Consider the following 72089-nt stretch of genomic DNA (forward strand, 5'->3'; position numbering starts at 1 on the left):
TAATATGACATGGGAGGAAGTGAATTCAGGGTTTTCCTACACTGCCATCTTGGACGGGAAGGCCTTTGTTAGCTTGTTTCCCACCATATACTTTTCGTCAGTTTATTTCAATTATTGTAGTTGGTTTTAGGTTTTATGCATTACCTTTTTAAACTTTTGACTGAAACTTTTATTATGTAAAATATTTGCATTCCATCAAATTAAAACTATTAAAAAAGATATATATTTAGAAAAGTCCAGTTTCCTTCATCCTATTCCTTCATTTTACCCTATAGACAACCATTAAAAAAAGTCCTTCCGTTGTTTCTTTTTACCAATGTAAGTAGATAGATAATAGATATAATGATTACAGATTGGTAGCTAACTAGCTAGTTAGATAACATGAATGGGTATAGCTATATATTCTTATTCTCCTCTATCTGACTAAACAAAATGTTGTGTAGAAATCCTCCAGTTCCTTGCTCCAAACACATTTTTGAGGTTATTCCATAGCAGAATGTTTTCATTTTTAATTCCAGTGCAGAGCATTTCATTGTTTGTATGTACATTAGTGTATTCACACATTCCCTTTTGTTTCCCAGTAGTCTCTGATTTATGCCAAGGATTTTCCTGACAGATAGTGAGTTTGTCGTATAACATAGAGGGCCTTAGAAGTGCATCTTTTTTCTTAGCGTTTGTACTAATGGCCTCTGAGACCTGTTTATGGGGAAGGGTGCGTCTCAAGCCAATATTCAGCATGGCAATGATTTTTATCTGACAGACAGAAAAAGATTGAAGTGTTGAAGCCCACCATTAGCTAATAAAAGGGGACTTTAAGAAGCACCTAGGTTTAGATACTTTATTTTAAAGATCAGTAAAAAAGAGACTAAAGATTATAAAAATTGTAGAAGCATCTTATCCTTACAAGTTATCTGTATTTCTTATATTTGTTGATCCCTTTCTGTATTCTCTTGTATGAAGGCACCTGTGTGTTTGTCTTTGGGAACACAAAGATGTAGGAGACCACCATGACATGGGTTCATAAGGGCTTACTCCTAGCTCAGGAAAACATGCCCAATTACAGAATACTGAAAAGTCATGAAAAAGTATGGAAGAAAACAAGGAAACCTTTCAGATCCACATGTGACCAATATTCAGGAATATAAATGTAAATAATTATTTTATTGTGATGAAATCCTCCTTTTCCCTTTTCCTTCCATTTCTTGTCCTTGAAGCTGTATGAAGCAGATGATTTTCACTTCATATTTAATTGAGAAAAAAAATTTATAAAGAAATACGTGCAGAATGTAAGGTCAGATGCACAGAGGCAGTAAGGGTTGAATACAAGGGAACTAGGAAGGAATAAGGATAAGGTACTGCAATCAATCTTAGGAACTTCCAGGTCAAGAGCAAGGGTGGAGGAAGCCATCAGGGACATATTCTGCAGGGTCACTAGGCCAGATGCAAACCAAATCCTGAAGCACTCTCTTTGTGAATATAGCCAAGCAGGAAACCTTTTCATGCTGTGAAGAAGCTAGGACAGAAGAGTCTTTCTTCCTTGAGTGTTGCCATTTTCACTTCAGCTCAGGAGTCCTGCAGAAGATAGAGGAGTATTGTAACCAGACCTAATACAACAAGTATCTTCTTTTCCCCTCCATCAGGGCCTTATGTTATAGCACTGAAGTAAGGAGAGAAAAAAAAAATTCTTACATCTCCCTGAGCCAAAGCTGCTTTAGAGAGCAGGCCTTTTCTTAAGTGGAGAGAAGCAGCTTTACTGCAAACTGCTTGATCAGAAGTCAGACCCAAAGTCTTTCCCATTATTTCTGTCTCCTGTCTTGTCACCTCTACATTCTTTTCTAGGGAAACTGAACATGTCTCTAAAAGAGAATTAAATGGCATTTCCTGTTGGCTGAAGTTCAGAGTGTCCTGGGAAAGAGAAGAGAAATGATAAAGATATGAAAATAAATATGTCCCAAAACATAATGTTCCTTGCCCCCAGACCACCCTCCTAAGATTTCTCTAACATGACAATTCATATCACATGCTACCACAGTGGAGAGGAGAGCAGAAACCAAAAGCAGTGACCCATGAAGCTTCTGTCACACAAATCTAGTGTCATTTCATTAGTTTTAGTGGCTCTTCTTCCATTTGCCCCAGGATCCTGACCCAAGATCTCCGTGCATGTTAACCCTTTGCTTACCTCTACAGACCATAGCTCCTTATGTTTCAAACCATGGACTGTTTATTTCTGGATTTCCAGGAAATTTGAGATTGACCAGGGTAAAGAGGCTTTAGGTAGGCCTCTGACATGCAGAGAACTTGAGCAAAGTCATATTTCTTCCCCCATTAAGTCTATGAGGAATCTCAACTGCAACAGCTTCCTTACCTTTCTGATTCCTGAAGTGGATGAACAGTCCCACCACAAGGAAGAGCAGACCCAGAACGAAGCCACTGACTCCACTCAGCATCTTGCTCGGTACAAATTCAGATTGAGCTCCTGAGAGAAGCTAGTTTTAGTGATTTTTATCCCAAATCCAAATTCTTTAATTGAGACTCTGGGATTGAGAGCTTTGACAATGGGAGAAGAAGGCTACCCTGGAAGAACCAGAACAATTAGCCATTTCTAGAAAACAGACTTAAAAATCACACTGAGTAGATACAAGGTTCAGGCATTGAACTCCTTTAAATATCACAGCCCTAAAATAAGACTACTTCTTCAACATCTGATGGAAGAGGAGGCTGGGACTCAATAAGGTTGAGTAGCTCGTCTAGGGTAACAGAGCTAACAGAAGGCAGAGCAGAGACTGGAGTCGCTCATGTCAGGAAGGTCTCTACACTGTAGAGGATGTGCCTCTTCTCAGATGACAATGAACAACTCAGAGCAACAGTGCAGAAGTACCAGCTCCACCTGAGGTGAGGGACTGGTGCCCAGGGCCAATGGAGAATCATGACCTGTGATTCATGGGAAGGCTTAAAATAGAGACAACCTCTTTTCTGTTTTCTAGTCATAATTGCTTCTCCAGAAGCTATAGGTATTTATAGAAATTATCACAAGTCTACTGTCTTGTCACCTCTACATTCACCTCTTCATCACAGTGACTTGTGCTGAAGGAGAGGAGAACATGGAGAAAGTAAAAATATCGTCTGGGGAACAGAGAACCTGACACTCGGGGGTAAGCTAAATCCCCTCATGGTGGGTGAGGCATTTATGAAGTCAGAAAGCTTCTCACTCCATTCCACTGAGATAGGACTTGTCTGGCTTGGGTGCTGCACTTGACAGGTGTAGACTTCTACACTCTGAGGAACAGTTTCCAGCATCACCAGGATCTGGAAGGTCCAGTCTCCATTATGAATCAGGCCTGTGGAGATGACCCCAGCATCCTCTTGCTGGCCATTCTGCAACCACTTTCTTTAATATGGCCTGGATAGAAACCGTTCACAGAGCAGACCAGGAGGTTGTGGTGCTGCAGGCGCTGGGCCTTTGCAGGATACTGTAGGCTCAATCAAGAGAGAAAAAGTGGACGAGATATGTGAGGAAGACAGAGTAAGTCTCTCTGGTGGGCTGCTTTTCTACCTTCAGTCTCTAGTCCCAGATCTAGTCCTGGGCAAGCCTCCCTCAGGGCTGGCCATGTGGCTGCACAGGAGTTAGTGCCATGATCCTGAAAGCTAATCTTTGCAGCACGGTCCCACTAGATTTGAGAGATGTTTAGGAAGTTTGTGGGTTTTTTTTTTTTCTCATAGTGTGAAATGGTAATTTATTGTCGAAGTGTTTATACATCTTTGCAAGGCATATAGTGTATTATTAAAAGCATGAATTCTGGAGCAGGGCTGCCTGCCTTCAGATCCTCTTACTGATTGATCCTGGGGGAGTTTTAACATTCCTCTGTGCCTTAGCTTTCTCACCTATAAAGGGAAATAAAATACTAAGCTACCTCTTAGGATTATGTGAGGACTAATGCACCTAAAATATGTAAAGCAAAAACTGAAATTTAGCCTTCAACATATGTTGGCTACTTATTAACCTTAATCGGTGAAAAAATATGATTCACAGTAGTGCAGATAAATCAGGGAACAGCTTGGAGAAGATGGGATACAGAGTATAATATCCTAGGAATGCTACACTCACAGCTTAGAGCACCACAGAAATGGTTCTACCCCGGGGCAGCAAGAAAAGCACAGGTGACTCTCTAACTCTGAGTTCCAGGAAAGCATGAGTCCTGGAGGAGAAGAAAAGGAGCAAAAAACAGTCATTCATTTAAAAAAAAATGTCTTATATTTGCACTCAACTGATCAATGCTTCTCCTTTGCAAACAAGCATATCTGTTTTTGGAATTATCATTTTACAATTGTCTCTCTTTTTAAGCTAATATTTGCGTTCAGGGAAGGGTCTGCGATTCATTAATACGAATATTTAGTGCCTGAGACAATTCCCAACATAACGAGCCTTGATAAATAATTTTTTTTTAAAGGAGAAATCCTGGGGGGGGGGGGGGACAGTTTTAAATACCATAAAATGGTAGATTTAAGATTGATGGTAAATCATTGCTAACAATATTGTGGTCTGTTTCATTAAATATGTTTAAATTCCTAACATGAAAAATAATGAACTGAATCCTAATACAAACCACGAACTGGAAATATGCTGAATCAAATATCAGCAGAGTGTTAACAATATTACTGCATAAAGAACCCATAAAATCATTGAGAGAAACACCAGGACCCCAGAGGCAATAGACAATAGATAATTCTTAGAGTAGTAACAAGTAGCCAATAAATATGTGAAAATTGTTCAAGAACCTTAGAAATAAAAGAAATATAAATTAAAAATAAAAAGCATGTAAATTTTCAAAAAGAAGATGTAGCAAAGGGGAATGTGAGATAAATTGTTCCAATTATAAAGACAAATGATATGTAAATACTATTAGCATTAAAAAAAATAGTGACAACAGTATGCGAAATAGCAAAATTCTAAATCGAAAAGCTGATTTCACAATCATTCCAACTGTGTAAAAACATATACACTAAAAGGAAAAAAGGCAAGAAATCTCGGCCTAAAAGAAGCCTCAGAAAGCTCATAGGTGTCTTAGAGGTTCCCTCCCATCCCTCAAAAATTAGTCTGATACTTTTTCTCAATGAAATGCTTATGCAATAAACACAAGCACCTTTACTCCAGGAGTTTCGGAATCAAGAAAGATGCATGCAAGACAGACTGTTGTGACTCTCCTCCGCACACCTCTCTTTGCTGCCCTAAACCTTCGCCCAACCAGACAGCACCGTAAACCTCCCTTCCCCCATCTCTGACCTCCCCCCGCCCCACCATCAAGCTTCCTCCACCTTCAGCCCCTGCGCTGCCGCCGCCACTCAGCTGCCCCACAGCGGCCACCATAGTCGCCTGACTCCCCCTCCTGCATCCCCCGCTTCCCGCGCTCAGACCCCAGCCGCACCCCCCACCACACACCCTCTGTCCCAGCTCACGGCGCGGCGCACCCCTCACGGTCACGCCGGACATCACACACAGTGTCCCCGACAGCGACGGTCCCACGTCCCCTCGTTTACAGGGCTACAGGGTCCCCCCGACTGAGTCACGCCCCCCGGCGACACGCGCGCGCTCCCCTCCCCCGCCGCGCTCACCTCGCCGCTGCCCCGCGAAGCTGTCAATAATCCCGTAGTTGAGTCTGCACACGGCGTGCACCGCGGCCCGCTTCTGCTCCATGAAGGCCTCCTGCCGGTCACCGCGCGGAACTCCCCCACGTCGCTGTCGAAGCACACGAACTCCTCCCCGTTATAAAACTATCTGGCCAGGTACCGCACCTGCTCCGTCCCGTTGGAGAAATGACACTCGGCCTTCCCCAGAAACAAGAAATGTGCTGTGGGAACAGGAACGCTGCGGTCACCCGGGCGGGCTCCCGGGGACAGACTGACGGCGACGCCGCCCATCGCGGAGGGGACAGACACCGGCACCTCCACCCAGCAGCGCCGACGGGTCATCTTCCACCCGCCTGCGAGGGGCACCTCTCTGATCCCGAGCCTCCGGGATCCGCTCGCCTTGCGCGCTGGCTGCAGACCCCCAAGCGGGAGCTGGAGGAGGGTTGGCCCCGGCTCCACCTCCTCCTGGGCGCCTTCGCCCAAAAGACACTCAGGGCTCACGCCTCTCGTCCCACAGCCAGTCTCTCTCAGTGAGGACTAAGGCTCACCCCCGCCCACATCCCAAGTAATAGGCACCGAGACTTCGGAGAACCAATCAGCATCAGAAGTGACTGGCATCCTTACTTACTGGTGAGAGATTCAGTATGAAAGACCTCTTCTGAAATTTAGAATTTCTTGCCTTAAAAAGATTTTTTTAATTTAGTGCTTTAAAGGTCCAATCCACTCGTATCGGAAACATTTTGTTTGGCCCTTACTGTGAGCCAACTCTGTGTTCATTTCTGTCTTCTGATCTCAGTAATGCCAGTTAGTACCAAATAACCAGCCTTGGCCAGGTGTAGAACTTTCACTTCTGTAGTCACGTCCTGTCAGCAGAGGTAAAACTGAAAGAAGATGACATTTTCATATAGACAATTTACAAAAAATAATCAGGTCCCAGACTTTGCATAGAGACCTTTACTTAGAAATGATGGCAGGGAGCAGTGGACTCTGGTCATATGGGGGCTATTTTACTATTCACAAATTCTCTATTATCTTATCGACACATGAGAAAGTTGAAAAATAGAAATGTGTGAAGTTGCTGTTCACTATAGTTTGTATGGTTGGCATTGTTAGTCCATGCTCATGTGCCTGACTTAAAGATGCCAGATATAGCAAATGAAGGATGCCCAGTTAAATTTGGATTTCAGATAGTTACTGTTTCTCTGAAATCCAGATTTAATTAGGCATCTTGTATTTCATTTGGCAACCCTAGGCCAACTTCCTAATAAAATCTCAGAAGAAAAAGTGTATTTAATACTTCTTTGAGTTCTTCAACACATATCTATGATAGCCTGCACATAGTGTGGGCCCATCTGGAACTTTTCAAATAAATGCATCTCCACAAATCCCCAACCCTAAGTAAGGCACACTGGCATATATGAATATCAAAAATTTTATCAATAATTAAGACTCAACCAAGCCACTGTTCACTAGTAGTGGTTAGAAGTCCAAGATTGAAAATTTGAAACTCTGTATTTGAATATTAGCTCCTCCACATGGGTCAGATTTTGATGTCCATGGGCCTATTTTTTAATCTCTAAAATAGGTTTAATGATAGTATAGTCCTCATAGGCTACTGTTAAGTATGAAATCAAATAGTAATTTTTCCTAGTGGCGATCATATAACAAGCACTCAATAAATATATTGCTGTTTTAATTCTTATAATCCCTATGAATGCGTATTCATAAGATCTTTCTATTTCCTAATTTCCTAAAGCAAATTATATCTTCATTATCATTTGGCAATCATCTTCAATTAATTTTATCGCTAATCACCAATTTAAGCACATAAGGGCAGAAACACTGGTTTATGTATAATAATGAACCTAATACAAAAGAAGAATACTGACATAGAAGAGAGGGAATTTTTGGATACTCGGATATTTATAATCTGGTTTCTAGCATTAACTATGTGACACTGGGTAAGTTACTTAAATGCTTTGAGTTTTTGATTCCATAAATATTGCTACAGATAAGATAGTTATGGGAACTACATACTAAAATTTATAGGTCTGGTATGTAGTACCTGCAAAATGTTATGGTGCTCCATGCTGATGGATTTGTTCATCACTCCATCCTCATTACCTAAGGTGATAACTGATATATTCTAGGTCATTAATAAGTATTGGTTGTATAATTAATGGCTTTTTGCATAACCAGTTACCACTGCATACAAAGTCACTGTAGTGCTTCCTGGCTGATAACTGAACATCTCTGGTTCTCAAGACCTACCAGCTTCTCTTCAAGCTCATTTAGTCTTATACTTTAGGTCCAGCTGACTCCCTGAACCCAGAACGCAGTCTTTCCCTGAAGTCAGCTACTCATAAGAGTCATCTGTAATCCCTCCTTTACTTCTTAAGCTCCCATCTCTCTTCAAATGGTCCAACTCAGTTTCCATCTTTTATACTCCACTGATGCAAATGTCAAGTCCACCAAACCCAGTGCTCGCTGCTCTGTCATGTTCTTAGTTCACCCACCACTTAGTGGTTCTCACCACGCCTGGCCACGTCCTTCTCTTGGAAAAATTTACTTTCCTTCACTTACATGCATCACATTCTCTTGGTTTTCCTGAATACCACTGGCACCCCTTCTCAGTCCCTTTTGCTAACTCATTGGCCTTTGGCCTCCTCTTGTCTGCTACTCTCTCTCTCTCTCTTTCTGTCCCTCTCTGTGTGACCTTCTCCACTTTCCTGGAATTTAACACAATACATTCATCAATAACACCAACATATATGCCTACAGCCCTGGCTGAGCCCTGAACTCCAGGCTTCTATATTCAACTGACCTCTTGACAGCTCCATATAAATGTCAAAAAGTTATTTCAAACTTAAAATATTTATTCCTAATCACCCACTTCTAATTATTTTCTTCTGCAGTCTTTTCTATTTCAATAAACAGCACCACCAAGTTTATTCAAATCATTCAAGATAAAATCTTTAAGGATAAGCTTGGTTTTTCTATGCCTCCCCCACTTAATTCATTACCAAGTTGTTCAAATATCTATCTTGAATTTGTTCACTTTATCTTTACCACTGTCTTCATCACTACCACACTAAATGAAGCCGCAGGCATGTCTTCCCTGGAGACCATGCTTCTGAATGGTCTCTCTGACTCCACTTGTGAACCCCTACCATCCAAGCTGCATGTGGCAGCTAGAATGATTTTTAAATAATAAATGTAACTTGACTCTCCTTGTAACTCTCCAGTAATTTCACATATCCCTTCAAATAAAAGTTAAATGTCTTACCATGGCCATCAGGGCCTGTCTTCGTCTCTGACTGCTTCTGTGCCGCTCCCCAACTTATTTGCTGCTCTTCAGCCACTTCGGCCTTCTTTCTGTCTCTTAAACATAGCAAACATCTTCCCACACTTTAGCCTTTCCCCCATTCCCTAGAATGCGTGCCTCTTAGATCTTCACGTGGCCGGCTTCTTCTCATCATTCATATCTCAAATATCTCTAAATGTCACTTTCTCAGGGAAAGCTCCCTAGACATTTGAAATGAAGTCAGGTGAATCTGGTTCTCTGTTCCATAACCCTAGTATATTATTTTCAGGACAATTAATATCCCTTGAAATTTTTTCTTTCTTAAATGTTTATTGAGTGCTCTCTTCAGCAGCACATCTATTAAATGTTTACTGAGTTATCGTCTTTCTCCTCTGACATTAGATAAGTTCCACAATAGCAGGGGATTTTCTATGACAGTCAAATAGGATTCTTTGAGCCTAGAACAGAGCCCAGTATAGAGCAGTTGCTCAGATAAACATTTACTCTAAATGAGTAAATCCAGAGTTCTGGGACTTGCTCATTGTGAGGGTCCTGGAAAGCAAGAGGGCTTCAAGCTCCAACACTCTCATTCTGATGACACATTATATCCATTCCACTTCCTGTGAGAAATTTAAACAATCTTCCCCTTTTCCCTCCTACTAGTTGAAAGAAGCGTCACAAGTAAGGAAAAAGTAACTTTAAGAAAGAGGGAAAATGTCATTGTTTATGGATCAATTATGGTGCTGAGGGCTGTGCAAACTTTGGGGATTTTCAGGAATGATAATGATATAGTTGGGGAAAATATAGGGAAGAACTGGAAGTGGAGGTAACGACATGGCTAATTAAGGAAAACAGAGGGCACGATGAATGACACTGTGAAATCTGGGGCCACAGCTCCAGGAGACCTCGATGTGATTACTGACTTTCAGTCGCATGGGGTATATATAAGCAACCTTCACACTCTTCCTATACTCCTGCTCAATGTGTATAGTTTTAATCTATGAAATTGTTTATACTTGATTATATTTTACTAAAAAAACCAGAAATGCATATAATTTATCCTCTACTAGTTGAATCTCTTCTTGTGGGCTCAGCCCAGAGAAAGGGGAGAAACCAATAGTATAGAAAGTTTCAAAACAAATTCATAATAAACAGTAATCTGGCCAGGTTTTCAGATGACTTAAATTCTTTAAGGCTTCAAAGAGTACCCCATAGTCATTCCAAGTACTAAGAATCTCTGCTTCAGCTGCAGGGTGCTTTTCACAGGAGGAATAGAGAGCACTAACCCCAACTTCTGTCAGAGAACTTCCAGAGGACACAGGCTTTATGAACACTGGGTTTCAGGGAGAAAGAAAAGGAGATAATTGGGGAGGCCTCTTGATACATCCTCATGTATTAGGGAGAGGCACCATCACAGATCCTGTTGAGGCCATAACAGGATTTTCGAGGAGAGACGCTTCTAATTCCTTTTGATTTCACATAAAAATTTTGGAGAAACTTTCCCTGTTTTTGGCATAACTCAACATAATAAAGGGAACTGCTGGATGGAGAATTATTTTAACATCGTTATTTTTAAATCTTTTCCACAAGGGCACGGGAAGCAAGGCTGGAGAGGTTTTATTGGGAGGGAGCTGAGAAGAAATGGCCTATATATGGAGCCCCTTGTGTAGCTCTCACAGAGGGCAAACAGCCAGGCTCCTTTTGTTCTGGAAAGAAATGGGGATCCAAATAATAAAGATAGGTGGTCATTGAAGAAAATGTCACAGTTTACTAAGGGACATGGCCTGGACATGGTGACAAAGCTAATCCCCTCCCCCCACCCACCCCGTCCCCAATAGCTAACCCACAAGCTGTGTACTTACATGAGGTGTCTCTGGCCCAAGTCTACGGAGGGCTCAGCACCTTCAGTATCACTGTCAGAGCTGCCATCCAGGAGCCTCTGGGGAACCACAGACACACCATGCTGGAAAGCAGAGAGGACAGGATGCAGGGGAGCAGGCAAATCTCACTAGTGAAGGACTAGGACTCTCCTTCACCTCATCCCAAAGAACGCCGACCAAATAACTCATTTCTTCAATCCTGGATTGGGTAATCTCAGTGTTTCAGAACTAATCAGCAAAAGAAGTGACCGGAATCATTAGTTACTGGTCTTCTTTCGAAATTTAGAATTTCTTGCACTGAAGGATTGCTTTAGTTTAGTACTTTAAAAGTTTGATCCACTGTATCTGAAACATTTTTTCGGCCCCTACTGTGAGCCAGCTCTGTGCTGGTCAGTGATGTGCACACAAGTTTGAGCTCATTAGGAGAATTTCTTTCTCTCACTTGAAGACAGAACTGTTCTGATAAATGTATGAGTGAGTGTGTTAGGAGCTGAGGGGGTGGAGGGAAGATGATTGCAAGCTAGGAGACCTTCAATCTGTCCTAAGTGCACCATGGCTTAGTGTTGCAGATTTTGGAAAATTACTTAACCTCTCACAGTTGAGATAAAGACACTGTGATATTTTGAGGCCTCTATACTGGAAATGCTGTGATTCTATGGGCACCTTGAGGAGCAGCATCCCCTGCTAACTGATGGTATGACGAACTTATAGCTATTGATTGGAGAGTATGGTCTGTACCTCTTTACAGAGAGGGATGTCTCTGATGAATGGGATATTGAAAGTTGGTAAATGAATTAACCTGGGTGAAAGGATTGTTCAGGTTCGTCTCCTCATGCCGTCACTGATTTTAGTGGCACCTCCAGAATACACAGAATACCAAGACGCTCTATACGATATGGAGTGTCTTGAAAGTACCTTTGTAAAGCACATAAATTAACAATGTGATAAACTCTCCAAATCAAAGTATGTAGAGGACTGAGAGATGGATAAAAGACTCAAAGTCAGCCTTTGGCACAACAGCTCTGCTTTAGAATAATTAATATTTTATGTGGAAAAGAACACCATTCAATTCCTTGATCCTGGTTCCTATTATGATTTTCTCATTTTGTTGAGGACATGTCCTCTTATTTATTCAACTTCTCTTGCTTTATTATAAGAAAAGATATAAGAAGATTTTGCTAATGAAATTATTATAGAGTGTTCAGGAAATCAAACAATATGGAGAAACTTTTAATTGCCTCCTTTAATGTCATCATATAATTTAAAACATATAATCCTACTTCATATAGTTATACATTATTTTAATATAAATGTAATATCTCAGATCCTAAATGGACTTTAAAGAACAGCTATCTATGTAAAGTTCTGTATTAATTCACACTCATCGCAGTTCAGATAAGCGGTCCTTCTTTATATGACTTCATATTTCTAGTGACAGAATACTCACTATTCAGCAGTAAAAATGACTAAAATTTAGTGGGTGAAATGGATGAAGATGGTCAAAAAGTATACAGACTTCCAGCTACAAAATAAATAAGTCATGAGGATGTAATGTAAGCTAAGAGTAGATCTTAAAAGTTCTCATCACATACACAAAAATTGTAACTATGTGGTATGGTAGATGTTAACTAAACTTATTGTGCTGATTATTTCATAATATATACCAATATCAAATCATTACGTTGTACACCTGAAACTCATATAATGTCAAATGTCAATTATACCTCAATATAAAAAAAAATGAGTAAAATTACCGAGCAATTTTACTCTGTAGCTAGAATTATACAAGAGCTTTTTATAGATCATATTTTTATTTAATTCTCACATCATCTCAGTGAGATAGATACCATTTTTTATCCCTACAGATGGAGAGAATAAAATGACGGAGGTTAAACAACTTTTGTAAGGACACAAGGCTAGTAAACGGGACACTCCAGACTGAACCAAGCGATTGTGATTCCAAAGCTCACAAGCTCAGTCAGTACAGCATACCACCTCACATTCAATTTCTGAAGAGAATAGTGTTCTTACATTAAAACTATTCTTATCACTTTAATTCATGGATATGTATATCAATTAGATTACTCCTTTTAACGAATGACAGCATTTTACATAATATGAGGCAGCTATGGTGTAGCAATTCTAGTTCCTTCAAGATTCCCACATCACCATTGTGAACCCTTCTCCTGAAATGACAAATTTTGCATTTATCTTATTAACAGCACCCATAACATGTCTCCTTCTTATTAGAGAGAACAGTGGCCTCCAAATTCCTAAATCCAATCTGTTCTCAATTATTATTTCAGGTTTTTCAGCATATTAAGTACAAATTAGAACATCTAAAAATAGAACAGAAATTTTATTTCACTTACTTTGAAAAAATATATTTCTTTTAAAGTAGAAAGGTCAAAATTTCTTGGGAGAGATTGGGAAGAAATCACTATTGTCCCTAGATATGATAATCCTGTACTATTAGCAGTTGTATAGTTGTCACTAGGAGAATGTCACATTTAATTTGGCAAGGAAAAAATCATAATTTACTAGAAACTAGTTGCGATGTGTGCTAATCTGGTAAAGACAAACTGAAGTTCACCTTAGATTAGGATAAAAGGAATGGCAAACAAAAGTAATTTTATATGAAGAACATACTGAAATATAACTAAAGAGAACACTACCAAAACTTGTTCATGTAAATTTGACATAATTTACAAATCATACAAATTTATTTTTAAAAAGAGTGGGCTAACAACTATGATTTAAATTCTGTATGTTGTACAACTTATATGTGATAAAAATGCTGCCTTAAATATCATGTATCTCACACTTCGCTTCAATGTTAATTCAATATAAAGATAACTTTCATAAAACAATGTAGCATCTGTACTCACACCATCCATCCTACAGGTGATCTGCAGGCTGAACTGCTTCACTGAAAGCAAGAGGGAAAGAAATCTTGCTCAACTCTACTGTGTAGGAGAGGTGTCGAATTAGGGCTTATTTCCTGAGAAAAAGGCAGCTAAATTGGTTTCTGAAAGAAATGGTTATTAGTATAGGAGTTCTATAGTTTCTGATCTCGATGCATGGGGACCATAGGTTTTTTGTTGGTGGTGGTTTTTATTGGAAAACGCATCTTACCTCTCTTGGGAACAAACAAACAAAATCAGAAGCACAGAATTTTATTGAACAACAGGCAGGTTGCAATTTGTAGCATTACAGAATGTCTTGAGTCCTACTAGTTGTCACAGACTGGGACTCATTTGTAGTAAGCCTGAAAAGTTACAGTACCACTGGAGAAAATAGGCTCTTAGTTATCAGCAAGCCCCAGTTAGCAGAAAATGCCTGTCTTTAGTCCAAATAGTCTCGGAATATCCTCCATGGTTTTCAGAAAGCTACCATCATTAATGTGGAACTTAAGTGAGAAGCAGATTACTGGTTTCTATATCTAAGGGGGAAAAAAAATTCTCATAGGCTTGTCCACTAATATTGAATGTAGGCAGAGTTTTAGTTTTCTTCTTTTAATGCAGACCTTGTGTTAACTGTGCTGTGGCAAAAAATCCACCTCTTTTTTTTTTTAAGACTTTTATTAAAATATAGCTAATGTATAATATCGTATTCATTTTAGGTGTATACCATAGATATTCAACATTTATATGCCTAAAAAAGTGATCACCACCTTAAGTCCAGCAAACATCTGACACCGTACAATGATAGCACAATGTTATTGACTATGTTCCCTATGCTGTACATTACACCCCCATGACTCATTTGTTTTGTACCTGGAAATTTGAACTTATTCCCCTTCACCTCCTCCTGCTTTAAAAAATTTTTCAATTAGAATTGACATTAAATATTTTTTATATTAGTTTCAGATATATAGCATAGTGCTTAGACATTTATATAATTAACAAAGTGATTCCCCTGCCTAGTCTAGTGCCCACCCGGAACCGTGCATAGTTATACCATATTGTTGACAGGATTCCCTTTGTTTTACTTTATATCCCCATGACTAGTTTGTAACTACCAACTTGTACTTCTTAATCCCTTCACCTTTTCCACTCCACCCCCAACTCCTTCTTCCATCTGGCAATCATCAGCTTGTTCCCTGCACCTATGAGTCTGTTTCTGTTTTTTTTCTCATTTATTTGATTATTTAGATTCCACATAAAAGCGAGATTGTATAGTATTTGTCTTTCTCTGTTTGATTTATTTCACATAGCATAATACCTTCCAGGACTATCCATGTTGTCACAAATGGTAAGATTTCATTCCTTTTATGGGCAAGTAATATTCCATTGTAGATATGTACCAACTCTTCTTTATCCATTCGTCTATTGATGGGCACTTAGGTTGCCTCCATATCTTGGCTATTGTAAATAATGCTGTAATGAACATAGGAGTGCATTTATTTTTCGAATTAGTGTTTTATATTTCTTTGTATAAGTACCTTAAAGTGGAATGGTTGGGTCATAAGGTAGTTCTATTTTTAATTTTTTGAGGAACTTCCATACTATTTTCTATAGTGGTCGCATCAATTTACATTCCCAACAGTGCATGACAGTTTTCTTTTCTCCTCATCCTTGCCAACACTTGTTGTTTCTTGATAAGAATCTACTTCTATATCTAGCACAAATTAATAATAACCTTGCTAGATTATTTTTCAAAATTTCGCTTTGGTGTTCCACTAGCAACTACTCAGTGATTTCAGGTCTGTGCCTGAAATTTTGTTTGTTTTATTCAAAACAAATAATAAAATATTTGAATAGTTATTTTGCTAATTGTTCATTCTAATAGATGAACAAATTTCTACCATGAAAAAAAAGTAAACACTAGTAATTATTCTCTCCAAGGGAGAGAATGAACTACTCCCTTAGTCTTGACACCTAATTCCTACATGGTGTGCTTATCAAAGCAATTCAATATTATAGAGCAATATTGAGAACATTCACTAATTATTACAGGAATTCCTATTTTGGCCACATAGGTTACACAAACAAGGTAAGGAAGCAAAACCTGTTGCTATTACTTATCCATCTAGAGATGCTAAGGATGATCTGGGTACAAAAGGTACTCAGTCAGTCTCTACAGTTCCAAATTTGGGACCTGACCTTAAAGAAAAAGTTTTCAGGGGGATCTGGTTGTTAAGAACAAGGGAGACAGCTAACAAAAATTATCTAAATTATGGCTACATTCTTAACCAAAGGAAAAATGCTTTCTAGTAACCACAGCAGAAGATAACATAAAGACTATTAGAAATTTTAAGTCTCTCCAGAAGTGAGGAATCCTGTTGCTTTTACAATTTCAAAGCTTTGAAAAACACAAAAGCGTGATAAGAATCAGTCCTATAGGCAATTAGTTCTGCCATCTAGGCAAATACAAAGCAATTTGTTTATTTTCCTTCCAGAACAGGAGTCAAACACTAAACTCTGTTAACTGTCGATATTTCCTCTGGTGCTATTGCTGATACTAATTGCAATACCATTAATCTTGACTGTTGTCTCTCCACTTATAGTTTTATAGCCGTGACTTAAGACCATCAGAAACAAACTCCTTGTTGTGATCCCATATAACAATTCACTGGAGTGTTTACCTAGATAGGCTTCTAAGGGTGCCTTTAGTCGTCCTCTCTATTAGTTAAAGACAGTCACTACCATGATAAAGATTTAAACTGCTAGGTGAGTTGTAAAATTCTGGATAGTTCAATAATGTTCAAGTAGGCAATGAAACATCGGGAGAAATTTGCAGCATGCAGTAATCTTTGGCACACCTCTGGCAGATATCTGTTATAATAGCACCCATGAAATCTAAATATACAATTTCTTGGGAGACTATAGAGATATACTCAGACTTTCTACAGTTTTCCTGCTCAAGAAGTCTTAGAAATTGCGACTATAATTTCAAATTCAATTTTAATTGCAAATTTAATATCATTCAACCAACAATGAAATCAGGAAACTTGGTCCGATTCAGGTTGATCTCATGGGGGAACAAACTGACAGTCCTCTCTGTATATGACCTCCAGATTTGAAGTTTACACCCAGTCAGACACTCAGAAGCTTTTCAGAATGCAGTCTGATAAAGTCTCCAAAGAGTTCAGTGAAAATGTCCTTAAAATGCCATACTTCCAATATCTTAATGCTCCTGTAACATCCGTGTAGAGATACACTGAGTTCCACTAGAAAGCAGGTTACTGCCTTTAAGACCATAAGGTGCCTTCTAGTGGTCTCTGCACAGGTTCAGCGGAGGGTACACATCAGCTTTCTGTATATCCTGACCAGAAAGAGGAAAAATATCTTTGGTAAATATACCATTAACACTAAATATGGCCTAATATTACCTCCAAACCCACCAAAAAAATGATCTCTAAGACTGACAGAGGGGTAGTAATGAAGGGTTCCCTAGGTTAAGAAGTCTTATGTAAAAGATAACCTTTTGTATAAATACCTCCAGAAGCATCTCTGGATCTCAGCTTCTATGGAAAGTGTGAAGTTGTGTTGTCTTTTAGTATTGTCTTCAATCCATTTTCCCATCTCAAACATAGAATCTTAGGGATCAAAAATCGATAATATTTGTGTTATAAAACTGCCCAAAACTAACAGGGTCACAATGTTCTGATCTACACAGCAACATGTGTGGCAAACACGAAAAAGAACAGCCATTAACCTGAAAGGCCATTTTGTTGCCATTAGTTTTTAAAGCACCATCCTCCGAACAGGAGCCAGGAGCCATCCCAGTGGCCTGAAAAACCTGCTATATGGGTATCTTACAATCACCAATTGCTAGAAGCTGCAGAATTGGTCAATTGTCCCTGTAGTGAAAACGGAACCTATACTGCAGGCACTCAGATGCTAATACCAGATACTGAAGATGCCCAAGAATGTTTTATAAGCATTGGTAAATATGCCACCTCTTCTGAAAATATCTTCTAGAACCAATGAAACACCAATTCACATATTGAAAAAACTCAAAATATCCCAAGCAGTATAAATAAAAAGGAAAACACACTAGACATACTCTGACAATATAATAGAACATGTAAGACAAAAGGAATATATATTTATTTTTTGATTTTTTATGTTTTTTTTTTAAGTGAAGCAACCCTTGGTTGATGTCACAGATTGGAAGGAGCTTGTCATCTTACAACCCCTTATTTTTCATTTTATTTATGTTTTTACACCTATAGCACCTGGTCTTCCTAGGTGGTCTCCCATCCAAGTACTAACCAGGCCCGCCCCTGCTTAGCTTCTGAGATCAGAGGGATCGGGCTTGTTCAGGGTGGCACAGCCATGGATGACAAAAGGAATATTTTAAAAGCAGCCAGAGGGATTAAAATGCAGACATCTTCAGAGTGAAAATTAGACTAACTGCTGACTTTCAGCAGCAATAATGGACATCAGATATAGTGCAGCGATGTTTTCCTTGTCCCCAATGAAAATAACTGCTCAGCTGGAATTTTATACCCAGTGACTATATCTTTCGAGAATGAGGAAAAAATTTTTAGATGAACAAAAATCAAGATCACTTGCCACTAGCAGATTTTAATGAAAAATTTCTAAAGAATGTATTTCAGGCAGAAGGAAAATAGCTCCGGATAGAAAGCTTGGAATGAAACGAGAAACAAAGAACAAAGAGTGGTAAATTGTGGGCTGTTCTAAAATATGTAATCTAATAAAACAATACTAAGATTATCCAGTAGAGTTTAAAAGTAATATATAGTTAAATACCTCAAAATAATTATTTAAATTTGACAGTGTAAAGTGTTAAATCATTCTACGATCCATGTGTTAGCCAAGAGTTGGGTAAAGATACTGATTCAATTTGGACTTTACGTTGACATTTCTAGAGAGACCACCAAATAATAGAAACAGCGTAGAACTCCCAAACTTGCAGAAACACAAAGCAAAACAAAAAAACTAGAAATGATAAATATTTAAATTACTCAGCTGTATTTCCTGTTCATATTCTACATCTCTGTGGACCGCTCCCTTAATGCTAGATACTGTCAGTGAAAAAAAACAGCAAATAACTTTAGCCAATCTGAATACCAATTGTAAGAGAAAAGCTTACACAGATAACATTTTCTTTATTGGTTCAGTCTTTTACTTTTGACCAATGATCTCTATTCTCAAAAATGATAAATAAATACATATTTTACAAGTTTAACACCATATTATAATTTATAATTTGCTCTTTGGAGAATAAAATAATATAATGAGCATCCTTTTCTTGTTCCCGATTTTGGAAAAAAAAAACTTTCAGCTTTTCACCATTGAGGCTGATGTCAGCTGTGGGCTTGTCCCATATTGCCTTTATTAGGTTGAGGTCAGTTGCCTTTATACCCATTTTGTTGAGAGTTTTCTTTTTTATATCACAAATAAATGTTGAATTTTGTCAAACTTTGTCAAATGCTTTTTTGTATCTTTTGAGATGATCATATGATTTTTATCCTTCATTTTGTTAATGTGATGTATTGCATGGGCTGATTTATGGATGTTGAACCATCCTTGCATCCCTGGAGTAAATCCCACTTGATCATGGTATACAATCCTTTTAATGTATAGTTGAATTCGGTTTGCTAATATTTTGAGGATTTTTGCATCTATGTTCATTAGGAATATCAGCCAATAATTTTGTGTTCTTGTGGTATACTTATCTGGTTTTACAATCAGGTTTACACTGGCCTCATAAAATGAATTTGGAAGAGTTTCTTCCTTTCTACTCTTCGGAAGAGTTTGAAAAGAATTGATGTTAATTCTCCTTTGAATGTTTGGTAGAATTCACCAGTGAAGTCACCTGGTCCTAAACTTTTTTTTGTTGGGAAGTTTTTGATTGCTGAATCAATCTCCTTTCTAGTAATCAGTTTATTCAGATTTTCTATTTCCTCATGATTCAGTTTTGGAAGGTTATATGTTTCTAGGAATTTGTTCATTTCTTTTAGGTTGTCTAATTTGTTGACATATAATTGTTCTTAGTAGTCTCTTTTTAATCTTTGAATGTCTATAACATTAGTTGTAACACCTCCTCTCTTAGTTCTGATTGTGTGTGTGTATGCTCTTTTTTTTCTTAGTGAGTCTACCTAAAGTTGTGTCAATTTTGTTTATCTTTCAAAGAACCAGTTCTTAGTTTCATTAATCTTTTATATTGTCTTTTTTAGTCTTTATTTTATTCTCCTCTGGTCATTTTTATTTCCTTCCTTCTACTAACCTTGGGCTTCATTATTATTGCTGTTGTTGTTTGTTTTTTGTTTTTGTTTTGTTTTGTTTTGTTTTGCAGTTCCTTGAGGTGTAAAGTAAGGTTGCTTATTTGAGATGTTCTTGGTTTCTTCAGTGGCATTTATTGCTATGAACTTTTATTTTAGAACTGTTTTTGCCATATCACATAATTTTTGGTATGTTGTATTTCCATTTTCATTTTTTTCAAGATATTTTTAAAATTTCTCTTTGATTGCTTCATTAACTCATTGATTGTTTAGTAGCATGTTGTCTAATTTCCACAGATATGTCAATTTCCTAGTTTCCTGTTGTAATTGATTTCTAGTTTTATACTATTGTGGTTGGAAAAGTTGCTTAATATGATTTCAGTCTTCTTAAATGTATTAAGTCTTGTTTTGTGGCATAACATATGATCTATTCTAGAGAATGTTCCATGTGCACTTGAGAAAAATGTGTATTCTACTTTTGGATAGAATGTTCAATAGAATAGTTCATCTAATCTAATGTGTCATTTAAGATCAATGCTCCCTTATTGATTTTTTTTGTCTGGATAATCAATTCATTGATGTAAGGTAGTATTTAGGTCTACTACTATTATTGTATTGCTGTCTATGTCTTTTCAGGGGGAGGTCTGTTAATATTTACTTTAAATATTTAGGTGCTCCTATGTTGGGTACATAAATATTTATAAATTTTATTCCTCTTGTTGGATTGACCCCTTTATCATCATGTAATGCCCTCCTTTGTGTCTTATTACAACCTTCGCTTTAAAGTCTATTTTGTCTAATATAAGTACAGTTACCCCAGCTTTCTTTTGGTTTCCATTTGCATGGAGCATCTTTTTCCATCACTTTACTTTCAGTTGTGCGAGACTTTAAATCTGAAGTGTATCTCTTGTAGACAGCGTCTTTAAAAAAAAAAATTTATTCAGCCACTTTGTCTTTTGATTGGAAAACTTGGTCCATTTACATTTAAAGTAATTATTAATAGGTATATACTTATTGGCATTTTGTTAAATGTTTTCTGTCTGTTTTTTAGTTCTCTGTTTCTTTTTCTCTTGCTCTCTTTCTTGGTGGTTTGATGACTTTTTTAGTGGTATGTTTAGGTTCCTTTTTCATTATCTTTTGTGTATCTACTATAGGTTTTTGCTTTGTGGTTCTTTATAACAGTTTATTTTAACTTGATAACAACTTAAGTTTGAATGCATTCTAAAGCTATATACTTTTACTTTTCTCTTCGTGTTTTTTTTTTATTTTTGATGTCACACTTTAAATCTTTTTATCTTGTATATCTCTTAACTAATAATTGTAGTTGTACTTATTTTTACTACTTTTATTTTTTAACCTTCATACTAGCTACATAAGTGATTAATTCAACACCTTTAGTACAAGTGTACCTTGTTTTATTGCACTTTGCTTTATTGTGGTTTGCAGATACTGCATTTTTTACAAATTGAAGGTTTGTGGCAACCCTGCTTGGAGCAAATCTGTCAGCATCAAGTTTATTAGCAATTTTTTAACCATAAATTATTTTTAAGTTATGGTATGTACATTTTTTTAGACATAATGCTATTGCACGCTCAATAGACTACAGTATAGTAGAAATATAACTTTTATACGTAGTGGAACAGCCCAAATATTTTTATGACTCTCTTCATTGAAGCCTTTGCTTTAAAGTCTATTTTGTCTATTTAAAGTCTATTCACTTTATTGTGGTTGTCGGGAACCGAACGCACAGTATATTCAAGGTATGCCTGTATAAATGTACCTTTACCAGTGAGCTTTATACTTTTATATGTTTTCTTATTACGAATTAGCACCCTTTCTTTCCAGTTTAAGGAAGTTTCTCTCATATTTGTTGTAAGGTTGGCTTAATGATGATGAACTCCTTTAGATTTTGCTTCTTTGGAAAAATATTTCTCTCTCCATTTTGAATGATAACTTTGTCAGGTAAAATATTTTAGGTTGGAAGCTTTTTCTTTTAGAACTTTAAACGTCTTGTGCCACTTTCTTCTGGCCTGCAGAGTTTCTGATGAAAAATCTGCTAATTGTCTATGAGGGTTCCATTGTTCATAACAATTTGTCTGCCTCACAGCAGGTTACATTCCTGGGGGCTGTCCCTGCCCTTCAGAAACTGGTACTCAGTCTGGACTGTGCTTTCCTCCTGTGGAGCAGTGGCTCCTTCATCTTCTCAGGGAGCTGTGAGAGGTAGCAGAAGAATTTATGTAATAAATACAGGGAGGAAGCAGTTCTGCTGAGGGCTTCAGCAAAAGAGGCCACAGCCTGGAGGCCGCATTGCTCCTGGCTCTGGTATCTCTTGCCTTCTTGCTACTGCCCTGGGCCTATAGCCCGAAGATAGCCACTGTTGGAGGTCTGAGCTCCACTGCTGCTGTACCCCCTCTCAGCGAAGTTTACTGCAGGAAACCTGTGGTCAGGATATTTGTGTCACAATTACATTTTGAAGAGAGGGGCACTCTGGGCACCCTGCTTTTGAATTTGAGATGCTGGAACCCCCAACAAATGTAATTCAGAGAGGGACAGAGACTTCAGCTTATCGAAAATGATTCTAATAACTCAGGGCTTGAGAAAGACTAGGGAATTTATGATGTCCACCCCTGCCTCTGACTTCCACACTTAATTTTAACTGCCTTGGTTGCTAATGTTCTCAGACAGCCAATGAGAACGTGGGTGGGGCTGGGCTTGGTCTCCCAGTCCCCAAGATGCCTTCCACTTCTTTTCTCCAGACAGGTATGTGCATGCATGTACACACACACATGTGTACCTAGCTCTTCAGTCTGCTGCCCTGACCTTGTGTGGCCAGATAAACCCTCCTGTGTTTACACAGCTTCCTCTAGGGCAGGCCTCAATCAAGAACAATGAGCCTGCACTTCCTGTAAAAGATGGGGTCTCTGGGGAATCCGGAATTGGGCTCTCAGATACGTGATTGGACTCAGCATCCATTCTATTCCTTCTAGCGCAACAGAAACTGAAAAGCTATGTTTCCCAGACTCCTGTGCACCTAGGGTTTTAGTTTATAAATTAGGTTCTGCTAAATGGATGTGTGGTAGCGAGGCCCGGGCTAACTACTTCCTAGGACAGGTGAAAGTTATTCACGTCCCCTTATGGCCCACGAACCAATCAAAATACGCTTTCCTTATATGGAAAGAACATGCAATTGTCTGTAACTATGAGGAAGTATAAAAAGGAAAGCCCTGCTGTGATTGGAGCTCAGCCTTTGGATGTGAAACCACTGAGCTGGTGCTGGTACCAATAAATGCTACTTCCTGCTATTGCCTCAATGTCCCATCTCTGCAACAGATGTACCTGCATGAGATCTGAAAGGCAGAAGTAAATAGAACCAGCTTCCTGGTCCTTTGGCTGTTTGTTGATGGCACAGGGTTTTTCCTTCAGCAGTGTTCCTATGGCCAGTCACTAGCTTTTTGGGAGCCCAGATCTGGGTATGCTGGTGACAGTGGCTTCCAGACCTCAGGATTGCAGCCGCAGCCCCATGTCCCAGCTGTGGGCCTGGAATCCCCGCTGGCTGAGGACAGCAGCTCCCCTAGTGGCTGGCTCAGCAGGGTTGTTGCGCCTGATTGTTCGTTGCCCAGCCCAGAGCCCATTCCTACAGCACTTCTATGGATTTTTAAGTACCTAATTTTCTGTTAATTCTCTCCCTGCTTAAAATCCCCACACAGCTTCTGTTTCCTGTACTGGACTCTGATAGAAATAGACACAAATGTACTTTATGCTAATAGTTCAGACTTTTAGCACAAAGCTGACAGGTCATGAGGGGCCCAAGGACCAAGACAGCCTAGAAGGACCAAGAAAAAGTGAATTTGGGGATACAGAGTCTGTAGATGCTCCCCTAACACACACACTCCACACCCTGGGAAGAGGCAGAGGGGTACTTTCTCCCTTCCTGTTCTTTAGTGTTTGGGGCCCCTGGCCACACATAGCCTTGTGTTGCAGGATGACATGTTGAAATGCTAATTCATATTCCATAGTACCCCCATCCCTGACCTTGACCATTTCATTCCGTAGCCAACAGGACAGCTGTTGTCTCAGGAAAAGGATGACTCAGCATAAATAGAAAAACAAGCAGTCCTGGCCTAGCTTTTGAGTTTCAAAATCTCAGCCTTCAAGGGGAAATGGAAATGACTCACAGTGGCTAAATAGTTCAGGAGACTGAGGATGACGCAGAGTAAGCTTCCTACCCTTCGCTCACCCTCTTCCCTCTAAACACAGAGTTTTCTGGAGGAGGACTTGGGGTAGAGGCAGAGGGAAAGTAAGTATGATAAAGATAGTTCGGGCCCCTAAGAAAGATGAGTCCTGATGTCATATGTGGTCTTTCAGCTTATCTCACTGCTACCTACTGGGTTGCTGAGTCCCAGTTCCAAATTTCTCCAATCTGATTGGCTCAGCTCATCTTTCTCAGCTAGGCCCCAAGTCAAGGTCAGTGGCCAGACCGTAAGGAGGCAGCCTTTGGCTGGTGACAACCTCTTGTCTAAGAGGTGGAGCTAGGTCGCATGAATTGAAGCATGGGTGCCATGCATTGGAGGCTTAGAAGGGGCTGCAGGTGGGGGCATAGCAGACACACCTAGTTCTGGAATGCCCTGCTCCCCTCACAGACAGCAAGTCCTTCAAGGCAGGGCCTGTGGGTTAGAGGGCTTTGTGGCTCCTTTACCTCACTGGTCTGTTATGCAGCCACTGAAGTGTCACCTCCAAGAACTAGGAATTTTGCCAGATGGAATGTTTATCTGCTTTTGAATTTTTCCATGTTGCAGGAAGCTTGTTTGTTAAGAATTCCAGGTATTCCAGCAGCAAAATTCATACCTCAGTTTCTGCTAAATGCCGTGTGAATTTGGGCCTGGCACCAAGTACGCTGTACCTCAGTTTCCTAATTTGTAAATATATACACGTTTTGGAAAGCTTATATGACATTCATTAGTATAAAAATGCTGTGAAGTAGCCCAAAGTAGACCCTATAAATATACACCCTGTGATCTCAGTCTTCTTCTTCCCTGTCTCTCCCCGAGCTGGGCCCCCAGTGCAGGCCTCCCCCAGCAGTCCCCTCAGACCTGAGTGGAGAGAGAAAGAGCTCCCTTCACCCTTGGGCAGGCTGGGCCTGTCCTGGCTGGGGCAGTGAGGTGCTGACGGAGCCTTTTTCCCTGTGATGGATGGCCCGCCAGCTGGAGCCACGGTTCCAATTTGCTCCCCATTTGGACAGCTGCTTTACCCACAATTCAATTTGTCAGGGCCACAAATCACTCTGTGCAATTACAGAGTAGGGGAGACTAGAGTCAGGGGCACAGTGGCTCTCAGAGGATCCCGGACCGAGGAAAGGGACCACGGGGTAAGGGTGCTGACGATAGAAGGTTTGGCTCCCTGCTGGGCTCCCTTTTTCCTCCACACCTGCTCCTGTGAGTTTCAGCCATGACGCATGGTTCCAGATGATCTGCTCTATATCCAGTCCTAACCTCGCACCCCTTCCCAGTTCTCTGCCCAGGAGTCCTTCATTCTCCCAAATAAGTACGAGTCCTGTGCTTATTGTCCTAGTGCCCCAAACTATCCTCTGCCAAGTTCAATCGCCTTGGTTCCACTTACATTTAGAAACCTCCAGGGCTTTTTGCTGCCTTCTGCTCCCTCCATGGGACTAATCCACTCCACCTTCAGGCCATGATGAGAGTTAGGGCTATACATTCATTTGTTCATTCATTCATTCATTTCTTCTGAAAACGTTGAGCATTCACTTTGTCATGATAGTGAACAAAACTGTAAGCCCACAGTTTGGTGAGGATGGCAGACGTTAATTGACTAATTAAACAGAAATGTACTGCCTCAAGCTGAGACAATGGCTAAGGAGAAAAGATCCTGGGATCAATGAAAGAATGGAGTTGGAGGGCCTTCCAGGTCTGAAATCACTCTTCGGTCCCTTCTTTTAGAGCTCTACTTAGGTTCACCTCCTCCAGGAAGCTTTCCCTGGTTGTCCATCTGTATATCCCATTAATGGGCACTTTGTGAAGGGTCTCTGGATTCAAGACTTCTTCTGGTGGTGTCTTGTCTTTCTGTTAAGCCCATAAGGTGAAGACTCCCCCAGTATACTCAAGGCATGTCCTGAATACCAGTAATGCCTTCTTAGGACTCACCTTAGATACTTCTTCCTCCAAGAAGCCTTCCCTGCTTGTTTTGCAGGCCTGGAGCCCCTCCTTCGGCCCCCACCACATCTTGAGCTCAGAGGGTATGAAGTTGCCCCTTCACCTCCACCAGGTGCCTCTGGGGGCATCCAGCTTTACTTTATAGCTTTAAAGATCTCTCCTCCAGTTCCACTCTTGCTCCCTGGCCCTCCTTACCTCTGCCCTCTGCTAATGATGATGTAGAGGCACAGAGAGCGGGGACTCCACTTTGATCTATGGCAGCCGTCTCTCCTCGTGATAGATTTCTCGTCTTCAGATATCACTTTCCCTGGCTTGGTCACAATACTCCCGGCTTCTACTCGCCGAAAGAGCTGGTACTGCTGTGCTTGGAATGAATGGGAAAGGGGAGTCTCCATGTGTCCCCACCTGCCCAGATCCAGGGAGACAGTTGGTGGTGAGGAAGTCAGGCCTCACCAATGGCAGGACCAGGAGACTGGCAGGCCTGGGTGGTCTCTGAGTACTCGTCCGCCCCTCCTCAGAGTGACTAGAACTTGGAGGGGTGAAGTACAGAGGGAGGTGTGAGGGCCAGCAAGCTTCCCCCAACCCTGGGGATCTGGGAGGTAGAGGCAGCCCATCACCCATTCTGGTCCAGCTGGAATGTCCCCATGATGAAATCCTATAGACAGAGCAGGCCCAGTTTCGACCACTCCAGCGTGTGAACATCGGCTTTTAGATAAAAACCAAATGAGGGGACTGTTCTCTGTGGAGGGAAACGCACTCTAGAATCCTCAGTGATGTATTTTCCTGGTGAATTTCAACGAGGCTTCTTTGCCTGGCATTGATTTATGCTCCCAACCCTTCAAGCACTCATGGCATGTATAAAGGGAGGACTGCACTCATCAGAGGTGGGTCTGCTGAGCTGATCTCAGCAGAGACACATCCGCCCACCAGATATGTGGGAGCTGGCAGGAGTGGGGAGATTGCCGTGGCTCTGCCTCTCTGCAGGGGCTGTGCTTACATGTCTGCCTCCCAGGGCGGGCTGTTCCCGATACTTAGAGATCTTGGGGTTTGGACCTTGGTATGACTCCATGCTTCTAGGAGGGGCTAGGCAAAGCTGCTTCCACCCTTGAGGCTCCTCACCCCTCTCTTCTTTCTTTATTCGAGGTCCTCCCTTTTGATCCGATCTGCATTATCAACTACCCTTCCCTGCCCCTTTGCCCCGCCCGGTAGTCTTCCGCTTCCCACAGCCTTCTCTCAGTCCTCCCCACACTGAACAGCCTCCATTTGCCCCTCAGCCCAGCTCCTCAGCCTCCACACCCTGCCCAGTGTTGTTTGCACCACCTGCTCCCTCCCCTTTGATCTCGGTAAGAGATCAAAGGATGAGAGGACAATCAGATGGGTGTCCTGGCAGCACCTGTACAGCGACTCCTCCACGTCCACCCTCTCTGGGCACACTCTCCCTTGCCCATGCAGGTCTCGGGGTGGTCATGGCTCCCCATGCTGCCAGACCCCAGGCACGCACCACCCTTCATGGTTTTCCAGAGTCTCGTGTGCACTTCCGGCAGATTGTACCCCTGTTTGAGGGGTTGTCTGCTTCCTGACTGTTTCCTTCCTCTCTTGTCCTCTTCTCATTTCTCTGGTCCTGTCCCTTTACTCTTTTCTCTTTTGCCCCTCCCAGGGCCCGTCCCTGCTGAGAAGGGGCTGGCTGGGCAGTTCCAGGGCCTCGAGGGCCAGGCACCTGGGGTGACAGTGGCCCAGTGGGGCCTGGTGTCCTGGGTGTCGTGAGGCCCATCAACCACTTAGAAGATTCTGAAATTCAATTATAGCTAATCCATCCAGGGGTTCACAGGCCCAGGGGAGTTGCTTAAGGTGAGTCAGATCCTAAGGAAGCAGATTTATCAGTAGATCCCTTCCCTCAGTGTATCTAAACACGGCCACATACCCAGTGGGATGGACAGGTTCTGTTATTTTCCCAGGACACCTCCTTCTGGGGGGCCATTTGGGGAGGGGGAGGATAAATTTGGTTCCTTGCAGCATTTTCCATAAAACATTAATCTCACGAAATGCTTCTTACAAAAGAGGATTCCATGGCCACATAAGTTAGAGAAACTGAATTATGTAGACTCCGAATATGTTCTTTTCTAACCAAGGCTCTGAAATACTATGCAGTGAAGAATATCTTGTTCAAAATGTGTCCCCAAAGCTACATCAGGAAACCAAAATACCTGTTCCCTGCCCAGGGCTCATTTCTTGAGCCCAGGGTTCCACAGAAAACACTTTGGGAAAGGTTGATCTTGGGTGCACTGTGTGTGGCTCTGTGCTATAGAGAAATAAAAGTGTGCTCTGAGCCATATATACGGATGAGGTGGATCCTGGTTCTGGTTCTTAGTGGCAGCCAAGTTTGGGAAAAAGCATTTACCATCTTCAAGCCTTAGGTTTCTTCATCTCTAAAAAGGGAAGAATACATCTGAGGAGTCAAGATGATAGTCACTTCTTAGTGAAGACTCTCGGTCAGAAGAACAGGATTCATGTTAAACAAAAAGGGGAATTTATTGGAAAGACACGAAGCGTCTTCAGGGACCCCCAGTGCAGGAGTGTAGCATGAGGGACAAGAACCGGAAGCGGCAAGCTTGGCAGTGTCCACACTCCGTCCTTCCTGTCTGGTTCTCTCTGCACATCTGTCGCTGCTGTCCCCCACGTTTACGGCTGCCAGCCCTGTGGCGGCCTGAGCTCCTGAGTTCCCACCAGCTATCGTCAGGACTGAGAGTGGTGCCCCTCAGGACAGATTCCAACTCCCCAGGAGAGAGAGCCTGATTGGCTCAGTGTGGTGTTCACTGCTGTCTAATCTTCTGTGGTCAGGGCACTGGGATCATGTACCAACATGGCTCACGGTCGCACACCATGGCGCATTTGCTTTAAGAACTGTTCTCAGAATGTGTGATACACAGGGCGCGGGCTGAGCAGACACCCACAATGATGTCTACTACAACACGTGAAGTGCCTGAAAGCAGGGCAAGTCATAAAGTGTGCCAGTATGATTAAATGAATTCTGTGTCTCTGGCTGAGAGGGAAGTGGAGTTTAGCAACAAGGGCTGTTGTCTTTCTGGAAGAGCTCCACTCCCACCCCTCAAACTTTTATAAGCATAAAATCACCTGGACACAGGGCACAAGAAATGTTACCCAAAAAGGGGAAACATTGATAATTTGGACTATATTCAAATGAAAAACCATTTATCAAATGACATCGGTAAGAGTAAAAAGTCAAGAAACCAAGTCGAATCCATGAATATACTTTTCTGTATTCATATATTCACTAATAACATTATGGAAGATATTTGCAATACACATCTCCAACAAAGGACTGGAATCCAGAATATACACCGAACTCCTATAAATCAATAAGGAAAAGACAGACAATTCGATTTAAAAATTGGCAAAATATCCAAACAGACACTTCACAAAAGAGGATGCCCAAATGGCCAATAAACATAAGAAAATGTACTCAACATCATTAGTCATCAGGGAAATGCAAGTTAAAACATAAAATGATACCACTACACATCCACTAGAATGGTTCAAATGAAAAGAGAAATGTACCAACTGTTAGCGAGGATGTGGCTCAACTGGAATTCTTAGACACTACAGGTAGGAGTCTAATTTGGTACAGCCACTTAGGAAAAGCATTCACAGTACCTATGAAACCTGAATACAAGCAAACACTGTGATGCAACAATTCCACTCATAGACACACACTCTTCAGAAATGCATACAAGTGTCCATGGAGATATACTTTAATACAATTTTCACAGCAACCCTCTTTTAATGCAGACAAGTTGTGGTACGGTCATGAGCTGGAGTGCTACTCATCAGTGAGAGTAAAGAAACTACAACTGCACATAACAATATGAATGAACCTCACAAACAGTGTCAAGCAGAAAAGGCTAGACTCAAGTGTCTGTATCATTCCGTACACATAAGTTCAAGAACAGGCAAGACTGGTCTATGCTGTTAAAAGTCAGGACAGCAGCAGCTCTGGGAAGGATAGTGACCGGAAGGGGGCATGAGGGGTTTCTGAGGGACTATTAGTGTTCTTCTGTTTTTTGATGTGGTGTAGATTAAACAGATGTACAATTCACTTATGGCTTGTATACTTTTCTGTATTCACGTACACACTAATACCATTTATGGAAAGAATATTCTGGATGGCTTATTTTAAATGCAGGTTCCTATGACTTACTCCTAGACATTCTGATCATCGGGTCCTGGGGGCCTAGGAGTCTGCATTTGAACGAGCTCCCTGGATGGTTCTGGGGCAGGTTGTGTCCGAGCATCAGGCTTTAAGCTTGGCCATTCTTGGCAGCCTGCCCAGTCAGCCCGAGGTGCTGGGAGAATGGCTGAGGGTGGAAGGGCAGGAAGAGCCTGTGCACTGAGGGAGGCTCAGGGAGCCGCTGTGTTCAGGAGCACCCAGGAGAAAAGAGTGTATGGGTTCTTGGGCAGTGCTCGCCAGAGGGAGAGACGTGTGGAATGACGCATGACGGGCCAGTCTTTCTCGTGGCACGGTGTGGATGCCAAGAGGGATCCATTCAGTGTCTCATTTAAGTGACTCTCTGGGCCTCAGTTTACCTTGTTCAGCATGGGGAGGCGCATTCTTTATTGCCTCAGAGGTGAGTTGAGCTCCAATTCTGGTGCTGCCATGGAACGACTGTGTGACCTCGGGCGAGTTGCTTGCTCTCTTGTGCCTTAGGTTGTTCACCCATAAAACAAAGAGTAGAACTCTATGACCCTGTTCACCTGGCCACCTGCAGGCAGTTCTACCCCAGCCCGCGCTGAGACCCCTCCCCCCACCCTTCTCCAAAGGTGCTGCCGTTGACAGCGCTGGCCATGGACACTGTGGCGAGGGGCAGGTTCAGGTCTGTTTCTTCCCCACTCCCCACCGCTTCGGTGGACCGTGAGCTCCTGGACGGCAGGGATGGGCTCTTACTCCGCTTCTTCCCTAGACCCCCACACTGTCAGGCACAGTAAGTGTTAAAGTAAAACCTCTCTAGGACCCTTGGTCCCGATATGCTAAGGTTCTAGTTCCTTCCTTTGTGGGAATAAATCAGGGATCAAGAGGGTCCACTATGCCACACCACCTCCAGCTGGTCTATGACGTGACTCCAAAGAGACATCCCCACCCTTCCCTCCTGCCCAGAGCCCTGGTGGGTGGTTCTGGCTGTCTCTCTGCTGAGTTTATTAAAGGGTGAGTTATTAACTCCTGGCTTGGGCAGGGCAGTTGGGGCCCTGGACACCCCTTGGAGCAGACAGGGGCAGGCCTGTGCTAATTGAAGTCTTAATTAATTTTCCCAGTGGAAGCTGCAGCCCGTGGCTTCCCTCTGCCATCTGGCCATTTGTCTTCTCCTGGTGGGATCACCCTCTGCCAGCCTGGGAAACGCTGACTGCCCCTGCCCCATCTGGGCCTCGAGTACTGCTGGCTCCCAGCCTGGATCTTTAGACTCCACCCTTCCCACCCCAGGGGCTCCTTCTTTGGCCCTTCTTCCAGGTCTTGTGCCCCAGGATCTCTCCTCATTCTTTGGTTTTCAGGGTTACTCGAAGCTTTGGGTGTTTACATATAGGCCCTGGGGCCTTGCCAGCTACACCGGAGGGGTCCACCAGAATGTTCCAGAGGTGGACAGAGCTGAACACATATGGTATCTTCCAAGGTCATTCCTGAAGACTCAAGATATCAGTGTTCGCACCCTACCACTGTTTCCATGAACGAAGCACCCTCCACCCCCCACCAGGCCAGATGCAAGAACTGAGTGGATTGTCCCGAGGGTTTTGCAGGAGGAGGAGAGAAGGCTGCCTAGAACCGACTTCCCTGACACAGGGTTGGGGAGTCAGAGGACAGAGCTAAGGCCAGAGAGATCCTACAGTGAATCAGGCATCATCCCTCATCCCCTCCTAATACTCAGCAACATCTTGAGGTAGCTCCATGGTCCCATTGTATAGATGTAGACATAGGGGTACAGGGCAGTTAGCTCATTTAATCAATGGTTGAGGGCACCTGTGAGTTTGTATTGACCATTCTGGGGCAATGAAATAGTTCCAGCTCTTCTCCAGGTATAAGAACTAGAAACTGGTGTTCTGCCATCTTTGATCTTGTGCAGTTCCCTGCTTTATTTCCTCCTCCATACTGACTCTGCTGCCAAACAGAGTGGGAAAAGAGAAGACTGGGCTCTTGCCCTGCTCTGCCACAGGCCTGATGGGTGACTTTGGGATTCCCCTTGGGAAAGATTAACAATCACTGGGCTGGGGATTGTTAAGATTAACAATCCAGATGCTGTGAGGCTCCCATGAGTTCACCATCAGAGGTGACTATAGAAGGTTGTCAATATCACTTGCCTAAGGTGCCCATCATTGTCCCCCGGGGCACCTTCCCTGTTTTCCAGCCACACCAGAAACTTCAGAGTCTCAGGGACCTGAGCTCCAGACTCAAGTCTGCTACTTACTCTGCATGACCTTAGACAAGTCACCTAACCTCTCTGAACCTCACACTGACCACCCCAGGGGAGGGGTGAGGATGGCCCCAGGCCCTAGCCCAGATAGGGCTTTCCAGAGGCTAGGCAGCCTGAGCCATGCACTCATACACCTGGGGCCAGGGTTGGGACTGGTGGGGGCTGGGGGAGGACTGAGGTTAGGATTGTTTTGGGACTGCAATCTGATTTGGGATTGGGTGGAAGGAGACTTGCTGCCAACTCAGAGTTAGGAGGGTTGAGTTAGGACTGTGTTCTGAGTGCTGTTTGGTCAAGGACTGGAGTCAGGGGCGAGGTTGGTTGGGGTCTGCAGAAAGATCGCTGCGTGAAGGCAAAGGTTGGTGGTGTGACGGCAAGGGAAAGGATTAAAAGCGGGTGTCGGGAGTGTGAACCCCAGTCCTGGCTGTGCCGTGACCCACTACGGGGACCTGGGCTGGCCATTTTTCCTCTCTCAGCCTCAGCCTTCTCATCTGTGAACAGGGTTGTCACTCTGTCCTGTGTCCTTGTGCTCTGACTAGCCATCATTCCCTGAGTGATTCCCGCATTGGGCTGGCTGCTGATGTGCCGTGTCTTCTCCTCTTTAATTATGACAAGCAGAGAAGAGAACTGGTGCATAATTACAGCGACAAGGTATGAGCCACTATCAGCTAGGAAATATGTGAGGTTTATATTTGTGTCAAGACATTTGGTTTCTCCAGCTTTCTATATGAGGTCAGCTCCTTCCAATTACATCTCTAAATAACATAAAAATTTGTCCTCACGATGGTTCTGAGTCTCCTCCACTCCTTCTGAGTCCTGGGACTCGGGAGAGGGACCGGAGCTGCCTCTGGGTCTCTGGAGGGGCAATGGGGAGGATCCTCCAACCACCACCACTCCCTGCTCTCCCGCTACCTCCCAGGGGCTCTAGAGACCCTTCCCGCTGCATGTATTAGATGGGAACTTCACAGAGTGCAACTCAGAGTGCCTGGCTCTGCCTGGTGAGAGCTGGGCAGGGAAACGCCAGCCACTCTGCCACCTCTGCTGAAGCAGCTTCCAGCCCCAAGACCATGCACCCCAGGTGGGGGAGGAAAGTTGGGCTGGGCGCCTGTTCTTCCCTCCCAGCGCCTGGAGCGCTAATGGCAGTGCACGTTACTCAGAGGCTAACTGAGCTGTGTCGGAGCCTGTCAGCCTCTTGAAGCCATTCTTAGCGGCAGGCGATTCAGGGGCCCCATTGATAGAAGTTATAAAGAGGGGTAGGTCTTTCCTTTTTGGCCTTAAGTCCAAGGTCTAGGGTCTTGCCTACCCCTGCTCCCTATTCCCCATTCTGCACAAGGCTTTAGACCTGTCCCTCTCCTGGCAGAAACAGGAGACGGTGATACGGCCCACAGGTTAATGTGGAAATGACCTTCTTCTTCTCTAGTTGGAAACCTCTGAATCATTTCCCTCTGCTTGGAGTATTTTGATCTTGTCACTCAGTGGTGGCTCTAAGAGCCCACTCTCAGAGGCCAGTACACTCACCTCACTCCAGCCACAAGGCCGCTCTGTGTCCCTGGAATGCACTGCGTCCTCCCGTTTCAGGGTCTTTGCACTCCGGCTCCTCTGCTTGGAATGCTCTGACCCCATGTATCCATTTCTAAGTCTGCTCTCAGGGACCCCAGAGGTGGAAGCCAGCCTCCCTACATCTACAAAGCCGGACATGGCCTTTGGGGACCAGGGGTGGCTGGGGGTGGGGGTGGAGCTGGGTCCTGGGCAGTGAGGCAAGCCTAGCTGCAGGACTGGCTTCAGCAACGGCAGAATCGGGGCTCTGGAAAGCAGACGCAGACTCTGTCGGCCGCTGAGCATTCACTGTGTGCCACGAAGACGGACCTTGGTGCCATTTGCCCCTGTTGCCTCAGTCTTCACATCTGTAATGACGATGGTTCCTCAACCGCTTCTGGTCCTGGCATTCTGACCAGCTAGTAACTGGCCTATTTACTGAGGCACAGAATGGGAAGGGTCTGATCAGGGAGGGTAGAAGGTGGTCTGGTAGAAGGCTTGGGGCTCAGAGGGGAAAGAGTTGGTAAAAGGGCAGCATGAGGCCCAGAGGTGGGTGGGTGGAGTCGGGAATATACCCTGCCCTCCTCATCACTGTGTTTGGGACCTGTGGGGTGTCTCTTGTCCTTTTTCCCACAGGGCTAGTGGCTCCAAGCCTAGGGAGCCTGGGATGTGCCTCGAGCAGACACTAGGGGGTGCAGATCTCCTTACGAATTTGGCTGAATTTACACTCTGGGAAGGGGTAGCATGGGGAGGAAAACGTAGAAGCCCTGCTTTTTGAGGTGACCAGTGGGGGCTCTGCACCAGGCCCTGCTGCCTTCAGGAGCCCTCCAACGCCAGGACTCCTGAAGGAAGGGCATTGATTTATCCTTGCTGCCTAGAGGCACCAACAGGAGACCATTCCTGGTGGAGATGAAGGATCCTGAAGCCCGAGGGGGTTCAGACAAGGTGAGGGAGATATGGTGGGTGAGACAGCCACCTTTCCAGAGGACGCTTTACCTCACCTTGCTGCTGGGGCATCTCTCCTCCCCAATTTGAGTTGTTTTAAATCACAGACTGGGCTCATGAGTTGAAGAGATTTTTGTTCCGCTCTTGGGATGATGCAGTCTGGGAGACAAAATCTGAGAGCCCAATGTTGGCATTTCCACAACATTTCAAGGGTTACGGGGATAGGGCTGGGTATTAAGGGACATAGCTCTCTCGAAGATGCAGTACCTTGTCCACTGGACCCTGGCTCCCAGCCTTAGTGGGGAGGCCCTCACTGCCGTGGCCCAAGCCTTCAATCTAAGCAATAGAAGAGAAGGTGACCCCTCACCACCACAGAGAAACGTTGGGGAACGGCTGTTCCCTAAGGGTACCCTGCTGGATGGAGACAAGTCCAGGCCATGCTCCACCCCTCTGCCTTAGAGCCAGTAATGGCTGGATGCCTGGGGCCCACTGAGGCCTGCCGCCAACATCCTTGGCAAGGGCGAGGTGGGGGTGGGTCATGGAATGCCTAGGGACTCCTTGCAGCCTCTTTGCTCAGCACTCTGTCTAGTGGGCCTCGCTCGGTGTTTGAGCATCTGGCTTGGGCCCCCTCTCTGTGTGGAATTCTTCTCTTCCTCCAAGACAGGGCCTAATGGTCCAGATGGAAGGTACTGCCACAGGCCTTCCACAGTTGTCAAACACATGTGACTGTACTGTGTGATGGGTATAGACCAGAGGCTCTGGGATCAGACTGCTCGGATCTGAGCCCTAGGGGCTGAGGGTTAAGGGCCTCATTTTCCTCATCTTTCAGATGGAAAGAATAAGAGAAACGATCTCCCAGATTGGTGTAAAAATTCCAAGTGATAAGGCAGGTAAGACCCTTAGTGGAATGTGAGCATACTGTCAAGTCCCCAGCATGTTTTAGTTTGTATTTTTAGCGGACCCGATAGTGGGAAAGAAAAGCACGGAATTTGAAGTCAAGCCAATCTGGGTTCAGTTCCTGGCTCTGACACTTGCTGACCTTGGCCAGATCAGTTAGCCTTAGTTTGCTCATCTGTAAATGAGGTTTAAAGAACTAGGTGCACACTTCCTTAGGTCTTTGTGAGATTTAAGGGGTTCATCTCTACAATTTGGCTCTAGGTTTAACACATAGCTGGTACTCATTATCAACTTCTCCTCCCCTCCCCATCCTGGTTTTGAACCCCAGCGCAGAATCTGAACATAGCCTCCTCACCTGCTCCTCTTTTGCCCCTATGCCTCAGCCCAAGTTGCTGTCGGGTCCTGCAACCCACCACACTTCTCACTCTTGGGCTCTACAGGTCAAGACCCGCCCCCCCCCCCTTGCCCCTGGCTGGCAGATGCCCAGAATCCCACCACTAGGCCTAGTTCCCAACATCGGCATCCCTGGGCTGTTTTGAAACCAGATGAGACGACAGGTGGGAAAGCTCTTTGCTTACTGTACACATGAGAAGTTAAGGTGCTGCCCGCATTTAACAAAGAGCTGATGGTACTTGCCTGTGGTCCCAATGGAGTCTTCCAGAAGGAGAATGTCCTCAGCCTGCCACCTCCTTCTGAGCCGGCCTGGAGGCTGCTCCCGGCCAGTGCTCCTGCCTCTTCATCCTAAATGCCATTTTCCCCCATCTAAATGCCATTTCCCCTGTCTGGGCCCAAGCCACTGCCTGCTGTCTGGGGCGGCTGGAAATTTCTCAAATGTCGCTTTGATTTATGACTCTAGTTAATTCTCGAGGAGGCCCGTGAGATGCCCTGAGCTCTGGAGCCTCAATGGGATAAATCATTTAACAGGTGGTTAAATATTCTTTAAGGTCTGAGGAGCACAGGAAGGTATAGACTGGGGGTGGGAAGTGTGGTGGAGGGGGCAGGCTGGAGGAGACTTGGCAAATTTCTAAACAGAAAAGGGAAAAACTATGCTTCCATTTCAGAGCTCATGGGAGCAATTTGTCATAAGCTATGGCTGAAGGCAACACCTGTGGGCCCCTTCCCACTCACAGGCCCAGGAGACCGGAGTGCCTAAGGATTGGAGGATGTGGGATGGGGGTGCAGGGCAGGAGGCAGAGGCAGCTTGGTAGGCCCCCTGCCAGCATGTGCTCCAGTTGTGTGATTGCCCTGTTGGGAGGTACCCACAGGACCCCAGAAGTTTCCAGCTGGGAATGAGGACTTTCATACCACCAAATTCAGAGCCAGACACAAAGGTAGCCATCCTGGCCAGCCTAGGAGAGGCAGGGGGAGGCCTGGAGCAAGCTGGGCAGGCCATGCTCTGCTTAATGGCACTCAAGTATGAAATTACACTGGGCCAGACAACGGAAACAGGTGGGCTGTGACTTTGAGACTCTGGAATTCTGTAATCGCTCCACAGCACATCTGCCCGGAGCTTTAATGGCTTCAAGGCACATCCCCATCCTTGATAAGAATTAACCCTCACTACAGGTTCAGAGATCAGCAGGGCAAGGGATATTACTGTGCTGTACAATGGAGCCAACAGGCTCAGAGAGGCTGAAATTCTGCCTGAGGCGGCACAGTTGGTTAGAGACCAAATGGAATCCCAGCCGGGGGCTGGGAAGATGCAACTTGTCCAGAGAGAAGTCCTGGGGGAATCAGGAAGGCCCTAAAGGTCACCAAGCCCGAAGCACCTATTTTATAGACGAGGAGACTGAGGTCCTGAGAAGGGAAGAGACTGGCCAAAGGTCAGGGATGGAGGTAGGAATGAGGTCCCAGGCAGGAGGTCCGAAAGTGGGTACTTGCCCCATCCCCAACAAATGTCCTCCCTTCAGTACCTCAGTTTCCCATAAATGAGGTTTGCTATTAGTCTAGGGAGGTTATGAAAATGGAAATGGCAGTAACACAGATAAGAAAGAGGGAAGGGAAAAGTAGGAGATCCCCCAGCATGCAGCCTCCCCTCCCTCCCTGACCCCCCATGCTATACCCTGTGTTCACATCTCCCTCTTGGTCTCCCACCCCCATCTTTCCAACACAGCCCTGGGGTGTCCGGTCCAGGCTGGAGAGAGGCATCACTGTGTGCTGCAGGAGGACAGGTTGCTCCAGGGCTAGGGCTGAGCTCTGCAGGACAGGGAGGAGCAGGGGTGACCTGGGCTTCAGACCTTGAGGGTCAGAAGGACAATCCTCAGAGGCAGGTCTGCTCCAGGGATCCTGGGGTCAGGGCGTCCCTAAGAGCACCTCATATCTGCAGCCCTTGGAGCAGGCCAGAAGCACGCAGAGGCGGTGCGAGTGGGCCCGGAGCCCCACAGGTACGCGGTAGGCTGCCTTCAGCGCGCAGGCCGCCGTGCTCCCTATTAGGAAGCCGCGAGGAAGGAGGTTGTTGTTTTGATGGGTAAACTGGACCCATAGCTGTCAGGGGTCTTTGGGACCCTTTGGGAGGTTCTGAGGGCTCATGAGGCAGTTGAGGGAGCTGCAGTTGTAGGAGCAACACTTGCTTACAGAACTAGGTCAGTCATCTCTTCCCTCTGCTCCAACCAAGACCTCAGGAGGCCTTGGAGCTGCCAGGGACAAGTGCTAGTGGAAGGGGCTCCCTAAGGCATTTGCCACCCACCACCTGCACGTGTGTGTGTGTGTGTGTGTGTGTGTGTGTGTGTGTGTGTGTGTGTATGTGTGTGTGTGACAGTGGGGCAAATGTCACATCATGGTGCCCATGCCCACCTCTCCAGTCCACAGCGGCTGGCACTCTGTGGTTGCCTGCTTGTCGTCTGGCTGGGAGTTTCTTGTACCCATGGTTATTCTCTCTCCCAGGCTAATGCCTGCTGTAGCTGGCCGAGGTCTTGATCCCTGCACCCTCTACCCCAATCCCAGGTTCCATGGCATGGGGCTGGGTCCTGGTAGAATCCCCACAGGTGTTTCAGAGCATGTCGAGCATGCCGCCTAGTCCAGAAATATTCCAGAACTAGAGAGGGCAAGGGAGGGGCCCAGGGCCCCCCAACAAGCCAGGCCAAGTCCTTCTGGGCCCAGGACAGGGATGGGAGTGGGAGAGGAACAGGTTCTTCAGGGTGTGCAGTGAGAGACAGTGCCTAGACCCCCCACCCTCAGTCTGGGCACCCCCATTTTTTGAGCCATCTCATCAGCATATGCGCGCGCGCTCTCTCTCTCTCTCTCTCTCTCTCTCTCTCTCTCTCTCTCTTACAGTGAATAATTCACAAGGGGCTCTAGCTTTATGAAGTATTCACCTGGCTCTGGTGTCCAGGGTAATTAACTCTCACACCAGCACGGCAGCAGCAGCAAGAGCCCATTACCATCCTGTCCCTAAAACCTCCATCAAACTGCATGTCTAGGCATCCTGGGAGGGAGTGGCTGGAGACTTGCGGAGGTGAGCCCAGGACAGGTGGGGTCTTGCTTTTAGCGCTTGGGATCTCAGCCTGGAGCAAACTGTTACTACTGAATTTTGCAGCAAATGAGAGAGTTGTGGGTTAGATGCTTAGAAGAACTTCCAGAAGAAGTGGAAGAAGTTAAAGAGGGTCTTCAGCTTCTGGGACTGGCAGGGACGTTAGACATCTTTTTCCTGTATAGCTGGGGGGTTCAAGGTCCAGAGTGGGGAAGTCACTGGCTCCAAATCTCATGGCTCGTCAGTGGCAGATAGGGGAGCCCCAGTCAGTCCGGTGTTGTCAGCATTAATTAGGCTCTCTGCCCGCCCCTGCCTTGCCCCACGCCCAGGAGTGTCTCCAATGGGGCTCTGAGAGATAGCAGAGACACCCCTCCATGTAGGGGTAGGTACTGGGAAGACCGAGTCTCCCCTGCCCCAGGCCACCCACCTCTAGTATGCCTGAGAAGGTGATCTGGTCTGGGGGTGAGGAGCCTGGGGAGCAGGGGCCCAGCAAAAGTGCCTAACACTTCCTCACCCTGGGGCTGGGGCACAGGGATGCATAAGGCCCCTCCTCACGTGGATCCACTCACTTAGCATTTGCCTCTCACCTACCAGGTACTGTGGCCCCTCCCTGTCCTCGAGCTGGTGGGGACTGAGCCAGATGTCCCTCCTCTGAGCTCCCAACACACTCCTTGCATTAAAATGATTTATATGTCTTAGTCATCCAGGCAGTCCTCTCCTTGCATCTAGTGCCATCATAGAGTAGGTCCTTCAAACTCAGTGCTGAGTCAATGCGTGGGCTAGAAGTCACAGGACCTCGTCTCACTGCCTAGTGCTCAGACTGGTTTGCTATGTGACCTTGGTCAGATCTCATTCTGTTTGAGGGTTGACTGAGCTACTGTTTTCCAAACTTTTGAAATGCATTTAATATCAGGTCACAACACGTGTATCCTAAAACAAAATTTTGTAAACTGATACTTTCTCTTACTACGTGTGATATAGTCCGATATTTTGTCTCTCTCTCTTTTTTTTCTGAAGAAAAACTGGCAGTAATCCAGGAACTGATTCTCCCACTCATGGTAGCAATGTACAGTTGGAAAATACTGCCTGAGATTCTCTGCTTCTCTACTGCTCAGTGTTCTTATACTACTTCCTCCAAAGCCTTCCCCATGCCCTAACAAAGACATGGATTCTGCCACCAGAGACCCCCATGCCACTGACCATCTCTGTCCTCAGCCTCTCCTTGGCCTGAGACATTCAGCGCAGCCTGGCACCGTGTGCCTTGGCCTCAAGAATGAAGCTAGAGGAAGGTACAGCCTGGTCTCCAGCTGTCTGGGAGAGATTTCAGTCAAGGCCAGTACAGAATTTGGGAACTTCTGCTGGACTCTTGGAGCATGGTGGGGAATCAAACCCTGCCCCTAATCCCTATGCTCCTGCCCTCAGCCTGGTTGGGAGCCAGGTGAAGAGGCCTCTAGGAAACACCAGCAGAGGCACTTCCTACCCTGCGTCCCAGCGGGGAGAGCACCTCAGCCCTTCTGCATCCCTGTCCTGAAGGGAACCCAGTGGCCAGCCCAGAACTCCTCTGAGAGGGAAAGTGGGTAGAATTGGAAATTACACTGGATGGCTGCATAAGCCAGGTGTCTGGGCAGACCAGGATGAGCAGAGAGCCTCCGGGGGCCCTCCCAGCCCTCCCCACTCCCGTCTTGGAAGCAGTCATGGCTCAGCTCTTCTCTCGTGAGCCTGAGGACAAGTGCGGGTGTTTCTCATCAATCTCCTGCCTCGCCGTGGCAGACCACATTGCTCTCAAAAATGTAATTTCTCTCCTCTGGCAGATGCTGTTGGCCACTGTCCCCCTTCCTCCTAGCTGACCAACCCCCAGTGCTGGGTGAGTTTGAAAGTGCCAGGCGCATAGGTAAGAAATTATTGATGGAGGCATGGCCATGTGCACCATTTCCTGGCTGGTGTGAGAGGAAGCCTGTGTGGGGGGCCTCAGAGGAAGGTTTCTCCTGACAGGAAAGTGGGAGTAGGGGGCTGTTGGGAGTGGAGGCCTGTGTCCCTGGCTGTCTTGGTGGGAGGGTGAGAGCTCTTGGTGCTTTGGTAGTCATGGCTGACCCTGAAGACGGAGCAGGAAGGAGCCTGGGTCTTGGTGACCTGAATCCTGAGGTGTCTTGGGTGACCTAAGGCAAGTCACTTAGTATGAATTTGCTCCACGAAACCAAGCGTGGTAGACCCTGTTGGTGTTGCCTGTCCAAGATCCGTTACTCCTTTCTCCACAACCTTCAGGTTTTCCTTTGAGAAGCCAGTCCTTTGCCTCTCTCAGTGTGTAAGTTTATGTAGGAGTCCCCTGCTCCCATCCCCCAACACACACAATGGCTCATGATCCAGTCTTGGCCCATCTGCAATTTCTTCTTCCTAGTCATCATTTGTTCAGGGTGAGCATGTGACCTTTTAGGACCCATGAGGCTCAGTTATCGGGCTTCTGCTGGGAACTTTGGGGTCTCTAAGCTGTAGAGAAAGTGCATAATGGGAAGAGAAAGTCTGAATCCTGATGACGACCGTTGAGTATCCCACAGTCCATCCTACTACAGGATGTCCCAGTGCTGTCAGTCAGTAAATGTCACAATACCCTTTGAGTGAGAGTAGTAAGCAATAGTCTGCTAGTAAATATTTAGCAACACGCTTTCTGGGGGAGAGTCCTGTGTGTGTGTAGTGTTTGCCGATTCCTATAGTGTAAATATACCTACCATGGCTGGTTCAAGCTACCAATTGGATGCCATTGAACATGGAGTGGGGAAGAGAGGCCCACAATTGGCTCTTGTAAATCCATGCAGAGCAGCTCCTGCACATTGCTGGGTATAAGCCACTCTACCCAGGTTTTCTGTCATTTTTAACCGGAAAATCTGACCTCCATACCCAGCCTCATTGTTCTGGGAGGAACTCCGTCTAAGTTAGGCTTGGACTTCCCATCGGGCCTGTGCAATTGTGTGCTGTCTCCATTCATGCAACACGAGGGCTCCTATGATTTTTGGGGGCTGTTCTCTGCTGTTCCGGGGGCTGTTGGAGAGGCTGTGAGCCCCTCACAGCCCCTCTACAGCCTGACCAGCAGCTCTGCCTCCCCTCCCCACCCCCACCAGATACCAGCTCACCTGTGAGCTCAGCTCTGACAAAAGGCAGGAAAAGCTGGGCCTTCAAGCAGTTTCTGCTCCCTGCCTCCACTACCTGGGATCTGGCTCCTATGTTTTCCTTTGGTTTGTGAGGTGGTATGTTAGGGAGGTAAGGACCTGGGGAAAAAGACTGCAGAGTAATATCTCAAGCAATTGTCTTGCTACATAAGGCAAAAACAGTACCTACCTCCCCAGTTTGTTGGGAGAATTAAATGAGATCATGTATGCGGAGTGCTCAGGTGTGAGCCTCATGTGTGTGTGGTGCTCCATTGCTGCTGGTGATTATCATAACTATGAATCTGTCATGTTCCCACACCTTCCCTCCTTCCAAAAAACCACCTGCTCTTCTTGAAGTTTCCCCATTTCATTAAATTGGGCCTAGTCAGGCCCAATCCTTGGAGCTGTCTTCGACTCCTCTCATACCCCACACCCAATCCATCAGTTAGCCAGCCAACTCTACCTCAAGATGTGAGAGGATCTGACCACTTCTCTCCACCTCCACTGTACCCCAGTCTGGTCTGGCTGCTCCCTGTGTCTCCTGGGGGCCTGCAACAGCCTGGCCTTGTTGCTCCTGCCCTTGCTCCTGACTCAACAAGAGTGCGCTTGTTAAACCTGAGTCAGGTCATGCCACTCCTCCACTCTAACCCCTGCAGTGGCCCCTTCTTCACTCAGAGCCAAAGTCGAAGTCCTTCCACGGCCTACAGGGCCCCCCAGGATCTGCTCCACTCTCGCTTCTTGTTCCTCAGCCACACTGACTACACTTCCACCACCAGGACTTTGGTACTGCTCCCTCTGTCTGGAATATTCTTCCCTTTAAATCTCCTCCGACTGGATCACTGCATCCCTGATGACTCCATCTCCATCCCTACCTAATTTGCTCCTCCGGACCTGATCACCATCTCTTTCATCTCTGTGTTTGACAAATCACCTGCTCAGTATCCACCTCTCTCCCATGGCTCCAGGAGGGCAGAGCAACCAAGTCACTCACTTCAACCAAACTACCCGTTCTTGACTGCTCTGGGAGGGGCCAACTTGGTGATGCTTTGTCTTCATTGCTCTAGTCCCAGCACCTAGACCAGGGCCTGGCCTACAGGAGGGCTTCTGTGCACACACGTTTGACTGGTTGACTTCGTGACTCCTTCAGAATAGGTTTACTGAATCGCTCCTAAGTGAGTCTAATGTTTGGAGCCAGGTAGTGTGTGCCAGCTACTACATGCCTTAGACAGGGGTCCTGGGAAGTAGGGAGGGAAGGATGGACCCTGCCCTTCAGGAATTGCATTCTGCCTGGTAAATCTCACACCGTGAGCCAAGGATGACCTGGCAGGACATGTGCCAGGGGTGCGCTACCCACACCAGGGCTCATGGGGGATGCAGGACCCTATGGGCACAGGAGTGGGGTGTGGGCCCTCAGACCCAGCTGATCGTACTTCTTATACCTCCCCTAAACTCAGATCCATCTTATCATGTCTCTGCCTCCACTTTCCTTGTACACATCTTCATTGTCTCCCATCTGAAGTGTTCCAGCATCTTCCCAACCACCAGGCAGTGCCTCTTAAATCAGTTATTCTTGTAGTTGCCAGAGTCTCCTTTATAAAACACAAGTTGAACCTGTTACTCTACTGGTTCAAGCAACTCCATCACCCACAGCAGAACGTTACCTGGTAACCCACAGGTTGAATGCAGGCATGATTTAAATGCAATCATGACTCGTCAGGAGCTTCTTGGGACTGGCATTTGGCATTGCACAATATTCCCAAGAAATTTAAATTGATTAGGAGATTTCACGCATGAATCTGGGTTTCTGAATTTACATGAAAAAAAAAATCAGATGAAGCCCCATTGGGCCCAAATCTCTGCAGGCAGAGGGGCTGAGTAGGAGAGGCTCCCATTAGAGCCTGTGTTCTCAGTGGACCGCAGTCCCTACCACTTTCTGTTGTCTCTGCTCATTAACTCAGGACTTTTCTTAGTTAAGTCTCATGTTTGGCTTCTTTGGCATTTGAGTTTGTGATCAGTGGTCCAGAGAATGAAGTCCAAATTCTTTTAAATGTACCAAGCCTTCTATGACACACCTCTGTCTTCTCACATGCTATTCCTGATTTGCTCCTTCAACTCCAATAAGGGGCTGCTCACAGCTTCCTGCAATCACAATGGCATCATCCTTCTCTGTAGCTTTGCCATCCCATTTGTATCTAGGTCCTACTCATCTTTCCACTCCCCCTATTCAAAATTCAGCATAGCGGTTGCCTGGGTTGTGGTTGGGTGATATTGACTGAAAAGGAGCATGAAGGAACTTTCCAGGGTGATGGAAACATGCTGCATCTTGACTGGGGTGTGGTTACACAGGTAAGTGCATTTGTCAAAATACATCGAACCGTTAACTTAAAATGGGTGCATTTTATCATTTATAAATTATACTCTGATAAAATAAATTTAAATTAAAGCTCAGCCCAGTGTCATCACCTTCAGAAAGCCATCCTGGGTGCCCAGGCTGTGCTAAGTGCCCTCTGGGAGGACCCTGGAGCACCTCTGCCTCATTGCTTAACACCAGTTACAGTCAATTGCGGCTGCTTCCTGTGGTCTGCAGCCCATTTTCTGTGACCCCCAACTCCTAATGTGGTACCAGGCACGTTGTAGGCACATTAGTATTGACGCACGGGTGGACAGGCATAACTTGAGCTTGTACCATTTATCTTGGGCTTTGGGATAAGAGTCTCTGGAGTCAGATAAATCTGGGTTCAGACTCCAGTTCTGCCACTAACTCGCTGTATGACCTTAGAGAACTCGGGAGAGATGCTAAGAGATGAACTTACCTCACAGACATGTGCGAGGCTTACAGGATTCAGTGCAAGCACTTAGCACCGTCCCCTATCCTTTCAGTGGCCAGACACTGATCTAAAGGCTTTTCTTGCACTAACTAATGTAAGCCTCTCACAATGCTTTGTTATACCCATTGTATAGGTGAGGAAACTGAGGTACAGGGTAGATAAACACCTTGCCCAGGGCTGAATTGGTGGAGGAGGTAGGATACAAACTCAGGTAGTGCTAGTTGCATTATGTTGTTATTTCTCCCTCCTCCCCTCTCCCAGTGACCAGAACCATCACCAGTCATGGTGACAGTTAGTGGGAAGCTTGCAAAGGCAAACTTGCAAGATCTTCTCACTCTCCAGAGTGTCTGGGTGGAAAACAGGCTGGGCCCCTCACTAGGCAAACACCCTCTTGTGTTGACAGGAGCCAGGCGAATTAACTACGCAGAATGCAGCTCAATTCACAAACATTTAGCCAACACCTACGATGTGCCAGGCAGTATGCTGGCATCAGAGAGCAGAGGAGGGCTGAGAAGATGGAGAAGGCTGCAGCCCAGCCTGGAGGGGCAGAAGAATACCTAAAAGGGCCAGCAGCTTGTGTGAGACAGCTGCAGCAAGCCCACCCCCGACCTCAGCGACCAAGTTTCTTGGTTTAACCCTACATTGTCTAGGATTTGGGGGTTTGGAGGTGATGTTTATCATTCTCTTTGGTCACCCAGGCCCTAAGAAGTTGGGAGGATCCCCAACCCCCACCCCATAAGTGCCTGTCTCTCATTATGGAATCCCAACACTTGCTTTCCCAGACTCCCTTGCAGTCAGGGCACAGTCCAGGCACAGTACATTCTACCAAACAGAAGCTACGACCTGAGAGGCAGGCACATGGGCCATCTGTTGTGAGGATGGCCTCAGGCACACCTGCTTCTCAGGGTCCACGGTGCCAGAAGTTTTGATGTTATAGCCTTAGTAATGGTGGGGGTAAGATGGGGATGCTGTGATGGGAGAGGGGTCTCTGTTTTGCAGTGTGATTTTGGATGGTACTCCTTATTGGATAGCTGCCAAACCTGGTCTCTGGCCCTCCCAGTGACTCTGACTTAATAGATCATAATATATTGTTTTTCTTCTTAAATTACTTGGCAGTGGTTATGGAGAGGTAACTAAGAAGGTGGGCTGATATGTTCAGTCCTTTTGACCCTCATCACATGATCACCCTATACAGAACCACTGCTCAAATCACACCAAGGAGCTGGAGAACCTATTACCCTGCTCCCCACTCATAAGCCCCCACAGGACAGACGAGGAATAAAGAGTGGAAAGGGTGTGTGGGACACTGTGGGTTAGCTTGCTCAACCTCAATTTCCACTCTCCTTTCCTTTCTTTTCTGCACTGGGGGCTAGAAAGCAGTAAACTACATTTCCCAGACTCCTTAGGGTTCGAGATATGATCAGGATTCTGCTGTCCAATGTGCTCACATGAGACTTTGATTTAGAACTGAGTTATGCGGGGAGAGAGGAAGGACATGAGGTGTCCACTTTACTGGAGTTTATCATGGCATTAGTCATTTGATGGCAGCTTCCTGCTTTGGCACCTTCCAGAGGCAACAGAGGCAGAAGCTCCTTTGGCAGCCCAGTTCTGGGGTTTGGTATTGGGAGTTGTTCTGGGAAACTCAGATAGACTGTTTATTTGGATCTTACAGTGCTTTTGTGAGCTATCTGTGCCCCTTGGTAAGTCCTTTTTGCTTAAACAAGAATCATGGGATTCTGCCATCTGCAGCTAAGGGCCTCTCTAACCCTGCCCAGCAGAGCTGTTCTTTCTCTGTCCTTCCCTTGGTCCAGGGGGGACTTTTCTACTCTTCTACTTCCACAGCCCTGTCAGCTTCCTTCCCAGGCAGGGACTTGCTCACCACTGCTGCCAATGGTCAGATATCTCCCTGAAGACCTCTTAAAGACCAGAGCTTTAGAAATCTAGGACTCCCCAAAAGGGCTGTATGCTGGGCCCCTGAAGCTCTTCTTACTGCCTCCAGCTAAGGGTCCACAGCTCGACCTGAAGTTGTGACTCCCTATGTTAACCAGGATTCTATTGGAGAGCGCAAACACCTCTTTAGCTAGTTTAAGCAGGAAGAGATTTATTACCAGAATTAGTTTACAGAATTGTTGGAAGGACTGATGGAATAGAATCTAGGTTGAGCTTCCAGGAGCAATTCTCAAAGCCTCAATGCAGAACTAGGCTGCCAAGAGAGCTGTTGCCTTTCCTGAAATCAGGAAGTTGCAGAGTCTGGAAGCTTCCCCCAGGAATTGGCTCCAGAACCACGCCATGTCTGCCACAGTAAGAAAACTGCCAAATCAAGAAACAACCTGCTGAATTAAAAAGTTGCTGCTATAATTGCTGGCTCCAAAGCCATACTGCTTCTGTTGTTATCCACACCTGAAAAATGGGTGCCCCACATTCTCTTTCCTCGCATAATTCAGCTCCAAATTCAGGTCTTATGCAGGTACATTTAAACTGATGACTAAATCACGTCTGGAACCCTAGCTGCAAGGGAGCCTGAGAACTACAGCTCTTAGCTATAGTTGAAATGGAATGCAGTTGGAATACAGGTTGAGTGAGCCAACCTGTCACATTTGCTCTTTTGGCCTCCTGTCTCTCTTAAAACTTAAGAGCTGGGTGCTGGGAGCATGGAGGAGGGGCCTGAGGGGAAGGCTTCATTGAGGGGCTGACATTGGATCAGGCATTCCGCTCTAGTCAGGTGGGGAGGAGGGTAGCAGAACCAATGTTGGGTCAGGGATGTAGAGTGTTAAAGCAGGAGTCTCAGGCCAGCTGCTTGAAATCCAACCAGCCACAAGAGACCATCATGGCACAAAGAAGAGTCCCGTCAATTAGAGGCCACAACCCTACCGAGGACAGGATAAAGCTGAGCTTGTTGTGTACTGCCCATAGGAACCCAAAGAAGGTGTGATGCCAGCATGAGAAAACACCAGCTCTCTGGGGAGTGGACTCCAGTCTGCTGCCAAGCACAGAGGATTCTTGGGAGCTTGAGACAGGCACAGGCTCCCAAGAGACTTTGAGGGAATAAAGGGCTATGGACCCTCTACACCAGTCTCAGGTTTCATTAGCCTTGTTCCCTAAGACCATGCAGAATCTAGTTAGAAGGGTCAGGGCAGAGATGAGGCTGGCCCTGGAAGAAACTGGGGTTCTGGCTCTTCTAGGAGCATATTCTCCACCAGTGCCACTTTCCCAAGTATGAAAATCAATAATGGAAACCTCAACTAAAATCAGGGTTGGGAAGGCCTGTAGAGAGAGCTCTCACTCCCTACCACTTATCATCAATTACCCCAGGCAGGAACAGACATACCTTACGTCTCCAACAGAAAAGTATATCTGCTTTACAACCTTGGCGAGAGAAAGGAAGATTTTCTTCTTGCTCAGCAACAAGCCCAGCCAATGGAAAATGTCACAGCTCAGCCAATGAGAAGATGTCATCACCCTGAACTTTTACTTTCCTCCAATAAGTTTTCATTTTTCTTTTGCTAATGACTTCCTTGCGTCACCCTCCTTTCTATATGAGACTTCTGTTTTGCATAATGCTTTGGATTCTCGATCTGCTGGCTCATTGGGATACTGCATGATTCGTGACTCATTTACGAAAGTCAATTAGATATTCATATTTATGTAACCACACACAAACTTCATTTCTTTAATATAGTTTTTTTTCTCTGATTCAAGCTGGTTTTGCCCAGATAATGGCATTGTTACCCACTTGCTTTTCTCTGCCCTTATCCTCTGTATACCTGTTCCTTTAATCATTAGGCCTTAGGACATAAGATTAAACGAGCCTCAGGTGAGCCTCAATTCTATAATCATGGGGACAATAAGTTTCACTTGGACCTTAGACTAAGCCCCAGGCCCAGCCCCAGGCCCACAGAGGCAGAACAACCCCAGTGGCCACGGGATCAGACAGGAGGTGCTGTGGCTGATTCCAGAATCGGACACGTTAATTAGTTACCTCAGCCCCCTCCAATCTTCCAATCAGTAGCACTCAAGACCACAATTCTTGTAGTCTCCATGACTACTGGTTTTTCCCTATGTAATCTGTACTCCTGAGACATCAGCGGAGCTGATGAGTGACAGCTTGCCTGTGTCTCTGGGACTTGCAACTCTCTAAAGAACCTTACTTTCTTTGCTGTAAAACCTGCATGTATCTCTGCATGCATGCACGCAGGCAGATGAACCCCTTTTTTGTGCCAATAACATTTACTTGAATTTTGTTTTTTAAGAGATTGGTGGCAGTGGTGGGAATGTAATGGCATTCAGGAACAAGAAAAAACACAGGTGTGGTTCCTATGAATCTTAAGAGTTTGATGCAAACTCTTAGGCAAATTTCCCCAAGTTGGGGAGAGAACAAGTCCTGCACTGAGAGAAGAGGGTCTTTTCTCAGAGACTGTAGAAAGAATTCAACACACACACACCAAAGTTAAAGTCAGAAGGAAAGTTTATCAGAAAAGGGGTTAACATTCCAGAGTGTGGTCTCCTCTCAGAGGCAGAGAGTGAGAGAGACCAGGAGTATTCAAGAAATTCGGTTTATATATCGTACTTTAGGTCCCATTTCCTTTGATATGGACATACAGTGAGGAAGGAGAAATGGGTTGTTGGCAATCCCAGCAGAAATCTTTCTTTGTTTCGCAGGTGTCCTCCTGGCCTGGATGCAGGGCTGATCAGCATATTGCAATCTCTGAATGTAGCTTGATTAACATTTTAATTCTCTTGCCTCTTCTCTACATTAAGTTCACTATTTTCCTCCCCACTTTCAGGGACAATTGGTAAGTTTCTCTCAGTTGAGCTCCAAGCATTTTGTGTTCAAGTTCTCCATCCAGTTGGCTTTCCTTTACGGGACAGGTAAGCTTGTGTTGGTAGAGAATTCTGCCTGGAGCTCACATGAGCTGGCAGACTGCTCTGCCAGCTCATTTGAGCCAAACCTTTGCTAGTTGAGAATGCAATTCTCTGGGTGAAAAACCCCAGTCTTTAGCTCTGTCCTTGCATTCTGTGCTGGGAATGGCTGGCTGATGGTTTAGCTGCAGTTCCCCATTTGTTTGGAATTTTTTTACATATTCCACACTGGGAATTGTTAGTGGCAGCTGCTGCTCTCCTTTTTATTTGGAATCAGTCCGTAGTCTCTATTGCTTGGGGTTTGCTGGTCCAATCCTTTCCCTGATCCGAGGTTTGCAGCAAGTGTTAAGTGGTGTGTACAGGGCTTTCTTGTACTCGGGATGCAGTAACATCTCTTTGTTAGTGCTCATACATTAAGGTGCACGTGTTTGTCTTGTTTTGTGTAGTAAAGGCTGTTGCTAAGTGGGTATTTTGGAAGTCAAAAAAATAAACCCCAGCCTTTCAATTTTGTCCCAGATCCCCAGATGCCATGGTGGAATCTGGTGGCAGCTGCAGTTCCCCATGTTTGGAATCGGTCCCAGTTCCCATTCTTTAGAGCCTACAGGGTCAGTCCTTTCCGCACTCCCCAGGTGTGGCTCTGGGACACCCAAAGACCTAGCTAAGAGAAATGGGACTCTTTATATCCAGAGAGTTGAGTGTGCCACCTCCAGGACACCTGTTTATTTTGTTAAAAACTATAGTCCTGGAAGTTGCAGATATCTAGCAAAATGGTAAAATTTTACTAAAACACCAATTAGAATTACAATGGCCATTATGAACATTCCAAATAGATAAGATCATTTAAGAAGTACACTTAAAAGCAGGGACTCAAAATCAAACAAAATGGGATATCTATTTTAAAATGATATGTAGAAGCTTTCAACAGGCTCGTGATCAGAAATTTGGCCAAATCCGAAGCTGATATTCAAAGCCCGATAGGATTTTTTTAGATCTTCTCTGCTAAGCTAAATTTACCCAGAGGGAAAGAAAAACATTCAAACATAGGTGATGGGTGTGTCTATCTTTCAATATTTAAGTGGCAACTCAATTCTTAGAGGAATTAAAAACAACTGTCTTTGTTTTATGTCTTGCAAGACCAGAGGTGTGGCTTCAGAAAGTATTCAAAGTCTATCAATTCTTTTTACCAATCCCAAATCTCCCCTGTTATCTCAAAAGGTTTGTCAATATGGGCCTTGAGAAACTAAGGTCTTTCTTGGAGGAACTTGTATTCTGACCCCCCCCCCCCCCATGCTTTTGAGATGTAAATGTAATCCATACTTCTGGGAGGTAATTCTTATCAGAGAGAGAACAAGAGGGAAATGTCATTTGAAATTTATGTGAATGAAAAATCACATCTCTTCTCAAATCTTTATCTATGTGTTTGTGTGTGTGCCTATATATATATGTTGGATGTGTGATATTTTCCTACTTCTGGATAATATTAATGTAGGGAGGAGGCAATGTTCATCTAGCTACAATCAGAGAATGCAGTATACTGATCAGTCTTGTATCCAGGCCAGGAGGACACATTTAGAACAAAGAAAAATTTTTACTGGGGTAGCTAACAACCCATTCTCCACACCTATGAAGAGGAAACAGGAACCATGAATCATTCCCTATGGCTAATACCTGGAAAACCTATGAATTAAAGGGTGAGAACCACAGGCCTTTCACTCTACATATTCTTACTTTTTCACACTACATGCTCTTCCCCTTCTTCACTGTATGTCCATATCAAAAGACATGGGAAATAAAGAACATATATATAAACTGAATTCCCTGAACACTAAGAATTCCTCTCAGTGCTTTTACTCTATCTCACTGTCCCGTCTCACCCTCTATTCTGTCCCTCTTGAAGAGAAATTTTCCACTCAAATGGCTAACTTTGTAATCAGCTCTTCGTTCTGCTTCTGTAGACATGCTTGCTGCATAGGCCGAAGGGCAGAGTGACCTCGAGATCAACTGACGACTCATCCTCCCTTTTGCTTGTTCTGTCTAGATAACAGATGTATTGCCTTTGCTTGTTAAGCCCTATAAAAGTAAGTTTACCCCTGAGCTCAGGACCTAGATCTTCAGAGCACTAGCTCTTCTGGGACCACCGACGTAATAAACCTGAATTCTCCAACTCTCTGAGGAGTGCTTGGTTTCTCGCTGGTCTGATTTTTCTGCAACACCCTCACTATCTCTCTCACTGTCCCTCTGTCTGCCTCTGAGAGGAGATCACCCCCTGTCTATGGAGTGTTAACCCCTTTTCTAATAAACTTTCCTTTTGACTCTAACTTTGGCGTGTGCATGTTGAATTTTTTCTACACTCTCACCAGAGGACCCTCTTCTCTTAGTGCAGGGCTTGGTCTCCCTGTCACTTGGGGAAATTTGCTCTGTCCTGCATCGGTATTGCTAAAATTAGTTTGTTAAAGAGTTCTATGCAATTGGGTTAAGGATCCGAACTCTCAGAAATGTGGAGTCTAACCCAAATATTTTAAGTTCAAGTGATCTAAGATAATCTTTAGTGAACAAAAACGAGTTTAAGCTCATTAGTTTAATTAAGCTAAACATTTCTTTAGAGTTATTAACTTTGAATATAATGCAGATAAACAACCTAATTCTACCTGAGTTTGTTAGTCAAATAAGTTCATGTTATCCATGTTACAAAATTTGTAAGAAAAATAACTTGATATGATGAAATTTTCGTAAGCAATCCAAACATAGTTGGTTAAAACCAAGTATATATTAAATAAGTGTGAGTAGGATAAAAAAAAATTTAGGTGAACTTTTCAAATAGTTTTTCCAAATCTTTTTAGTAACCCGAAACTTTAGTTTTACTAAGTTAAATTTGTCGACATAAGAACATCCAAATCTACAGAGAATTTTTATAAGAGTATATTTGAGTCAAACTGACAACATATGCCAGAGAACAAGATCTTGAATGCTCTTGAAAATAACAGTTTTGCAACTTCTTTTATGCATTTGAAAGTAGAGAGGGAACATAAGGAAGGAGAACGTGGAGGTGGGGAAAAAGCAAGGTGTGGATTGGATTACGAGATAGCTAGCTAGCAAGAGTATGTGCTTTCTTGAGGGTAGTTATGGCTTATTTCAAAGTTGTGTTAACTTAGATGCACAGGAACAATGGACAGGGCTTGTTTAAGGCAAAGATAAACCTTTTGTTGGAGAAGTTATATACCTGGGACATGACTACCACCCTGACCTGCCCAGTTAGAAACTGATAATAAGATTACCCAGTGAGGTTACTTTCCATAGAATCAACCCCCCCCACTTTTTTTGCCACACATTAAATGATAGAATTATGTTAACTATTTAGATCATTTTCAAATAAGATAAAATAGCTAAATGTTAATTGCTAAACATGTTTATTTACTTTTGGTTTTTTACTACAGAGAAATTGAAGCAATATTAGGGTCTATTAGTAAACATGTCTTATGCCATGCTGTGAAATTTTCTGTGAGAAAGTACACTTTTCTAGAAATTATGAACAATATTAAATTAAGTCTTTTAATGCACAAAATGCTGATGTAAAAGTTCATGGTTGCTTGTTTTCACTAGAAATCAGGTTTTCTAAGGGTTAAGAATTCTAATTAATACATGTAAAGTATGAACAAAAAAGGGATTGTGTAATAAATCTGACAAGCCTAGTGACCAAAAGTAACCTCACAGGGTGATCTGATCATAAATTTTAACTGGGTAGTGTTCGGTTGCTCATGGGCGCCATTACGCCAGCGGGAAGGCGGATCAATACCTAAGATGGCCAACGGCTCATGACCAAAGTTACAGCGGAGACTTCCCGGGCGGCGAGATAAGCCAAACAGAGAAGTCCCTGCCCTGTAACCCCACCGACATCCTGGGCCAAAACCTTTAAAAACCGCGCCTATACCCCAGTCACGTGCGAATTCCCTGGCCCCTTTGCTTGACCAGCAAACTTCGCCCGCAGACCCTAATAAAGCCTGTTTTATACTTCGCTTTGGCTCAATCTTACCCTCATTTTCATCCCCTCCGGCCGATCAGGTAGGTCATGGTGGGTGGTCACATCCCAGGCATATAACTTCTTTAGTAAAAGTTTTATCTTTGCCTTCAGTCAGTTCTGTTGATTGTTCTTCTGCATCTAGGTTAATATATCTTTGAAAAGCCAGAAATGATCCTCTTTTCCAGGCCCCATGGAGGTATAACCACACTCAGAGGAGCACATAATTTTTTAACTATCCTGTAATCCAACCATAGAGATTTCCCTGCCTTGCTTTCTCCCATCTTCATGTAATCTTCCTTAATACCAAACGTATAAAAAGAACTGAACACTTGTCATTCTCTGGAGTATTAGAGATTTGCTTCCCAGCATGTCAGCAGTTTGGCTCAAATAAATTCTATACAGGTTTGGACATTTCTTACGTCAACAAAAGCTACTAGAAATAAAGAAAATGACTCTCTGTGCAAGTAAAGTAGAACACATTTTTGGCTGAGAAAAGATATAAGGTATAGAGAAGATGCATTTTTGTTAAGGGAACTGAGTAATTTTGTCTAAACTACAGCTACTCATTATGAAAGACAAATTAAATGTATTTAAAAAGTTGGAGAATTTTACCTTGTGTAGTCAAGTTGGCTAAAAATTGAATTATGTTTTAGAATAAACTTTGTTATCAATAATGTATTTATGCTTAAAACTAAAACTTGATTTTCTTTCATCTGCTAAAAGAACAAAGTTTTCTTGGACTATTCGTCTGTTTCTAATATAAAAAGTTTTCTGCACAGGGAGCAAAGATTGTGTGTCTTACCAGCTGTGCTTCATACTATCTACATCAGATCTTTAATACTGAGTCTCTTTAATAAGATGCTGTTTTGCTCAGAACTGTGTAGCCGTCTATATTTGCCTTTTAAGTATTATTTCATAATGATCTGTGTTCCTATTTATTCAAATGTCCAAACTTTTGATATTTTTGACAAACTTTTTAAAATCAAATTCTAAAAAGAACGTTTTTATGACCTTAAACTAATTTTGAAATTTCCCAAAAGACCCCTAGAAAATTTCAAAGGATTTGTTTCCCTCTTTATAAAAAGGGAGATGTTGAACTATTTAAATTTATTTGATATGTTAAATTAAGGCATACCACATTTTATTACATTTTGCTTTATTGTACTTCACAGATATTGCATTTTTCACAAATTGAAGGTTTATGGTAACCCTGTTGTCAGGCAAGTCTATGGACATCATTTTTCAAATAGCATCTGCTCACTTTGTGTCTGAGTCGCATTTTGGTAATCCTTATATTTCAAACTTTTTTTTATTATTATATTTGTTATGGTGATCTGTGATCAGTGATATTTGATGTTACTATAGTAATTGTTTTAGGGCACCACAAACCTTACCCATATAAGATGGCAAACTTAATTATTAAATGTTATACGCATTCTGACTCCACTGACCAGCTGTTCCCCCACCTCTTTCCTTCTCCTCAGGCCTTTCTATTCCTTGAGACACAGTGGTACTGAAATTAGGTCAATTAATAACTGTGCAATGGCTTCAAATTCTTTAATTGAAAGGAAGAGTCACATGTCCCTCACTTTAAATCAAAAGTTAAACATGATTAATCTTAATGAGGAAGGCATGTTGAAAGCTGAGATGGGCTGAAAACTAGGCCTCTTGCATCAACAGTTAATGCAAGGAAAAGTTGTTGAAGAAAATTAAAAATACTGCTCTGGTGAACACAAGGGTGATAAGGAAAAAAAAATTGCCTTGTTGTTGAGATGGAGAAAGTGTTGGTGGTCTGGATAGGAGATCAAACCAGCCACAACATTCTCTTAAACTAAAGTCTAGTTCAAAGCAAGGCCCTAAGTCTCTTTAATTCTTTGAAGGCTGAGAAAGGTGAGGAAGCTGCAGAAACAAGGTTTGAAGCTAGCTGAGATTGGTTCATGAAGTTTAAGAAGCCATCTTCATAACCAAGAAGTACAAGACGATATTGTAGAAGCTGCTGCAAGTTGTCCAGAAGTTCTAGCTAAGATGATTAATGAAGGTGGCTACACTAAATAACAGATTTTTCAATTTAGATGAAACAGCCTCATTATACTGGAAGAAGATGCCATCTAAGACTTTCCATAGCTAGAGGTAGACATCAATGCCTGGCTTCAGAGCTTCAAAGGACAGGCTAACTCCATTGTTTGGGGCTAATGCAGCTGGTGACTTTAAGTTGAAGCCAATGCTCACCATTCCCAAAATCCTAGGACCTTTAAGAATGATGCTAAATCTACTCTGCCTGTGCTCTGTAAATAGAATGACAAAGACTGGATGACGGCACAACTGTTTACAACATAGTTTACTGAACATTTTAAGCCCTCTGTTGAGGTGAACTGCTCAGAAAAAAAGATTCCTTTCAAAATATTACTGCTCATTGACAATGTACCTGGTCATCCAAGAGCTCTGATGGAGATATATGAGGTTAATGTTTGTTTGTTTGTTTGTTTTCTATGCCTGCTAACACAACATTCATTTCGCAGCCCATGGCTCAAGGAGTGATTTTGACTTTAAAGTCTTATTTAAGAAATACATTTTGTAAGGCTACAGCTCACAGAGAATGATTACTCTGATTGATCTGGGCAAAGTAAATTGAAAACCTTTTAGAGAAGATTCACCATTTTAGATGCCATTAAGAACATTCATGATTCATAGGAAGAAGTCAAAATATCAACATTAAGAAATGACTGGAAGAAGTTAATTGCAACCCTCATGGATGACTTTGAGGGTTCAAAACTTCAGGGGAAGTAACTGCAGATGTGGTGGAAATAGCAGGAGAACTGGAATTAGAAGTGGAGCCTGAAGATGTGACTGAATTGTTGCACTCTCATGATAAAACTTTAGCAGATGAGGAGTTGCTGTTGTGATTGAGTAAAGAAAGTGGCTTCTTAAGATGGAATCTATTCCTGGTAAAATGCTGTGAAGATTGTTGAAATAGCAAAGGATTTATATTTATATTTATTACATAAACTTAGTTGATAAAGCAGCTGCAGGGTTTAAGAGGATTGACTCCAATTTTGAAAAAAAGTTTTGTGGGTAAAATGCTATCAAATGGCATCACATGTTACAGAGAAATCATTTGTGGAAGGAAGAGTCAATCAATGTGGCAAACTAGACTGTCTTATTTTAAGAAATTGCCATAGCCACCCTAATCTTCAGCAACCACCATCCTCATCAGTCAGCAGCCATCAACATTGAGCAAGAAATTCCAGCAGCAAAAAGATTATAACTTGCCAAAGGCTCAGATGATGGTTAGCGTCTTTTAGCAATAAAGTATATTTAAATTAAAGTATGTACATTTTTTTAGATGTAATATTATTGCACACTTAATAGACTATAGTGTAAACAAAACTTTGATATGCCTTCGGAAACCAAGTTCCTGCGACTTGCTTTGTGATATTTGCTTTATTGCAGTAGTCTGGAACTAAACCCACAATCTCTTTTTCTTAAATTTATTAGGGTGACATAAGTTAATAAAATTATACAGGTTTCAGGTATACAATTCAATAGTACATCATCTCTATATTGCATTGTGTGTTCACCACCCAAAATCAAATCTTCTCTGTCACCGTACATGTGACCCCTTTACCTTCATCTACCTTTCTACCTCTCCACTTTCCCTCTGATAACCACTAAACTGTTGCTTGTGTCTATGAGTTTTGTCTTGTTAGTTTGTCGCTTTCAGTTTTATATCCCACATATGAATGAAATCATATAATTCTCAACCTTTTCTGACTTATTTTGCTTAGCGCGATTATCACAAGATCCATCTATGTTATCAGAAGTGGCAGTATGTCATCTTTTCTTATGGCTGAGTAACATTTCATTGTATATATGTACCACATCTTCCTTTTCCAATCATCTATTGAAAGACACTTTGGTTGTATCCATGTATTGGCCACTGTGAATAATATTGCAATGAACATCAGGGTGCATATATATTTACAGGTAAATGTTTTCAAATTTTGGGGGTAGATACCCAGAAGAGATATTGCTAAGTCATTTGGTGATTCTATTTTTAATTTTTTGAGGACTCTCCATACTGTTTTCCATAGTGGCTGTACCAATTTACACTCCCACCAGTAGTGTATAAGTGTTCCTTTCCCCCTACAGCCTCCGCAACACTTACTGTTTTGTTGATAGCCGTTCTAACAAGTATCTCATTGTGGTTTTTATTTGTATTTCTCTAATAGCCAGTGAAGTTGAGCATCTTTTCACATGTCTGTTGGCAGTTTGCATATCTTCTTGGGAGAAGTGTCTGTTCAGGTCCTATGCCCATTTTAAAAATTGGATTGTTTGTTGTTGAGTTGTACTAATTCTTTATATATTTTGGATATCAGCTCCTTATCAAAGGCATTGTTTGCAAATATTTTCTCCCATTCAGTTGGTTGCCTCTATGTTTTGTTGGTTTCTTTTGCTGTACAGAATATTTTTAGTTCGATGTAGCCTCATTCATTTATTTTTGCTTTTATTTCTCTTGTTTTAAGGTCAAATTCACTGAATCACAAAGACTGATCAGTAAGGAAACTGAAATCAAAGACCTCTTAAAAATGAAAGTCTAGGACAAATGGCTTCACTAGTGAATTCTACCAAACATTCAAAGATGATTTAATACCCGTCCTTCTCAAACTCTTTCAAAAAATTGAAGAGGAGGCAATACTTCCTAACTCATTTTATGGGGCCAACATTACCACTATACCAAAACCTGGCAAGGATAACATAAAAAAAACTACAGACCAATATCTCTGATGAATACAGATGCAAAAATTCTAAACAAAATGCTAGCAAATCCAATATAATAATACATTAAAAAGATTATACATCATGATCAAGTGGAGTTCATTCCAGGGACTCAAGGATGGTTCAACACATGCAAATCGATCAATGTAATTTACCACAAAACAAAATAAAGGATTAAAACCACATGATCATATAAATAGATTCAGAAAAAGCATTTGACAAGATACAGTATCTATTTATGATTAAAACACTTAATAAAATGAGTATAGAAGAAGAGAACCTCAACATAATAAAGGCCATATATGACAGACCTTTGGCTAATATCATAATGGTGAAAAACAAAGCTTTTCTTCTGAGATCAGTAACAAGACAAGGATGTCTGCTCTCACTACTCTTCTTCCATACACTGTTGGAAATCCTAACTAGAGCAATCAGGCAAAAGACAGAAATAAAAGACCTTCAAATTGGAAATGAAGAAGACAAATTATGAAGTCTTTCAGATGACAGGATTCTTTATGTAGAAAACCCCAAAGGCTCTACCAAAAAAAAAAACTGTTAGAAACAATAACCAAATGCAGTAAAGTTGCAGGATACCAAATGAATGTACAAAAATTCATGTGTTCCTATTTACTAACAATGAAATTTCAGAAAAAGAAATTTAAATTCCTTTTAGCAATTGCAACAAAAAAAATAAAATGCCTAGGAATAAACTTAACAAAAGATGTGAAGGACCTATTCACTGAAAACTATAAGAAATTATTAAAAGAAATAGAAGAAGACATAAAGAAATGGAAAGATATTCCACGTTCATGGATTGGAAGAAGCAACATAATTAAAATGGCCATGTTACCCAAAACAATATATAAATTTAATGCACTCTCCATCAAATTCCCAATGGCATTTTTTAAAAAAAGTAGAACAAAATCTTATCAGATTTGTATAGAACCACAAAAGACCCCAAATAGCCAAAGCAATCCTGAGAAAAGAGAACAAGGCCAGAGGTACCACACTGCCTGACTTCAAATTATACTACAAAGCAACAATAATCAACACAGTATTGACAGTATTGACAGAAAAACAGACACACAGACCAATGCAACAGAACTGAGAATCCAGAAATAAATCCACATATATGTGGGCAAATATTTTCAATAATGGAGCTAAAAACATACAATGGAGAAAAGAAACCCTCTTCAATAAATGGTGCTGGGTAAATTAGAAAGCCACATGGAAAAGAATTAAACTAGATTGCTGTCTATTACCATATACCAAAATGAACTCAAAATGGATTAAAGGCCTGAATGTAAGACCTGAAACAACAAATTACACATAAGAAAACATAGGTACTAAACTCTCGAACCTTTGTTTTCGGGAGGATTTTATTAATTCGAACCCACGATATCTTCAAGGTATACCTGTACATGGCATAAGAAGCAACATTAAGCCTCTTTATGTTGTGTGTATGTGTGTGTGTGTATACATATATATGTATATATATGTGTGTGTGTGTACACACACACACACACACACATATATATGTATATGCTATAAGTGTTTCAGAAATTGTGTGTGATTCCTGAAAGTCTGATATGTCCTGGCATAAGATGTTGTCTGTCATCAAGTCTAAGGCTCACACTAAAAGGACTAAACCTGAGTATCTGAGAAATGCCCCAGCTGACTTTCATGTAGAAGCAACGACAGAATCTGTAAAGATTGTGTGGCACATATGGATGAAGTCCATTCTGCTTCTGCAAAGAATAACCCTTCATTGTCAAGCTTTGCCATCCTGATGTCCTTGTAACATGGCAACGGTCAGCCTCTGAGTCAGAGTAATTAAGATGGGTAAACAATAGCTATGTGTTAAACAGTCAGGGCTATGGGACAGCTGCTTGATTTTTATAGGCTCTCTGGCAAACCCCATTCTTTGGTTTTTGCATTTCTTTACCCACCTTTGTGGATTTATGATGATTCAAACTATGAATAGATATTGCAGGAGGACTTCTACAAAATGGTAAAAGTAATCTACCAACGATGTCTGACCTGCCAGCTCCAAAATCCTAGAAAAACTATTTTTGTCCTCAGAGGCCTCAGATCTCCTCCCTCTGGACCTTTTGAACACCTGCGGCTTGATTTCATTCAACTACCACTTAACATGGGTTTTCAGTGTATTCTTGTTATTGTATGTATGTTTTCCACATTGGTTGAGGTCTGCCCCTGTCTCAAGGCCGATGCCCTCGTGGTGGCCAGGTAACTGTTAGAGAATGTGTTTCCCATTTGGGGTATGTTTTTCACAATCTCCAGTGATTGAGACACTCACTTCACTGGGTACATTATATGAAGCTTAATGAAAGACTTGCAAACTTCTTGGATTTATCACTGTCCTTATTACCCTCAGTCATCAGGCAAGGTTAAGAGGACTAACGAAATCCTCAAACTTAAAATTTCTAAACTTGCCAAAACTACTGGACTCCCTTGACTTAACGCATTGCCTTTGGTCTCGCTGACTGTTTACAGTACCCGCTCTGGAAAGCATACATTCACTCCACATGAGACAGTCACCACAGACAAATGTTTATTAGTGTAAAACCTTCTGCTGATCCCTTGTCTCATGCTAGTATGACCAGCTACTGTAAGTTTTTAATGTCTTATGTGCAAGCCTGTCATCAACAGATCAAAGCAGCTTTCCTGGATCCCAATTCAAAGAATCCTGTTGGCCCCATTCTAGAGCCTGATGACAGGGTATTCTGGAAACATCATCAGAGGGAGACAGTCCTCAGGCCTCTTCGAAAGGGATATTACCAAGTGCTGCTGACCACTTGACAGTGATGCAAAACTAGAAGGTAATGAGCCTTGAATACATAACTTACAGCTAAAGAAGGCTCCACTGGACATACGATCTTGTGCAGATGCTGGAGAACTTCGAATCGAATTGACAAGGAAGAGAAGTAGCTGACATCAAAGTAGACTGCTGCCCAAGACGACAGATCAGGCTGCCTTTTCTTCTTTCCTTCACTCGACATTGACCTGGGATAACCCCTTTTCTTCACCTCAACACTCCCATGGTTATCTAGATCAGATTGGTCCCCACATACTAAATCTCATCAGTAGCACTCATCGTTGCAAGGCATTTTAGATGACTATTTTAGGCTAGGATATTCTCTTCCCACATGTGCTAAAAGTCTGACTAACCCCTTGCTTAAATAAATAAATGCAGCAGTCTCTAAAAATGACTTGCCTAATAAGGTAATGCTAGCTCAGCTCTTTAATATGATCACCAATGTTTACAACCTTGACAAAATATAGACTTTGAATAAGAAATGCCTGAATTCTCCCTACTACCCTTCCTTGTTACTCAAATGTGGCCTCAAGCTGTTTCTGGTCTGTGTACTTTCCCTCTGACAGGATATGACACCCAGGAAAGGTACTTCCTGGCACCAAGGGACAAGGCTACTGAATTTGGAAAACTTGGCGCTTGGTCAGTGACATTTTCGAGAAAGAACTTGATCAAAAGGGGGAAGTTGTGAAAACCTCAACTAAAGGAAATCTCAACTAAAATTAGAGCCTATAGAGGGAGCTCACACCTTACCACACGTCATCAATTACCTTAAACAAGAAGAGATGTACGGGCATCTCCAACAGGTAGTAAAGATCTTTGTCTTTACTACCCCAACAGGAGGAAGGTAGATTGTCTTCTTGTCCAGCAGCAAGTCCAGCCAATGGAAATGCTGCCACTCAGTGAATGAGAAGCTATCATCTCCCTGAACTCTCACTTTTCTCCAATGAACTATCATTTTTCTTTTGCTAATGACTTCCTCGTTCCACCCTTCTTCCTATAAAAAAACTTTCATTTTTCATAACTCCTTAAGAGTATCTCTCTGTTTGCTGGGTGAGAGGCTACCTGATTCATGAATCATTTAATAAACCCAGTTAGATCTCATTTACTCAGTTGAATTTTGTTTTTTAGCACAATGTTTTTTAGGAAGTCTGTTGACACCAAGTTTATAAAGGTGCTGGTGAAGAGATTTTAGAAGCTTCATGGATGCACAGCCAGGAGGGGAGAGAGAAGGTGGTCAAAGGGGGACAAAGGACTTTGGCTGGTCCCAGGCTTCAGCCTCCTGAAGTTAGAGCCTAGCCATGCCTATGGACAGTCTGAGCGATCTCGAGCCATTACCTCTCTGCTTGTGCCTCGGTGTCCTTATATATGAAAAAGGATTACAATCTTGACTTCCATGGGGGTGGTTGTGAAGTTGGTGATAAGTGTTAGTATATGTGCTGTGCTTAGCACAAATCCTCACACAGACTCGGTGCTTAGAAAATGTAACCTATTACAATTGTCATCAAACAGTAGTTAGGGAACAGACCAAGTCAGAAAAGGAGGAATGCTTTTCTCATTATCTACACATTACTCTCATATTAATATTCTAAAATTCTCACATTTTTAAAGATACTTCTCTCACCAAAAAGGCTGATAGGTACCTGGTGAGCTAGGACCACATCCCTGTCCTTTGGCTTTGTTTCCACCTCACCCAGGTGGCCCATTACAGGTTCTTCACAAAAGGACAATTAGCCCTGTGTAAGGAATGAGCAATAGATAGCACATGCCTTTTACTTTCCATTACAAGTGACAAAACCCATCACAGACTGGCTTACTGGGTCACATATTGGATAAGGTCAGAGGGTAAGTGGCCTTCAGGCGAGGCTTGATATAGGAGCTCGACGATGTCCTCAAGGCCCTAGTTTCTTTCATATCTCTGCTCTGTCTTCTCCTATTGGTCCTACGATGGTTGTTAGCACTACGTGCTGTTTTTCCTCAGCCAGTCAAGTCCGACCACTCTGCTTATACATAGGGAGATAACATGCCTCTGCTTCTTGGGGGTAGAACAGGTGAAATGGCCACATTAGGATTCTCGTCTGGTGTTTTCCAAAATGCGTTCCAAGGAATACTGTATCCGAAGAGCTATACCTTGCAAAAATGTTTCATTATAAAAAAAACTTTTTGAGAAAATGCTGTATATTCTATCCCCCACATTGGAAGTCACGTGTACATTACGATATTAAAGGCACTGACAAATACAGTAGAAAACTTAACCCAGTGTTTCCCAAACTAATTTGAATTTAGAATCTTTTTTCACATAACTTTATTAACATCACCCAAGATCTCTACTTGCAAAGATATCTATCATCAAGCCACCAAGTCCATTTCAGAATAGTAGAGGGGAAAGAACGTGTTCAAGACCATTGTGGGTTAATGGCAGAACCATAACTGGAGCCCAGGTCTCCTGACCTTCAGTGCAAGGCTCTCCCACATCTTTTATGTGGCATTTCCTCAGAGAGGTTGGGAAACCGCTAGTCGTTTCCACATTCTTCTCTAGCACACTATCTCTCTCACCACCAAGTGACCCCACAGAGATCTTGTGATCCAGCCCCCAGGACTTGCTTCCTGCTACTGGCTTGCTAAGTGGTGATTACACTTAGAGTGGCAAAAATTTGTTTAGGCAACTTTCCCCAAACCCCATCCTTGGAGCAGGTGGGCAAGGGTGCTGTGATCTGTGTCCATGGTCTCAAAATAGGACAAGCCCTGTAGCCTGGGCCCGGAGCAATGGAAATAAGACATCAGAGTCATGGCAGAGTGAAGAGCCTCACCTGCATGTGGAGGGCTTTTCCCCACTGGTCTCCTGTTTGCCACAGTTGGTTTCCAAGGCTAATATCATCAAGGCCACTCAATAGTTGCAAAGATGGCTTCCAGAAACTCTAGGGGCTGTGTGTTCCTAAGCTCATGTATGCAGGAAAGGTATGTCCTAAGACACAGTCTAACTGAACTGTATTGATACAGGTCAGATAACTAGCTTTGACCTAATCATCATGCCTGGACACCAGGCACTCAATTGGCTTAGCCCAATTGAGTCCACGCCAGGGGTAGCATGTTTCTTCCCAGCTCCTAGGAAACCCCCAAAGACAAGAGGGACTTTTGAGAAGGGGAAAAGGGGGGAGGGGACAGTTGGGGGAAGAACTGGTGTTCACCATGGCTGCTCAGAGGACACTCTCTATGGTCTTTCCTCTCTGGGCCTTCTTTCTGGCTGAGAGTAAGGGGTGATGAAAGGAGGGTCCCAGAATCTGAGGGAAAAGTCCCTTCAGGCAGGGCGTGTCATCTCTACATTTACGTGAAGGAGCACCAGAGCACCTCCTCTATCAATCTGCCTCCCACCTGCTCAACTGGAGGCTGGACTTGAAGGAGGCATGTGCCCTACCTCCCGGGCCTGAGGTGGGAGAGGAAGGCCAGGGCTGGAGTGCTCAGAGATAAAGACGCTTGAGGGAGAGACACAGGATCTGAGGAGGCATGCATCACCCAGGTAAGCTCCGTTGGATCTTCTTGAAGCCTAATATCCCTGGGGGAGCAGTACCTTCATTCATGGAATTTCCCTTCTTAAAACATACAGTGCAGTAACTTGACCTGTGGTCTCAGCATGTCACAAATCCCTGTTTTCATCAGAACTGAACTAAGCCTCTCCTCCCACGCCCTTGCCCCACCAGAGCCACCCGGCCCTTTCAAGAGCTTCACTCCCATCTGGGCTCCTGAGCCTCTCTGTCAGCTAGGCCGCCTCATACCGCACTCCCAACCAGGCTCTCTGAGGCTTCTGTGCCTTTGTTGTCAGGTGCTGTCCTTTGCAATGAAATGTCCTTGCACCCACCCTTCCCTCTTTGGTGTCCAGAGCCAGCTTTAAGAACTCTGCATTGCCACCGTTTCTTGTCCTCTCTCCTCACCAGAGGAGGCAACTCAAGACCAGGATCTGACTCTTATGTCTCAAAATCCCCAACCCTTAACACAGAGCATGGAACATGGTAGATGTTTCACAATTTGTTTTAAAAAATGACTGAATGCATGCAGTATTGCACAGTGATGGTTCACACTACCCAGAAGCCAGAGTAAGTGACCCTGGAGAGCAATGGGATGCACTGACTCTCTGGCAGCAACGTGGAGCTCCTGCTTTAGTGCTTGCTGCCTTTGGAAGTTTCCAGCGAGAGAAAACTTACTGTGGGTGATTTACACGTTTGTGGGTTTTTAATGAGCACAAGACCAGGTGCCTAGATTGTCCCTTTGACTAACTTTTCCTGTAGGGGTTTTGCAGGGCTAATAAATGCACACAGAGAACAGAAAGGCAAAGCACAAATTCTGAGTCTCTGCTGGTCTGTAAGTGTGTGCATGTGATTGTGTGTGCATCTGAGTGTGTGTATGTGACTGTGTGTGTGTGTCTGTGAAAGTGTGTGTGAGTGTGTGTAGTTTAACCTGGTCTTACTCCCTCCCCATCCTGTTCTGGCCCTCAGGCACGCATCCTGGAATCAAAATAGAGATTAACAGGGATAACAGGGTTGAACACACCCATTCCCCCCCCCCCACACACACACTTCAAAAACTGATATGGAAACATTAAAATCTGGACAAAATCTTACAACAAGCAAGCTTCAAATTGTTTTGAAAAATAAACATTACACAAGACTCAGATATCCATGCACATAACTTAAGGTTTCCTAGAACCTTACCCTTCACTGCTTGCCATATGCTCTGATATATTCTACTTTTTTTTTTATGTTGTTGGTAATGTTGGTTCCAGCCCATGAAGCGGATTTTGCTACTCACCAATAGGTCCCCGACTTGTCATTTTAAAATCATCTTAGAGCACGTTTGTCCTCACTCTAGAGTTTCGTAAAGGTGAACATGAGAGGCTGACTATCCTGTGTGCTCGGTGGAGAAATGAGGGCAGAAATAACAGAACTACTGCATTGGAGGATGAGATGATGATGTGGGGCATGAGCTCCAGAGAAGAGACGACTAGCTCTTATAAAACCATCAACAAATGAAGACCCTATTGGCCACAGACTGCCCCCAGAAAAGTGGAGGCTGGCTTCAAGCGGCCTGCCTGGAGGCTGCAGCTTCGTGGTTATAGAAGTGTACGTTCCCCACTCCCTCCCCTTCCCTCATTCTCTCTTCCTTTCTTACTTCCTTTCCCTCCTCTCGCTCCCTCTCTTCCCTAACTTCCTTTCCTCCTCCAAGGCCAGCAGGAATTCAGCAGCTCAGTCACTACCAGGGCCTGGTTGAGCTGGCTTCCTGTCTGGATCCTGCCCCACCCTGGCTCACAGCCTAGCTGAGCCCCATCCTTGCTTTAGGCCCTGGGGCGCAGGTCCTCGCAGTTACTGTCAGCTCTGAGAGCCCCTGAAGTGGCTGGTGGCTAGGGGGCTGGGCCAGAAGCCAGTGGGTGAAGAGCCTCAGAGGTTTGTCCATTGGCGGCTGGATAATTAATAATGGGGGTGGTGGTAGAGGGAGATCTGTAGATGTTGGTGTTTAATGCTTTCTAAAGCACGGCCCATCCAAAGCATATAATTTTCATTATATGATATCAACATTTAGCTTCGGCAATGGAAATGTCAACTTTAATTATTTTCAAGGAGTCTCGATGGCTCTGGGAATAAGTCAATATAAATAATGTTTTCATAAACTCTGAATCATCTGCTAATAATGTTATATCTATAATTTTAATATTCAAAACAATTTTTCTTTGCATCTTAGCAATCGATAGTTGCCAAGTGCTTACTTTCCTGTCCCCCATTGCTGTCAGCTCAGAGCCGGGGCGGGGCGATGACATACTGACGCAGGGGCCGCACCCTTGATCTTGAGACCGTTCCTAGTTCTACTGCTCGAAGGGTCAGGGTTGGTATAATGCGTCTTCCCCAGAAAACCGTCCCTATTTAGTTTGCTCACCTTTCTGGCCCATTGTCTCCAAGAAAACTGCTCTGGCCACCACCACTGGCAGGGTTGGGTCCCCTGGCAGGGATGGGTCCCCCCTCTAAACTCACGTGGCATTCACTGGCTCCCATCTATGGCTTCCTGGGCAGACAGTGGGGCATGGTGGCACTGCCAGCTTAGGATTTGTCCAGCGTGTGCCACCTCCCATCTCTGTGACTCCAGACAGCTGACGGGTGGTAGTGTCAAAGGGTAATCCATCACGGGGGTGCTTATCTGCAGATCACAAAGAATGACACCAGTGGATTTGAGCAGAAATAGAATTTATTAAAGGACACTAGGAAGTTTAACTTCTGCAAAGGCCAGAGAATGCAGCTTGGACACAGTCGACCAGGAGCAGTGACATTCCAAGGCAGAGCTGGTCCAGAGGACGCCACTGACACCCTAAGGTCCTGGCCCCCACAGTTTGCACAGCAGACAGCCAGATCCGGATGTTGGGGAGCTGTTGGATGCTTTTGGGAGAACAACTGGCTTTGGAAACCGGATGGCCGGGCCACCGCTGTAGCCAGAATAGGGGCTTCTCCCATCCCCAGCACCCACTTGAGGCCCAGGCTCCTGTGTACCACTGGGACAGCTTGGGGCTTGTACTATAGCCAAGCCATGAAGTAGTATTGAAAGTGAATATGTGAGACTTTGCATTTCTGTAAAAAGAGGCAGACTTCCTGTTTAATATTAGGGCGGAAGGGTCCCCCAGGCAGAAGAAGAGGATTCAGATACTGGGCAGCTAAGAGGCCAAATAGGCCCGCTGTGGCCACAGGCCTCCCTCTGCCTGATCTCCAAGGCCCCTCCACAGCTGTTTTGATGTCAACATTATCTCAATAATGTTGAGATAATTATCACAAATGCAGCTCCAATGGCCGCCCTCTTCGATCTGATTTCTGTCCCAGGCTCCCAGTTATGTTTCACCTCTCTTAGTGGACTGATCTACAGGGAGAATGCACTGAAGGGTCCAACAGGAGGCTCTGGTCCTCATGACGGTTATATTTTTCAGTGTAAGTGAATAATTGTCATTCTTGTTTTTAGAAACTTGTCCCTTATGAGATTACAGCCTATGAACGAGGGCCCCAAGCCTGGTCCCTACTGAACCGCCAGCCATTTAGTTTCCCTTTTCTAAGGCTGGCGATTCGGTCCCAGTCCCCGGTGATGGGATGGTGGCTGTCTGTTCAGCTGCTGGCCCTGCCCATGACCCTGACCCAGAGTGGCCTTTCATTCGCATGAGCTCAGCGAGGTGCCCTCCTCAGTCATCCTGCATTTGGAAACAGAAATCAAACTTGTAGCCTTTGTAAAGTCATGTTGTAAAGGTTTAAAAAAGAAGCAGCCCATTAAAGGATTTATTGGAACATCATCACCTGCACTTAAAAATGAAATTATATTCAGTTAGGACTCTGGGAAGTTCCAGACCCCATCTATTCTCAGTGCTAATACTCTGATCACTGGGTGCCTAGCAGTTCTGCACTGTGGGATGAACAAATGGATGGATGGATGAATGAATAGAGAGCACACCCTGCTAGCCTGGGACGGTCAGAGGAAGGGCGTCAGACAGGGACTGACAGTCTCGGGGAGGGCAGATTAAAGGAAAATGAGTCTTGGTTGTGGAAAATCTTTGAGCATAAGATTATTCTTCCTTTGAGATGGTTGGAGGACGAGTTCGGGTCTAACCAGAGGTAGGGGGATGGGTGAGATGATTTCCAAAATGCCTTTCTGGACATTTTCTCTGAAGAAGCCCAAAGAGTCCAGATCAGGGAGAAAAAAAGGAATGGGAGAGCAAAAGGTGATAGGACGGTTATCCTGTATACATCATTCGAAGGGATTTACCCAAGGCACCAAATTATTTTCTCTTAATGCGTAAAGACAAAGGAGGAAATGCGAAAGCTCTTTTCACACTGTGTTCCTTCTAACAAAGAAAGAGTACAAGTATCTACACAGCAGAGCTGTCTGTTTGATTACTCTACCCAGGGCAACCAATTTATATTATTCCCGAACAAGATCTTTGGAGATTAACTCTACATCCCATAGGCCATTAATCTCCGATATCTAGGAGTTGGGCCAGTATGTTTGTTACTGGAGAATGCTATTTCCAACTTTACCTGAGAAGTTTCTTCTCCATGGCTGCGTGGTTTAATCTTCACCTCCTTTGCCCCTGCCCAGTCCTTCTCCCCTCCCTCTTATCTGTCCAGATTTTTCATTACAAACAGTTATAAATGAGGAGGGTTTGCAGGAGGGAGGCCCCAAATGAAAATTTCTCACTCATGGAAAGGTGATAGGATCGCACCGCAGTGTGCACCAACCATGCAGCTTCAACAGAGGGAAGGGTTTGGGGGGAGGAAGCAAGTTGGGGAAAACAGACCTAGAACTGAGGCAGAGCTGTGGCCAGCACTGACCAGTTTGCTTTGGGGAGCTCAGGGGGAGCAGCAGGGCCACAAATGTTTCTTTTCTCTAGAGCCGGTTGAGAAGTCATGGGAGCGGGAGTAGGAGGGGGAGGAAGCTGGGAAGGTCCGTCTGGGTGAGTGGTGGTCATCTGAGATCCTGAAGGCAAGCCTCTGGGCTCCTACCTGGGCCTTTCCCATTGGCGGGCAGAGGAAAATGCGCGGGAGACCTGTCAATGTCTCACCCATCAGGCCTGGCTTCCAGTACCTCTGGGGCAGAGCAGGAAAAGAAGGTATATGGGAGGGAGAGGGGGTAGCCGAGGGCCTGGCATGTGGCCCAGAGCAGCTGGCAGGTGCTCTAAATAGAGAATGGCTTCATATCCTCCTGCCAGCATGAGTGCTGGTCCCCAGGAGAAGGGCCTGGCTCCAGGAGCTCCAGGGCGAGGGCCATCTCTCTGCGGCGTGGCCCCAGCTGCACCTGTGGCAGCTCAAAACAAGATTCTGGCAGAGCGTCGGAACCTCCCAGGGTTGCTAGGGCCAGCTGCAAGGTGGCCATGCTGGGGTGGCTAGAGAGATGCCGCTGGGGGCTGTGTGCGAGATGCGGTGGGAGTGCTAGGAGCGCCAGTGGAAATTCTGTGCCGCTGTCTGCCATCCCAGGACCTGGTCAGGCATTGCCCCCTCCTACCTCCACCCCTTGGAGGGCATTTTGAAACTGTCTGCTGGGGCAGCAAGGTGGGAGGAGGAGAGAGGGGCCCCAAGCCTGGAGCAAGGGCCCCTCGCCTGTCCACTCCTTCACTCCCTTGCCTGGGGGCACCTCCCCAGAATGCGCCTCCCTCCACCTCCTCCCCACATCGTTTTCTTCACCTCCCCAACCACTCTTCTCATTTTAAAGACTGCGGAAGGGTGCTCCTCTCCTCCACCCCCCTTCGGCCAAGAGATGCCAGGTTTCTGGAGCCCATGTTCCCCTTCCAAGGAGGGTCTGTGGTCCTCCTATGAATGTCCTGGGGCCTCAGCCCAGGATCTGTGCCGATTCAATCCCACCCAGTAGCTGGGCAAACCCCTGAGCTGGACGCTGTGCTGGCAAACCCTGCCCAGCCCAGAGCAGAATGTGGGGCTTCGGGGGCCACAGAGGGCTCGGCTCTCCTTAGTTATCCTTCGGGGCTGCAGACCACTTTCTGCAGTCTGGGCCTGACCCTGAGATTCCCTTTGGCTCTTCTCTCTGGCCTCTACTTCCCGCCTCCCACCTTCCACCCCACACCAAGTCCTATTCCACATTTTTTCTCCTAAGTCATGTCAGCTGGTCAGGAAAACTATGTATTAAAGTTGCTCTGGCCCTTAGCAATATAAACATGGGTTTGTTCTTAGAAACGCAGCAGCCGTTCGCTCCTCCCCGGAGACCCTTTGTTCTGTCCTGGAAACCACCTTCTCAATAATGAAATGCTTTTCCTCTCCCGACACCTCCTTACTGAAGCCACTGTCTCCATCTGTTTGGTTCTCATTGTATGAGGCCTCTGCATTGCTATTCTGTACTCCCATTGCCTTGGTGACCTCCTATAAGTCACTCCTGCCCTGAGGGCCTGATCCTCCTTATCTGTAAAATGAGTGGGGAGTGGATTTCATTATCTCAGGGATGGCTTCCAGCTAAGAATCTGTTTCTGTGATGAAGCTGGGGATTACATGGCCCCAGTTTTCTGTGTCAATAAAATGCAGAGTAATAAAACCATAAAAACATGAATTGTTGAGTATGAAGAGTGTTCGCTCCATCTTTTCTGGGATGAACACTATCATCCACCCTTCAAAGAAAAGAGGGGGAAC

The 72089-nt window shown here is 44.2% G+C and overlaps 2 pseudogenes; both read right to left on the minus strand.

Moving 5' to 3' along the window:
* Nucleotides 1–1006: 1006 nt before the first annotated feature.
* Nucleotides 1007–10891, minus strand: LOC107511939 (annotated as a pseudogene).
* A 7089-nt stretch (nucleotides 10892–17980) lies between these two features.
* Nucleotides 17981–18098, minus strand: LOC118605020 (annotated as a pseudogene).
* Nucleotides 18099–72089: the final 53991 nt, after the last annotated feature.

The sequence above is a fragment of the Rousettus aegyptiacus genome, unplaced genomic scaffold (genome assembly GCF_014176215.1).
Source record: "Rousettus aegyptiacus isolate mRouAeg1 unplaced genomic scaffold, mRouAeg1.p scaffold_m13_p_1, whole genome shotgun sequence".
In the NCBI taxonomy this organism is placed as follows: domain Eukaryota; kingdom Metazoa; phylum Chordata; class Mammalia; order Chiroptera; family Pteropodidae; genus Rousettus; species Rousettus aegyptiacus.